Genomic DNA, 60,948 nt, shown 5'->3' with positions numbered 1-60,948 from the left:
ATTATTATTGTAATATGTGTACATATAGCCACAGTGTTCCACAGAGTCTTTTTTTTCACTGAAAAAACGCGTTACGCATTTCCCCTATGGAAATAGTGGGGGGGTATGTGGGGCTCGCCGGTGTCCGAGGCGCTGAGTGCGTCCCGAACATCGGAATACCAACTAGAAAACCATTAGGGAAATATTTGGATGAATAATTGCAGGGTAAAAAAAACTTCAAAGTGAGGGTAATTGTTTTATTTGAACATTTCTGCATTTTACGTTGTCAGGTACACTTAACAACAGAACAAATACGGTGAAGATATTACATCTATCGCTAGTAAACACTGGGTCGATTCTATTTCTCTTAAGTCGTACTGATTTTTACAGCTGAACATCGATATAATGAAATGGCACAATTTTAAAACCATAGTTGTTTTAGCATTACGTCAACATTCTATACAAAATATCGATTTGTATAAATATAATTATATGATTCGCTTAAAGTTCGAGTACTCGAAAAATATTACAAATATGTATCAAAAGTAAACTTCGCACAACAATTAACAATTATTCGAATTAAATTGCCATTTTGTTCAGCCAATTCTTATGTATAATTATTTCGATGTCGCAATAATTTACAATAAAATATTTTATAATTTTCACATATATTAATTATATTTATATCCAGAGAGTACTTCTATATATTCCATGTAATGTGTTTTATACACAAGTACGGAACCGATTTTACATATAAACTTAGCTTCGCTCGAATCCACACACACATCCGGCACTAATATTTGCAAACCTAACGCAACTGTAATTTTTTTTTTATAAACAGCCAATATTATGTGTCGGATAATCTAAATCATTAAAACTGAAACTATTATAAATATATTATTTTGGTTAAAATTAATAACAAAAAATTCGACTCGGTAGCTGCCATATTTACAACGAAAATAATGATATAGATAAAATGTTTTAATAAATAATTTTGGTCCTGTTTTCAGAACACAGTTGTGAATCATTCTTGAATATCCAGATAATGGAAAAAAAACATGTGTGCGCTTTAATTATTCAAACATAATTAATTTACAAACAAATTTAATTTACAAGATTATATATAAATAATTATGATTTTATGAAAAATAATACATGAATGATTTAAAACTGCATTGACTCTTAATTATAAACGATATAACAAAATGTTAATATAACAAGTATGGTAACAGATGAAAAATTGTTGTTTACATAAGATATATTAAAAATTAAAATACAAACTCGGTACTTATCTGTTTGTGGTATCAAATGTTTCTATATTAAGAATACTTTGTTTTTATACTATTTTTGCATTGAAATATATTAATGTTGCCATCCTAATATATATATTTTATGGTAGAATATTTTTTTTACAGATTATTATAGAAATCAATTCCTAAACTCAAATCTTATCTACACCTAGGTTTTACAACTATGTACATATATTTCATGGCTTACGCATGTACATCGAACAAAATATATTAGAATCTATTTAATACTTTTCGATACAATGGCTTTAGCTATTTAGTTTTTGTTCTATGTAATCTCTTGATCGCTACATCTCCAATATTTTTGATTACATATAACTAAATCTATCATTTTATATAAAAGTTATATTTTTCTTTAATACAAGTTGTTCATTAAAAAAAGTATATGTAGCATAGAATTAAATAATAAATTACGTCATTTTCCTCGTTACTTAATTTGAAAGTATTATTTTTACATTTTTTTCTAATTTAGCACACGGCGGCGACGTTAACGTATCCGATTTAACGGAGGCCCAGTCATTCTTATTTCACTAAACATCGTAAACAATCATTTCTAAAAACGTCGACAAAATTGTCACGACTTAAAAATCGAAATTAATCCGGTGCGTTGAGCAGAGACTGCGAATCGAGCAGCTGACTAGCGTCTATGAGGCTCACGTGCATGGAGTCCAGGTTCCTGCTCACCTCGTAGTTGCCCCTGAGGCTGAAGGGGAAGAAACGCGTCACGATCGGCGGCGGCGTCGGCGGCGCCTCCAGAGCGTCCGTCGTCTCCGAGCCGTTCGAGTGACGGCTAAGAATCGACAGCGAAGACAGCTTTTCGTTCAGCTTCTGGATCTGTATTCGTTTTGAAAATGTGTTTGAAAAGAATGTAAGTGGAACGTCGGTTACCCGGGACGGGGCGGACGCGCGGGCGGCTCACCTGCGCCCGCAGCGCGGCGTGCTGCAGCACGAACTGCACGTGGCCGGCGCGCGGCGCGTCCAGCGGCGGCAGCCAGCGCTCGTAGCACTGCGACCACAGCTCCACGCCGCACAGCGCCGTGCAGGGCCGCAGGCGCGCCGCGTCCGCGCGCGCCGCCTCCGCGCTCGCCGCTGGTAGATTAGGCGTCGCCGGTTAGATACTTGCGGGCGCTAGCCGAGTTGCAGCAGCGCTTGCTTTCACTCGCTGCATATATTTAATATATAGGCAGCTAGTTTTCACCCGTGTGGGTGGGGGTGGCCAGATTTTAGGTATCAAAAAATTGCCTATGTTCTTGTGTGTGTAAGGTATGTCGCCAAAAATATATATTCAAATTTCATAAAAAAAAAATATGATATTAAGATCAGACTCACATAGTCGAGACGAGGGTGTCGATTGTCCGAAAAGCGGGTTATAGAACAGCGCGATGTCCTGCTCCGAGAACTGCTCTTCCCAGTCCCATAGCGGACGCTGCACGAAGTTCTGTAAAGTTTATATAGAAGCACATGACTGTATCACATGAAACATTTTTATAATATAATAAATTGGAATTTATGTACATAAGAGCGTAGCTATCTGTACTGGGCTGTGCTAAAGTAAGTTACTTCTTATATAAAGATTAATGCAGTGTGACCAGTATTAAATTTAACTAATCATATTTTTATTAGGGATTTCAACATTAAAACGTAATGTAACTGTATATAAAATAAATATATAATATTCTATTGCAGAATTTTGGTAAACATTTGGTATATCTAATATAATATATCCCTGTATCTGATAAAGCCTGGTTTTGTTCGCTTGGAAAGGACACTGCTTTGATGACTGAGATGACTCAATGAGCTTAATCTAAAAAAATAATAAATAATAAACAATAGTTTCCGCCCGCGTGTGATGGTGGTTGCACACGGGGTTGCGTTAGGTATCATATTTCCTTATCTGTATCCCTAACAACGTGTATGCAAAATTTCATGATTTTATCAATTGATTAGTTGACACGTGAAAGCCAAACAAACAAACTCACTCACTTTCGCACTTATAATATTAATTATATTTGCGTATAATTAGTAAGGTAGTAAGTAATGATACCTCTTTTGTTTAAACAATTAAAGTTTAGGTTAAAAATGATGACGTCATTAGAAGGTCACTTCACGCCGTCGACATTAATAATCTTACCTTCGCTACAGCGAGTTCCCTGTCCCTCGGACAATTGAATAGGAATGTGTCGAAGAGATGATTATGCGTGCAGTCCCACAGCGTCGTGAGGTAGGTCTCGGTGAACTGGAAGGCAGCCGGGAACTGACGCTGTAACTGCCAAGTGCAGTCCAGGAACAGAAGGAACACCGGTGCCACTTGCGCCGTTGGCTCCTTTTCGGTTTCTTCTTTCGTTGTGCCGGGACGCGGAAGACCGAGTCTGCAAATGTATGAGAAATAATATAGCAAGCGGTATAGAAATATTTACAGTCCGAATTGTAAACATAGATTTATGGTTTGTTGTTTCGTAGTAAATATGTATTAAATAAAATGAAAAACCGATTTTGACCGTAAAATCATTTTACAATATGAAATCGTACCTGTCGCAAAACGGGTGCCCCAGTGCTATCCATTCCTTCTGTATGAGCGACTGGAAGCCCGAGATGGTGCGGTAGTGCACGTCCAGCAACAGTTGCGTGAGGCACGACACCACCGCGCTGTAGTCCACGCCGTCGCCTGGAACACGATGACAAAAAAATAATTAATATGTTAAAAAATAATCTAATCTTCTATATGGGCTAAAGTTGCACACGACTAAGTATTTTTTTTTTAATTTATAATGGAAAGTTTCAGCAAGTTACTGGGTGACTCACGTTCTGGAAACTGCCACTACAAGTTGACTTTGAGAGCGTTATAGAAGTTAACGGCATCAATAGTGACACCAGTTCACCCCACCAACCGAAAAACATCAATACAGATGTTTGGCCGTAACATAGCCGACAAGTGGAGCGACTCACCCTCCTGCAGCACGACGGACACGTTCTGTGCGAGCTGCGCGGCGGCCTCGTCCGCGAACGTCAGGCACGAGGCGACGTGGCGCAGCCAGCGACTCGACTCTAGGAACGAGTAGTACTGCGAATCCTGCGTCTGCACACACGAATACGTCACTGTTACGACGGCACCCCCGACCACGCGTCGCCGTGGAGCGCCTCGGCGTCGTCGAGTTCAGTAAAGTGTAATATTAACATGATTTGTAACTATATAAAACTCCGTCAACAGAACGAAGTAATAGTAATCACCCAGAAGCCGGCGAGCGTGGTGGGCGTGCAGAGCTCGGCCAGCTTCTTGTAGGCGGCGTCGAGCGCGGCCAGCGGCGGCAGCGCGCCCGCCGCGCCGCCCGCGCCCGCCGCGCCCGCCGCGCCGCACACGTACAGCACGCGCGGCGGCGTCAGCTTGGGGTGCGAGCGCCGCACCTGCGGGAAGGCTCGTAGGTAAGGCGCCCGGCCTGCCGACCCGCGATCCGGTCCTCTTTGGGATTCGACGACTTTTCACGAATATAAAATGTTACAATTCTTTCGTCAAGTCTTACATACCTGTTCTAGAAGAACGCTTTCGGCCGTAGCCGACTGTTCTGTCGGTAGCAACTCCCCGCTTCTCAGCAACGCTGCTCCCTCCGGTCGTCCCCAGACCCAAATTGGGACTCTACCTGATCTGAAGTGCCTCGCCGATTCTATTAAATTATAATCCAATACCGACCCAGGTACGATTAAAGTTTCGCCCGCTGTGAGCATGAACGCGTCCGACGTTCCGTTTATACAAGTGATTCTCCAATGTGGACATTCGCATCTTTCGAGCTCTCTCTTCCAGTCTCCGGGCCTTTGGAACATGTTCAGATCTGAGGGCAGAGTCGGGTAATAAGGTTCTCTGTACTCGAATGCGAATAGTAAATCGTGGCGTTTTGGGAACGCATGGTGTAATAGAGCCATGGCCACTTTTCTTCCATTGCCGATCGGTGAGTTCGCGAAGTTGAACGTTAGCACTTTCATATTCTGTAATAGATAAGCCCGTATTTTAAAATATAAAGCCACTATACATATATGAATACTATAAATACGATGTGTTTTTTATGTTTATCGCTAAATAATCTAATATATATCCCATTTAAAGGTCAAGGAAAGTAAGTTTCAGAACTCATCAAGTCTCGTTTAATTAAGCATATAATTTTAATCGTATATGTTAGCTACCTTACAAACAATTTGTAGTCCTTTTAATTTCGAGGGTACATCGGAGCGTGGAAGAAGTCTTCTGCGCCGTGTGGGCCCACCGTCAGTCTGCCATAAAGCACCGACGCCCGTTAACGGTACGTCGAAAGTACCCACAAGCTGATTTTTTTGACCATACTCCTAGAAAGTAAACACGACTCCAATTTTATAATATATAATTAACAAGACTAGAAAATGTCCATCGTTTTGTAGTATACAATATTAATATTATTATTATAAATTAGGCTAAGCAGTTCATGCTGATTGATACACCTATATAAACTTTTAAGCGTCAATAGCGTATTAGTTTACAGGCCGCCTAGCGGTGTAAAAGTCACAAGTTCGTTCCCTTCAAGTTCACTTGGGCCTTTGTCGTCCCCAGTCCTAACACAAGCTTTACGCTTAATTGGATGGGTAAATATGGGTGCAAGTAATTTCCAAAAAAGAAGTTTGTTCCTAAAAAATGTTCAAGTCTTGAAATTGTTCATAGATGCAGTTGCTCTCGCGACTGGTTCAATTCTTTCAAAATTGTATTTTTTACAAAATGTTTATAATATGTGGATTTGAAAGGAACTTTTTTGAGTGACGTTTAAGCCCGAGCGCTTTTATAGTTTGAGAAAATGACGTCCAAATTTACATTATTTTAGAGTTTTACATAGTAAGTAGTAAATCAAGTTTCAGTAAGTTTTAAAGTAGTGAAAGTCTTTAAAATTTTTAATCTAATAAGGGATATTATTTAGATAAACGATAAAAAAATCGATTGTGACTTAGTTTAAAAAGGCCATCAAATAGTTTGTACCCAATATATCTGCGATGATAAACGTCTATATAGTATAGTATATAATCATATTATTTATGTATTTATGTGATAAATACATTTAGAATAAATTAAATAATACTCACATCATTGCTCGAGCTATCGATCGGCATGAAGGACAGCTTGTAGTTAGTGACGAAAAGTGAACCGAATCTTCCCCGATCCCGTTCGCTTAGAGGCGCTAGCATAACAACGCTGTGCGCCGCTCCCACCACAAGTTCGCCTGAAAATCAAGTTTTTTCACTATAAAAAATTTATTGGTCTTTCCATTAAAAAGGTGGCTGAATACTCCCGAAGTACTCGGAGGGACCAAATGATGAACGAAATAATAACTATATTTCACAGTTCACAGTAATTTAATAAATTTAATCAATTTTGTAACATTGACATTTCATATACGTATTATTACAAAAAAACTTAGCGTGATTCAGGATATTCAAATAATGAATCAACGCCATCTATTGACAAACAGTAACAAACATGTTTACTCTTAACAGTGGCTGGTATCTAATTTGCGTATTTCAAGAAATTTATTATATAAGTTCATTAGTAAATGGCACTATGTTAATTTTAAGCAAAATATATAGTTGGCATTTTTTTTACTATATAATGTGAATAGTGCCATATGATATTGTTGTGTAATTGACAAGAAAAAAAGGTTTAAATTAAAGACTTAAAGTACAAGTTTTTAACTGTGAACAATATAACAAAGTATAGTAAAGTGTGAGTACAATATATTGAACTCAATGGAGTTACTTTTAGTCTGATCCATATCTGTAATATCGCACGGAAATTAAAACATAACTCTAGTTATTATTTCAGTATAATTTTCTAACAAAATCAGCAACAAAATCTATCTATACACATGAGAAGAAAATAAACGCGCATTTAAAAAAATAATAATATTTCAATAACGGCGACTCGACACGTAGAGTACATGACAAGCGAATAAACAGATTAAAAAAGATAAAATGTGATTTATTGTTATGAATACTACGTTTCACAACAACAATATATTTATTAAAGAATATTTATATTGATTAAAACCAGATTTAAGTTGCTTTAGCTAGTATAGCATATAAGCTTGAATATTATGATCATTGGCTGTAAACCCTTAATTAAAAACGTTGTTTACCGGATGTTTAATTACACACTGAATTCGCTGTTTTTATTATTATAATTGATTTGGCATAAGAAAGAATAGGCACGGCATTGTTTTATTAATAACGACTATGATATTTATAGGTGAAGCCTTTAAATGTTCAAAAAAAGAACAACCGAGTCTGGTGTTAGGTAGGTAGGGAAACAATGTACCTTTAAAATATCAAAAACCGTTGTATTTTTTTTATTTTAATTATTATTCAATTTCTAAAGACATGTGCACATCCATGCTTTGGGTTATATTTGGTTTCTTAATTTGTGTTAAATGTTTGCTCCGATTTTAATATTCCAGTTCGAATCCACGAGTACCGTTTCAGAACATTAAAATAATTTCTGCGTTGCGTAATACCAATCAGCGCATTCTCAACATAAGCCAAGAGACAGTCATGAAAAAATTACAAAATAAAAGCACATATTATTTTTATACATTTTTGTAAAGTCAAACTTCGTTCCACTTTTTTTTTAAATAGAAAATTATTTAACAATTGTTTAGTATAAAAGTCAAAGATATGAGCAAATCATATATCACTATTATATATTATATAGTACCTCTTTTATGATAAATTTGAGTCTCAATTGTTAGTGCACCGGTACATTAGTGGCAGACGAGGTACTTAATGTTTCTTAAAGTACAATAGTTTTATTATTAATGATCACTATAAATAATATCGTAAGCCATGAGCAAATCATATCGAAGTTCACCAACGTCTTAACTCAAATTCTTGTTGTGAACGTTCTATTTTGTTTTTGCATAACTAGAATTATTTTTTACATTTTTTTTTGTGTTGTTGAATTGTTATGGATGAATTGTTTAGACAGAAACATTTTATTGATTTCGATTTTTTTCTCCTCAAATTTTTTACGTGACAATATTGATCCAATTCAAGAAGTCATTGCACGAATTTTTAGAGGCGTTTTTCTGTTAGCCTTGAGAGTTAACATTGAACTAGTTACAATTTTTAACAATAACATAATTGGCGTCTGCTGCAATGACCGTGAAGTTAGAATTAGAGTCAGTATTCTAGATACGATATATTGCAAATAGGATAAGATGAATGATTCTTAAAAGTATAAAATTACCTCGGCCTTTTATCGTCATAAAAATACTATCTACATCTACATCCTAAATAAGAATTCCTAATTTACGAAGTTCTCACTAAGTAACAGTTTCGTTCAATGATTTGTTCAACAAAACCTTTTAAATATGATAATTAATTCAAATACAAATAATAAATTATTTTAACGATTCAATTTCGGAAATAATAGAACATGGCTAGAAAACTGTTATTTTAAATTTCACTGAGGCCGAAACCAGTGCTATTCGGTAAGAACTCACTTCATTATTCACCCCAACTATGGTGATATACTATTTTGATTGTTATGGTCAATATTGCATATCACTTTATGTCATTTCACGACCGTTTTCTGCGGTGAGTTTCGAGTTCTTATAGAATAGCCATACTGCATATTGTTTGTCATTTGCGTATCTTTTAAATTACTTTTTGCTTGACTAGCTTGCATAACATTAAAAAATGTCTACGCCTACTCCCAATATGCTTAACGGTGAACTCAATGCAGCATGTCTTCTATTCTACCTAAACCGATTGCATTTGATTAATTGTAACGGTAAAATTGTAGTAGAAACAAAATAGTAAGCAGTAAAAAAATATGTTACAACTAAGTAAGTCGTTTAATAGTTGAACTAAATTTATGTTGGAATGATGTTTAATTTAAATAATTTATATGCATTCGATATTATTAAAGAATACGTACGGTTTCATTTAAAATTATTTATCGTGGTACAGTCGACATCATTGATTCTCTGTTAAAAGTCGTGGACATATAAATAATTAGATACATCCCTAAATTACATAACAAATTACAAAAACTCTTAACCTATCTCAATTATATTCACTATTATTTCATCGAGTTCATATCTCCAGATGCATTTCACACGGATTCAACTCAAACGAAAGATATGGAAAAAAAATCTTCTGTTTATATCAAATCATGTTATTTTTATGTCTTAGTTCTGTGTGGAGCAACACCACGAGCTACCCATACGAACTTTTTTTATCTATCTTTATATCATCTATGACAAGGCAATTGTGTTTTGTACATTTACATTTTACTTAAAATTGTAAAAAAAACAATCTGCGAAAAAATTATTTGCGTCCAAACCACTAAGTTTTTTATCGAGACGCGTATTTCTATTATATTAAAAAATAATTTAAAACTATTGATTATGACGTCACGTTGAGTAGATATATAAGGAAATTGTGAATACGAACAAAATAACAACACGGTGAGTAATTTTATTCCCCTAAGATGGATCGTAAAGATGCGAATTCAACCTCCGTTATGATGTAAGGCACTTTCGGGGAATTTTTGATAGGATTATTTTTAGAACTACGCGTGTGACTTCACGTTGCGGATTAACGGTTACAATACAAATAAATGTACAAAAAATAGCCGTTATGTAGGTATTTATCTCCTTATATAGAGAAATCGTTTAAAAGAAGTTTATACTCGACGCTACTTTTTTAAACGAAGTCTTAGCAAATAAACGGCAGCTGCATTTTTGCAAATTCCTTGAATCTGACTTTTCGTGTACGAAGCCTTTGGGAGAAATGGTATTTAATTAAAAATAAAGTACAAAACACTATTAGTTATTACCTATCCTGAGTTATAGAAGATAAATAAATTTGACCAAATACTTTCCTATACTTGTTGTTATTATTATGTTATTACGATTAAAATATAATGCAAACGTAAAATACCTGGTCTAAGCACCCCCATGTCAACACAGTCACATAACACTAGAAACTGAACTATGGGACGTTGCTTCCTATATTTTTCTAGCACTACCATAACTTATACGGCTTACTCATTCCCAAGCCGATTCGAACTATAACACGAAGGCATAAGGTTCAAAATTGCGTTTAAAAAGTTGACTGTGGCATGATAGCCGTTTATGTACAGACTAATATATATAAATGGCGATACAGTTAGCCGCATGTAACGCATACGTAATTGAGTTATTGTTATCATTTACATCATCACAAATATGTTCTAACTTGTTGCCAACACGATATTTAATTATATTGCCTTTTTTTTTCGTAACTAGTAATGCTTGTTTGTTTGCTGTTTTTATAAATTAGCGCTTGTGTATTTATTTACTTGAGTATGGTAACATGTATAGATAACGTGTTGTTTTATAAATAAGTATGTTTTGTTATGACACATATGCAGAAGAATATAATGATATTTTTATATTTATTGATAATAAATCAATTAAATTTTTTTTTTGTTTGTAATTTTATTTAGCCGAGATGGCCCAGTGGTTAGAACGCGTGAATCTTAACCGATGATCGTGGGTTCAAAGCCGGGCAAGCGCTACTGAATTTTCATGTGCTTAATTTGTGTTTATAATTCATCTCGTGCTTGACGGTGAAGGAAAACATCGTGACGAAACATGTGTCTAATTTCATTGAAATTATGCCACATGTGTATTCTACCAATCCGCATTGGAGCAGCATGGTGGAATAAGCTCCAAACCTTCTCTTCAATAGGAAGAGGAAACCTTAACCCAGTCCAGTGGGACATTAACAGCCTGTACTGTTACTTTACTGTTTTTTATTTACGAAACAGTGTAGTTACATTAATTATTTAATTGTAATTATAAAGTTTCATTTCAATGAATAACATAATACAATATTAACCAAACTTAAATATTTGGTAACATTGGATTAAATTTGTGTCTCTATAATATAATATATAATATTATTTTAAAGATGCATTTTTTGTTTCTTTTTTCGGATTTACTTTTAATTTGTTTATGTATACAGATTAATCGTTATCAAAATAAATAACAAATTTATTTAAAATAACATCTAAATAAAATAAATGTTTACTTTCTGCAATTTTGAATTATATTTAAAAAATAATAATAAAAGAATGAATGCAAGAAAAAGTAAAGTAGTAGTAGTAATATCAAATGCATTTGGTAAGATGTTTGAGCATTATGAGTGTATAGGTTGTTCGGCTTGATACTGATTGTAAAAGAACATTTGTTTATACACTCATTATTAAACAAAAAAAATAAATAGACAAAACCCTAATTTCACAAATGAAATGTCGGGTTGAGTGACTAGTTATTTATAAAACAAACTAGTAACCGTTATATATCTTAATATATATGGCTTACCATGGTATCAAATTATCTGTATAATTGGATTAATTGTAATTAACCAGATGTTTAGAATACATACTGCTTCATTTTTTTTAAACTGGACTCACTTCTAAAATGTCATGTTTGTGTATTTTATAAATAATTACATTATAACACCTGCTATAATAATAATAAACAATAGGTTTGACACATTTAATTTATATATATAAGCAAAATTTTTATTTTCAATATTTTATTATTTTAAGGATTAGAAATAAATAAAATTATTGCTCTGTACATAAAGAAACAACAACAAGTATATTATTCCGTTTTTCCTCACACTTCCTTATTACCTTTTTTACTAAATAATATTTTTTTTAATCATTTCTTTTTTTTTTTAATTATCACATGTAAACTATTACACAAAACTTAAATGCCAGTATCAATGCAAACTTATCCAACATTAAAGAAATATTACAATTATTTCTTTACATACATAATATGTATTTATTTTTGACTAGCTTATAGCTAGTTAAAGCTTTCATTTGTTGGTAGGCCTTGGTGCAAGCCCATTTAGGTAACACCATTCACCAAATAGTCTACCATATAGTACACAATACTTGGTATTATTGTGTTTCGGTTTAAAGGGTGAGTGAACCTTTAAACCGAATTACAGGCACAAGAGACATTACGTCATAGTCTCCGATGTGGTAGAAGTTATTCCATATAGATTGATTTTTTTTAAGCCTAAATAGTTTTATAGCATTTAATGATCCATTACTCATCTCTTAAGTCTCTTTTAATTTAAAATCAAAACAAGATACCTTATACAATTAAAAATGTTAAAGGTGGATCAGTAACATTGGATTTATCAAGTTCTTGCATTTACAATGTATTTAATACTATGAAGAATAGCGTTGAGCATAATCCTACATGTATCAAATATTAAAACATATAAATGCAAAAAAAAATAGTACAGTTTAAGATAAACTTTTTTATATTCAATTGTTAAATATGCTTCAAGTTCGGTTTATTTTAATGGAATACAATATTTGTTTTGGTCTCCTAGTTACTTTTATATTTATTATAATATAAGCTACTACATTGAATATTACTTGGGTCATTACATCACCCCCCCTGGGTTGTGGTATGATGTTTTTTATACACCATAAACTTTATTCAATAAATGGACTGTCATTAACAAAAATAACTCTTCGGCTTTTATATAATAACATAGATAACTAAGTATTTACTTTTGTATCATTATCATTTTATTATAATTGTAATGCAAAATTAGATATGTAATAAATTTTCCCATATACAATATATAAAATAATGATCTATATCAATTTATATAATTAAATTATTCTATATGAAATAAACTCAATGATTAAGTCTTGTTATATTTTTTTAGGAACTGATGTATTTTATAGATAAAAATATTATTTATCAATAATATTCATGTTGCTTTCTTTAAAATTGGATCATAACTAGATAATTATTTAGGTTCCTAAATTTGAGTAATGATTATATCTATTCCTTACATATAAGTTGTTTAGGGAATGGATACAGCTCGAGGAGGAGAAAATACGATTATTTAGATAAATTATAAAACTATTTTTAGTTTATTACCAATTAAAAATAATTAAGTGACTCACCATTAAGAAGTTTTGGTTTCAGCTCTTGAATAGATCCATTTTTATCTCCATTATTCTATAAAAATATTAAATACAAATAAGTATTTATTTATTAAAAATAAAAATACATGAAAAAAAGGAAACTGTTGGTATAATTTTTAATAAAAACAAATTCTAAGCTGACTAACTGTGAATTCTAAATTAGTAATAAATAATATGTAGTTACCATAGGCGATACATTGATGTAACTCTTAAAATTCTGCACCAACTTTTTCTCATTCATTGTAATCAATATGGTTTAATAACTATATCAACTGGTGACCCACTTTACCGTTAAGCAACTAATATTTAAACATATATTGAATAAAATGTATCAAATCAGGAGCCGTGGACGTCGAAATATAGTTACATTACATATTATCCTCATGATTAGCGTTCATTTCACTTGGACTTGATAACAATCATCCTTACAAACATTACACGCACAGATTACGAACAAGTTAAATAATTTGTCATACTCATTTATCACCACTATTCTAACAGCTGATTTGTTATTTACAAATTATTGTGTAAAAAAATACCATTACAAACAATTATTCATCAAAACGATAGAATTACTAAAAACTAAATAATATCCCTAAGATTTTACATCTCCCGACGCAACGACAGATATTTCAATGTTGCTATAATTAACTTTTTCTGAGTCTAAAAATTGTGTTTTACAAATTTGATTGATGATAGATTAAAATAATAATTAAAGAAAATATTATTTTTGGTTTTACTATTTCCAGCTGATCATCAGAGGTGTCTTTGAATGTTTAAAAAAACAAGGACTTTATTTTAAAAATGCTAGAATCGATTTTTATAAATTAAACAATAAGTTAAAATCAAGTTAAATTAGTCGTCCTAGAAAACTTACATGTTTTTTTTTTAAATTGAAATCTGTACATCCTTTTATGAACACGAAAAAAATTAGACCTATCAGTTTGGTTGTTTTACAACAAACAACTATAAAGATATTTTCATATTAACCTGTAATTCAGTTCGTTCAGGAGTCAGTGCAAATGTAATTAAAAGTTGCTTATAATATCTAAAATAATCGAGTTTGAATCGATTGTAGATAGACATCCTAAATTCGTTAACACATTTATTATCTGTAAAAAAATCATACTGTGTGCATGTCTTAAAAAATGGCGAATGATAAATTTTTGTTCATTGATTGAAAGCAAAGTCCTCTAGTATAATTTATTTTGTTTAGTATTTATTGGTGTAACAGTGAATATTTAATAAGAATGGCTGACGCTATAGTAGAGCGTAGACCGAATATTCGTTTCTTCTGTCACAGGTGTCTAGTAGAATTTGAAGATGTTCTGCAGGTAAAATCAATAAGTATTATAATATTATTTTTTGCCACATGCTACCTTACACTACTCTCTCATACCCATGACCTGATGATAAAATTCAAGGTCACGTAATAGAAATTAGCTTAATTTCCTGTATAACCCGCCGTATGACTAATAATTATCTGCGTTTCTATTGGTGCTGCCGGTGTGATTTTACAATACGCACTTGGTATGTGACATTTAAGAAAAATAAGAGTTTATTATGATCCTACCATTAAATGAAATTCCACTAAGTTACATTGTCTAAAAGATTATAAAATTATATATGCAGCAAACAATATTGTATACTTATTTAACAAAATAAGATAATACGCTTACATTTTTTTAATTAATTGACATAATTATTTCGAATATTAAAGTTCCGTATAAAATTTATAATGGACATTTAAAAAAAAAAGAAATGATAAGATAAAAAAATTGGTACAAACAAAAACAACTTTCATAGTTCTAGAACTTCTATAAACATGTAATGTAACAAATATCTCATAAATTCCAATAAGATAAAATTAAAAATGAATATATTCTATAAATTCTATAAAAATATGTTTTAGGATGTTGCTGTTTGAATGTAAAAAATGTGTTAAATTTCAAAAAACATTCACTTAAATTTATTTTATAATGTGTTATTATTACAATCTATTTAATGAGGTATGAATGGTCATAAATAAAATATTTTGATGGAATAAATTTTAGGACATCAAAATATTGTTCTTAAAATAACTTATAATGGACTATACTTAGTGTATAAGCTTTATTATTTGTTTTTCATATTAAATATGTTTTGCTTTGATGCAAGTAGAAAACTTCTTTCTTCAAATGTTATTTGACTAAGACTAAAATAGTTTTTACTTCCAGTATTGTCAATTGTTATTGATATAATATATATTAATAGATAATAAATAATATATAACGTGTTTAGACTCTACTATCACTTACCATCAGGTGGAGTAGAGTCACATGCCCTCCCGGCGCATATAAAAAAATAAAAAAATAAATATGTACATTATTGCAGGAATTCATTTGCCCCTACTGTGAAGGTGGGTTCATAGAACAGTTAGAAGAAGCAGAAGGGATACCGTTGTCAGGAGGTGATGACTATAGCGATGCCGACATGAGTAATATAGAGGATATGAGCAATGTTGATGAGATGAGCAACTTGGATGATTCTGATGAAGTTCATAGAGTAAGAAAGTTTTGTAAAATGTATGATTCTTGATAGCCAGAAATATGTATAGTCCTCTGATGAGGAAACTAGTGGAATAACCAACTTATAGTTAGTAAGCATTGTTATAATAGTTAGGTACTTATTTTTAAATATTGATCGGGCAGATTTCATGATAATCAATGATGTCGATTTTTTAAAAAGAATACAATTGAATTTCTGACAAAATATCTATATAAAAACTGTTTAAATGTGTCTGATTAATAAATAAATAAAAATTAGAATAAAATGACATTTTCATGATGTAATTTCATTTAAATAATTATTTCTTCACACAAATTAAGGTGCAATTATAATTTTCTGAAAATCAAAATTTGCTAAAAATATATTGTTTATAGTATTATATAAAACAAAATTAAATTTGTCTTTAACTTTCCAAATTCATTTAATATGAGGAGTTGGATATCAGTGATATTCTGTTTGACCAACTACTTGATTTCATAAATAAATAATATAATAGTGTCATTGTTATTAAGGTTTATGTTTCTTGAAATAATTAAAATGAATATTTACAATAATTTATAATAATAATTACAATAAATATAATATATAATAATAATTATAATTTACAATAATAAATTTAATACATAATTTTTTTTTTATATGACACAGATTTTTCAATGAAATTATTTATATTGATTGCTTCTATAACCGAGTTGTTGGAAAAATGAATACCACTATAATAGTATACTTATCTGTTTATGTGATCACTTAGAGTCAGATCATATAGTTTTAAAATTGTGTTAAATGTTTGATACTTAGGTTGTTACTAATATATAAAGTGTTTATTCATAGATACACTTATAATTATTTTTAATTATGTTCATTTATTGATTGTGTCGTAAGATGATATAATAATACTAGAAAAAAAAGGATTCTTGAATTTTTTATACTAGTTTTTGATGAAACAAATAGTTTGCGTTTTTAAGTTTAATTTTAATAAAATAAAATACAGTATTGGATATCTCATTTTCAGAGCACACCACCAATGCTGAATGATTTAGCATTTTTGATGTCCGGAGGTCGATTACGGTAGTTTACGAATACAATTATTAATAATAATATCATGAACTTCTATTACACCTTTTGTCAGGTGTCTAAGTTTTGGTCTAATGTTTTTTTTTTTTAAATCAGTGACTTATTTTCTAAATATTAAGTGTGAGATATCTTTAGGAATTTAAATATTGAATTAAATGTTTTAGTGGTATAGGTACTGGAACGGCTTCCACTAATAGTTCAGCAACAGGCACTGGTAACAATGCTGGTAATGGTACAAACACAACAAGAAGGCCAACTGTGATGGATGAGTTAATTTGGATGGTTAGTGGTGGTCGACCACCAGCTGGGGCTATGACAGCAGGAGCTCCATTCGTTCTGGTGGGAACACCAGGAGACTATGTTTTTGGTGGTGAAGGTAAGCAATATATCATTTTAGTTCTATTAGACATACTAAATAATAGAAACCATAAAACTATAATTTAAGAGAGTACATTATATAATATTTTTTTATTATATAAGATTTTCGTTAATTTAATCAAATCATGTTTTTATCATCCTATCTTGTATACAGCCTATTCCAATCCATAAAGGAGTTAAAATAAAAAAACCATATACATACTTACATTGTTCATGCAACTTGCTAATAGCTCTGCTGCATTATGCTGTTTATCTGAACGCACAACATTCAGTACTACAAACAGTACTTCATTAATATATCTTCATCAATAAGATAACACTATTCCACTTAACTAACTATATCCACTTTAATTTTACCTTTAAAGTTCTGATAACTACTTTGAATCCATAATGAATATAATAGATTATTCAAGATCTCGACCACTGTTATCATGTCAATGCAATGTCAATAATGTTTATTTATTTATTCATTTGGAATAGGCTGTATAATTTATGATTTTAATAATAATAATAAGTTAAGCCTGTCTCAAGAATGTGAGATGAAAATAGCCCAAAGGAAACTGTCACTTTCACATTGACTGACAATACAATATAGCATAACCAAACACAAAAAGTAGAATCACATTAAATGTCTAAAATAAATTACTTAATAATGTTCTTTAATGTTTTAAGGTTTGGATGCAGTGGTCACACAATTACTTGGTCAGCTCGAGCACTCTGGTCCACCCCCTTTGCCGCGTGAACGTCTCGCAGCACTACCGACCGAGCAAGTTACAGAGGAACAGGCGGCCGCCAACACTGCATGTTCTGTGTGCTGGGAAAACTTTCAGCTAGGTTAATAATGCTTATTTTACTAATAGAAATTTATAAATTCAATCCTAGTAGTAGTAATTGTGCAAGACCTTATAATGAAATTTTTATATTAGCTATATAAAAATACACAAATATGCTATTTGACAGCAGTGCAAAAAAGGGTATAGGTAGTACAAGCTTTATAACATAGTTAGTCATATCGTCTGATGTATAATGAACATTAATACAGCATAATAGAAAATTTGCGATAATGCGATTATAACACATAGCCGTAAGCTATGATTACGTTGATAACGAGTTTAAATTAGTTTGAAGGACCATAGTAAAACTATAACATAATAATAAAAAACCCAAAAACCTATGAAAAAAATTAAAAATATGTTTTAAAATTTATGTATATTAAAATATGTTTTAGTCCCTTATAGGTATTAATTAATGTGAAGCTACCACTGGTTAGGAATGTAGACTCTGCCGAGAAGAATCGTCAAGAAATTCTGTACCTAACTCTTTCTTAAATGAAAATACACATATATAGTCTTTTCCAATGGCAATGAAACAGATAAATAAATAACTTTGTCCTTGAATTGACATAACATTTAAGTTTAAATAGTGAGGAGGAAATTTTTGAATGAGTGGTATAATGAATAAAATGAATGATAAAGTAAGGAATTAATATAAATATTTGTTTTATAATGATATATTAATAGATACGTGTTTTATGGATTGTGCGCAAAATAAAAAAAAAATCTAAATAAATAACATCTACTATTCTAGGTGAGACGACCGCGCGGCTGGAGTGTGAGCACGTGTTCCACCAGTCGTGCATTACGCCGTGGCTACAGCTGCACGCCACGTGCCCCATCTGCCGGCGCTCGCTGCTGCCGCCGGGCGAGCCGCCCGCCCCCGCGCGTACCGACCCCGACGCGCCCGCCGTGCCCGCGCGCACGCCCGCCACCCTCGCCGCCCGCAACACGACGCACCCGCAGACTCAGATTCGATTAGGTAAGACTATATTTCATATATCTCGCTAGAGACACTGACAGAACCTACCGTCGATGTTCGTTATTGTTTTTAATTATGCTATTAATAACAACATAAATAATTTATTTATGTGTTTTTAAAAGTTAGTACTTTATTCTATATCGAGAAATTTTTGGAAAGCGTTTCGAACTAATCGGTAATTTTGGAAATACAATCAAGATCAACATATATTTTTAATACTGCTCTAATTAAATAGGTTAAGGTAAAGATGATTTAAAGTTAAGTCAATAGACGCCCATTTGCTATCAGTTAATTCGATCTTCTTGTTACTGTATAAAAACAATTTCATCTTTAAATCACTTTCTCTTCTTATTCTCTAGTAGAAATTCCTTAACTATTATTTATCATCAATTTTATTTATCGATCATACACTGGTTACTGCTCGGCTTCTACAAGTGAGATCATTATTAAGCATGTAACTTTCTCAAATCACTTAATGGATTGTTATCTATTGCAGAAGAAATAATTAATATTTGACATTAAATTGCCAAGATTAACACCTTCAACTCGAGATTTACGTGTAAAGTAAAGTAATTGATATAATTGTATATATTTTCAGCCCCAAGAGTAGTCATTCGTCGCGCGACTGGCCCGCTCTCGGCCGTAATCCGACGGTTTCCATCCCAAACGCACACCTGGGACTCGCTAAACAACACGAGCACGTCCGGATCGTCGCCCGCTTCTTCAGTCACAGCGGGAGGCATTTGGGCGCCACAGACGCGGACCACCAACTCGAGCGGTTCCAACAACTCGTCTACATCACTCAACTCCAATGACAGAGACCTACAGTACAACACAGACATTGATTATGACTAATCAATAAATATATATATTGCAATGGATAGCACTAATAGTTGTTCAGTGCTGGTTAAGTGTTCAGACTTGTGAAAGTGACTCGTTGAAGTGTACACCATTGGGTGGATATAGACAGCCATTGTGTAAGCAACTCGATATGTATTGATTCTTTTAGATATACACTGTATGGAAGTTGTGTGCCTTTTATTTGTATCGCAGCATTGTAAATTATTAAATAATATAGTCATCAATATTTGTAATGTATAGTCATAAATTAAGTTACTTCCACTGCAAATAGTTAGGATGTTGTTTATTTAATGTTCTATTTCATTGATGGTGAAATAGATTAATGAATTACACACACGGGACACTGTCCAACTTTTTTGTCCAGTGAAATGACATGATTAATATAATATATTGGTGTGTATATATAGCTTAAAAACAGTGTATAACTTGGTGTAGTTGTAAATTATTTACAAGTAAACTAATAAGACTAACGATCAGGATTCTAAATTTAAAATATTTTACACATAATACAGTTAACCTCTGAACAGTTGATTTTATGATATCCGTTTATATAAAAAAATATATTACTAATGTGCTCTGTGTAAATTTTGTAAATATCTTATGTGTAAGACATTGTCTTGTTACTTTTTGGATTTTAGGAAGAACTGTTGTATCCTAGCACTAACTAATGTAATATAACTATTGCATTAGTTGATATGTTATTGAAACTATTTGATACACCTTAATATATATTTTTTAATATAAAACAAGACTCAACTTGAAACTGTTGTTGATGAATACATATAATTTGTAAATAATAAACATCGATTGGTATGTCTTTACGTAATTTCTACCATGTACATTATGTACGCAAAAATATTTAATAAAAAGATATTGTTAATAATGTTTTTGTTAATGAGTCATTACTCATTGATAAAAACATTATTTACAATATCTTAAGTGAGAGAGTGATAATCATCACATAATCATTATGAAAAATAATATACATATAATAAAGTTTGTTGTAAAAAAAAAACTTCACTTTAATTCTACTTAAAAATGAAAACCATTCTAGTTTACCCGGCCTATAAGGCTGAACATTTTGGAAAATTTAAAATATAATAAAATAAGGAACACAAAAGTTATGCAATTGTTTGTTAGAATCATTTAGTGCAACAAAAACTTGCCTCTGCATATATGCCCCTATAGGCTATAAGCCTATGTAGGATATTTAGAAATCCGCCACTAATTCACATTATCAATAGACTTATTTATTTAATTACAATGTATTATGTTGCTTGTGGTTTCTCATTGAATTAAATTCTAAAGCTAATTGAAAGAAAGTTTGTTTTTAACTTTACCTAATGATAAACCACATGTAATCATTATTTTTATTATGAAGTTTTTAACATTGAAAAATTTATTTTATTTTCAAACAAATTAAAATATATTTTTATATTGTATAAAATTTTAGCAGTACCACTACTACTGCTTGTTTGATCTAAACAGATGTAAAATATTGACTTTCCTTAGAAACATTTGCTTTTGTATTTTTTTTTTCTAAAATTCCATTTGATTATATATAAATTTAATAGCTTTATGTTCTATTCTAGCCATAATACTAAGGCTATAAATAAATAATGTAAGGCGAGATAAATACTGTGCAAATTATTACTAGTTCCAATTTAGTAAATTTAGAATAATAATTTTAAACAAAAATATTATAAGGATGTAATCAAAATCACAGTTTATATTAGAAATTTTCTTAGAATTTGCTTACGCAGATGTCATTTAACATTTCATGAAATGCCTTAAGTGGTTTTGAGTTGCTATTCACAAATATTGCGGAATAATAGTTATAAAGATAGTTCCTATACCTACTGTTAATGTTATGTATTCCGTTCTACGAAAGTCCTACCAGAGGAATGAAAATATTTTTTTTTTGTGTATTGTGACGTGAATTCATTAACTAAGTTTATTTATTCGAAAATTGTATAAAGTATATTAAAATTAATGACACAATCTTTATGTTAATGTTTTTATTTCTTCTATCTTTATTTTTAGTTTTCATTATGGCCAGGTAATTTTTTTAATAATTATTGATTTTTGCCTGCATTAAATAGTATCGGTTAGATTCAACTTAGCTTCTATTTTATACTCCTCAAATATAAAGTTAATATATTTTTTTTATGCCGATACAATATGATTTAATAAATTAAAGTAATGCACGTTACCATAAAGTTGTTACTTATTATAATGCATTGATTTTACACCTATTTTCATGATTAAATCATTTTCTACTATCGTATATAATATAACATCGTATATAATATAATAAAGTATATAAATAATATCGTATCGTATCACGTTTGATCTGGTAGGACATTAAATATGTGCATTTCAAATTTTAAATCTTACGACTACACGACACCAAAGATTGAACGATTGTCTCAACGATTTAGTATAGAAATAAAATTTGAAAATGTATTTTATTAAACATAACGCGATCGTACCTGTTCGGGAATCTTATTTAATAATTAGTGACATTCCCGTAGATGTGATAGATTGAAATTTAATAAGCCGCTTTCGATATTGCTTATAAGTAATTGTAAATAATGTGAGATCATAGCGTAGTACAACCGATCACATAATCATATATGGTAATTACAATAGTCTAAAGTAAATTGTTAACTTGGACTGACGGCACACGATTATTTTACGACGTTTATTAGAACACGATAATATACCATAGACTGTTGACAAAATTCATACACCACGTCCTATAATGTCATTACGCTGTTATTTTATGAACAGATAATGTAAAAATTTTCGTGTGTCATGTCCTTGTTAATACGAGATGTTACGCATTATATGTGACTGATAATCGTATTCGTTGTATTTTTTAAAGCATAGTGTAGTGCTGCGATAGGATTTGACGCGTCATCACGACGTGCTTAGAATCGGAAATATTGTATAAAAGTCAAATTTATATATGAAAATGTAAAATACATTAAATTTAAAGTTTTCGAAATAAAGAAAAGAAAGCGTTTTAAATTTGTGTTCCATTATTTTTCCTTATATTATAATGGCGAATAGAACCACGAATGTAATAGTGGAATTTGTTTTTTAATAAGAATGAAATTTGGTATGAACCAGGCTTGGACCCTAAGATAGGCTACTTTTTTATACCTTACAACTGCCCCCTCCCAAGCTTTATATTTTAATAGGACACAGATGACTTTAACTCGTCTATAAAAAAAAAGATACATACATTCACATATTTTAATTTACGACTTGACGCAGCCGATAACAGCTAATATTATTAAAATTGACTGACATAATAATAGTACATTATTTCTCATTATTTTATATATTTATATATTGTAACTCTATGTGTGTACAGGATCAAACAATTGTTAGCTTGATAAAATAATCATACTGTAATTTCAAATAACTATTGAGCATTTTGTAAAGAATAGCCGTGCCCATTAAAATAAGTCTGCATTATGAAAAGAATTTAATAAGTTATAATTTATATTATTGTCATATTTACTACAAAACGTGATTTTTGCTTGTTTATTTTTTATATTATATATTTAAATATTTCGTACTTTTATTATTTAGTAGCTCTATTTTGACTACCGGTTCCGAAAAATATTATATTATGATTAGTCAGTTGAGTACTAGCAAGAGGCTAGCATTGTTTGGTTTTTGTAAAAAAGAGGAACGGTAATTTTTGAGTTGTAAAACAAATTGTATTACCACTGTGGATAATATTGAGTTATATTAAAATAATAAAACTGTTAAGACGGAGAAGAATGTTTGAATTTTAATACCTTCGAAATTAAGAAAGTTTACACAATATATTTATAATTTTATTCCAGTGTCGTCTAATCTTTCAAATATCCACATGAAGGCACCCACACCTGGCCTAAAACCTTTTTTTTTGAAGTAATTGTATAACCGTCATTTTTAAAACGGAAAATACCGTAACGTGTTAAATTCCTATTAAAATAGGAACGAAGTGAATGCATAGCTACTTAACCTTTACTAAAATTCCAAGATTCTCTAGCTATGGCCAACGGGCAGATGGTACGATTTATACTCGTATTCTGAACCTTTTTGCCATATAATTGTGGGGTTCTCGAACCGAAAGCTTGTACAGCCCACGATTCACAGGTAAAGTAATTACGACGGCAGATGCACGGGCACGTGCGCCAGCGCATCCAAACAGTCGCGTCGCGTGGGTAAAGCCCAAGCTAGCCGACCGATAGTGTTAAACAAAGTAGTATATTGCAATCGTTTATTACCACATTTTATATTGATCCAAAGCACAGAAAGAAATTGAATTTTTTTTTGTCATTATTTTTGCGTGCGACTTTATTTTATATGTTGTGTTATTGAATAAAATGCTATTTTATTGAATTGACAAATTACAATAACGTTTATTGTATATTAGTATTATTATTACATTGTTTGTTTTTAATTCATTAGTTTTTTCGACGATAATCTTATAAAGCATATTGGTCTTGATACATCATAAAATATTGTCAATGATAACACATTTAAATAAAAGAGTTAAATTAATGTAGCAATGATAATTATTTAAGTTATTCGAGTAGAGTTATGGTATCTGTTGATGTCTTTGACTTATACGGAAAAATAACATAAAACATGGCTCGGCCGAAGCGCAATTAATACAAAGGTGCGTGCGCAGCTGTCTGAGCACCTGCCGCCATCTTTAGCATTTCTTTAACTTTTTTTTGCCATCGGAGTTATTGGCCTATTTTTTATGGCGCAAGATGGTATCGCAGCTGACGCCTGGGCCGTTTGTTATAAACCTTTGTTATCCGTTTACTGGTTGATGCTTAAGGCAATGTCTAGGATAATAAGGACGAAACAGCTGTCCGAGATTGAAAGGTTTTAGGCCAGGTGTGGGTGCCTTCATGTGGATATTTGAAAGATTAGACGACACTGGGATAAAATTATAAATATATTGTTTGATTCTGCACATACATAGAGTTACAATATATAAATATATAAAATAATGGTAAATAATGTACTATTATAATGTCAGTCAATTTTAATAATATTAGCTGTTATCGGCTGTGTCGAGTCGTAAATTAAAATATGTGAATGTATGTATCTTTTTTTTATATACGAGTTAAAGTCGTCTGTGTCCTATTAAAATATAAAGCTTGGGAGGGGGCAGTTGTTAGGTATAAAAAAGTAGCCTATCTTAGGGTCCAAGTCTGCTTCATACCAAATTACATCAAAATAAAAAAAGTTGTTTGGCCGTTAAACATAACAGATAGACAGAGATACTTTCGAATTTATAATATTAGTATAGATTCGTCTAGTCGTTTAAGTTTGGGCGTAATTGAGTAACATTCAAACATTCAAACTAATATCACATTTATATATTATTCATAATACAAATAATATTAATAAGTAATAGGTACTATTACTAAACATACTAGACAAGTCATATGTAAGAATAATTCCCGCCAACTTTAATTGTTACAAGGCTGTATGTGTAGTTTTGCAACATTGTGGAGGGCTTTTGACTTCGAACCACCTGCGTTTTGTAATTGGTACCTACTTTGATACTACATAATAATACACTCATAAGCACTCGCCTAAGTGCCAACGACAAAATTGGATCAACGTTTCCATAGTCGGTATGTAGAGAAATTTGAACTTTTTTGTAAATTATTTGAGTTCAATTTTGGTTTATAAAAACTGTAATATACATTTACGGTAAAATAAAGTATTAACAAAGGTGAATTATAGCGTTCGATAAAGTAGTTCCATGTTAGCTGTGAAGAAAGTTTTTAAGATATGAACTCAAATGACACTTTAAGATGTATACATATATTTATAAAATAACAATAAATTCAAAAGCGTTATAATGATATAAATTTTTATAATAAAACGAATCTCGTCTTTTGCAGTTTTCCTCCTAACTGTTCATAATAGGTTATGTTATGTTATGTTATGTTAATAAATCATCACCATAAATCTTTTATTAGGTTCCTTTACATAGATTTCCCCTCAAACAAAATAGCTTCTGTACATATGTGAACGCGATTGCGTGCCAACCCCATGGATCGATGGGGAAACCTCGAGGAGTCCCATGAAACTAGGTCACTTGCCCCCATAGCGCTCCCTCGCTACCAGGGCTTTAGAACCCTAAGGTTTGGATGTTGTATTTGATTCGCTTTAAATTTTATAATAAGTTAATTTTACGTATTTTTTAAAGCTAATATATATTTGGCACCGATAATATTTCATGATAGACAGATTCTGAAATATAGATAAACTCCGAAGGCGCAGCCTAAAGGTGCTTTTTAATCTCTGGTAACCGTTCGTAAAGGGCGTCTTTAAAGTTATAAAAATTTAGTCACCCGTCCCAACTCAAGAATGCATTTAGTCTGTGCTATTTAATGAATAAGATAAAAATATTTACCAACCGATTTATTCGCCCGTAATCGCTAAGGCATTGTACAAAATGTCTTGCGTATTTTGTCCATGGGTTTATTTAAATATCTCGTAAAATCTTTCTGTTTACAAAATGTTAGTTAGGCAATATTCAACTACAATAAGCGTTGAAAATTAATATGTCATTTATTTTGATAAGGATTTAACCATGTGACAATTATACTAAGCTACAGTTGTAATTTTTTTATTAACTAACCACGCATGTCTCGAAAGCTTTAGTCTTGAATATTTATAAATATGTATTATATAAAACCAATGTGAAAGTTTTTTTCAAGTAGGTGCCGTTTTTGTTTATTTCCGCATATTCTATACAAACTTACAAAATTTTCGCTCTCTCTTTATAATATTAGTAGAGATTACATAATTATATATTAACCTTTTTTCTATTGACTTCAACTACCTTGTTCGACGAGCTGTATCATTTATTATGGTGTTTAATTGCATTATAACCGTTTCATGGTGTCTTGTTAATTGCATGGGGTCAGTAGGGTGGTATTGAGGTCGAGGTTTCCCTTACATATGTTAGGCCTAGTATAGTGTCACAGATTATAACCTAGTTCTTTTTTTTTTTAATAAAACAAAAATTGAATACGCACGGTCATATTTTTTCATGCCTTATTTCCTTTTTGGAATAAGTTATGGACTACTTTGTTTTCAAATTAGATTAATTTTAAACAAATGAATAAATAGAGATTTTACAGTCCTATCGGTACTAAACTACGTTCTCGAAAAATATACATATTCACCAGCTATATGACCTTTTATTTGTCCATAATAGGGACCGGGAGAAATTTTATTGAATTAACAAAATTTTCTTATATAAGTCTATGTGAGGATCAATTCGGTATTTACATATCAAACTTATCGGCCTGGGATTAATACAATAAGGTTCTATAATCTTTATGAATAAAATAGATTATAAGCGAAATATGCGAAAGAATTACGGTTGACATTAACGGTTGGATTGTCGATCTACCGTATAGTCGTTCCCCCTACCTTTTAACTAATACTTAATATAAGAGGTGTACTTTATTAAAAAAAAAAAAAAAAAACGGTTTTTCTCTTTAAAATCTACATTAGAGTCGGTAGCCTTATATCGTAGTTTTAAGACGATAAGATCTCAGTACTTGCAAGTTATCTACTTGAATAAAGTACCATTATTAAGATTTTTAAGATGGCCTTGCTTAAATACCTACGCAACATACTATTTGCCGTATGTTCCTTACAGTAAGACTTGCTGTAAACACGTTTATTTTTATATCATCCTTGCAATGTTTGTTTTAATTTGTTTTATTTGATGAATCTTTGTTGAAATTTGATGAATCTCATTCGTTCTATTTAATAGAGGAGTACTTGAAACAATAAAATAAGAATTTTTAAATTTCTAATAAAGTATTTAAGTAATGTAACTGTTTCTTTATTATGTTAATAGATTTTTAAACATTTATAATATGAAGTGATTGTATACGTAAATATTATCTTTCTTTTCAAGTCTCAGTATGTTCTGAATTATAAATTAAATGTTTAAATTATAATGACGTATTTTCTTTATTATTGAAGATTACTTATTTTTGTATTATATATATTTCATTATTAATAATCTGCTATTGCCTCTTTTATGTTTCTTTTTTGGTTTATATATACCGTACAATATTTATATTGTAGGTATATAAAATTATGTTTTTGTTCAAGAAAAATTGAAACCTAGTCTATATTGAAATCTATTTAGATTACATGTCTGAATAGATTTCGCCCCTTGCTTTGGCTGACACCGAGTCTAAAAATAGCTAATAAATATATTTTTTATCATAAATTTGTGATAAAAAAAAGTCTTAACTAATAATTTTATTTTCATAAACTACTTATTAATTTAATTTACGCAGAACAAGTTTAATATTAAGTTTTATTTAAGTTTTAATGATCACGACAGTAACTTTTTTATGTTTTTGTGTTTCGTTATTTTTTCTGGATAAAATATTTATGTTAAGTTTAATTGCCATAGTTTTTTTGGTTTTACAAAATTAGCGTTTTTTTTAAATTAATTTTAAACCACATTGGTAAAATAAATTCATTAAAAAATAATCATCACAATCGGTGGAGATATTGAGTATTCACAAACAAAAAACCAAACCAAAAAGAGAATCTTCTCATTTCTTTAAAGTCGGTTAATAAATAACTTAATAGCATCCTTAAACAATGATTAATAAGCACATGATATTCATATATATATAAACTTGGAAAATATACTAATTGGTATATAATGTAAACATATACATAAATTTCTTAACTAAATAAATGCCATCAACCTTCGTCCTTAATCATTTTATTTAAAGCTTACATGATTCGATAGTTCATTGACCTCTATAATATTGCTTCTTTAGTATATATAGCCTTGTTGTTTGGTTTGAACAATATTTAATATAAATGTTTTTGAAATAAAAATGGAATTTTCGTTTTAAATTTAATAAGATAATGTTTAAGTTGTTAGTGTTAAGATAATGAAAAAATAATTTTCTCATTTTCGTATTTTAAAATTGTTTTGTGTATTATATAAAAATAGAAATCTGTGAGCTTAATGTATAAAAAAATCTTTTAAGCAAGCTTTTATTTGACGGCAATTTGAAATAAATGATGAAAGTATGATATTTAGTATACTAGACTGTTTGTATACAAGCACCTAAAGGTGTGCAAAATGTTAGCTCAATCCATTGAGTATAATTGCTAATTACATTCTGCATTATGTATGATAATATACTAAGGATTTGGATGGACTAATGGGCTACAAGTCACGAGAAATACAACGAAGTGATTTTTTATGAAGTATTTTTCGTCAGAAATTTTAATTTTAATTTTTGATAGAGAATTTGATTTTCGACATTCATTATGTTGTATGTCAAAGATACATTCTTAGTTATATCTTATATTCCTGTATATGTAACTATATAATTATAGTTTATAGCAACCGTTAAAATTAGTAAATATAAAGTCCCAAAGTTATATTCCCAATAGTTTTTATTTTATTCAATTTTTTTATTTTATTTAAAAACTTTATTGACCACCACAATATGTAGTTGGAACAAAACGCAGACTTAATGCCTGCAGGCATTCTCTGCCGGTCAACCTTTTGGCTAAACAGAAATCCGTGAAGGCGGTAATTAGTAATTTATATTATCTGTAAAATTAATACAATCAATCAGCTAAACAAATCAAAAAAGAAGATAACTAATAATAAAAATTAGATCAATGATAAAACTTTCATACGGTATATTGTATCTTAGTCATTAAAATGTTTCAGGCTCAGATTTTTAATTCCAACCCTCTACAAAAATAAACAATGCTGGTCTATCTAGGTCAACGAACCCCAGCCAAAACTCGCAGGTCGTTGCGTGTGTGCGTAACATGAAACCATTGTTATTCGTTACTCTGTGGGCGTTCATTATGTTGATGACTATTGATCAATCTTAGGTTAGATACGTCATGCAATGTACTTTGATTTACTGTCTTGGATATAATCCAAATTGTCATTTAATGTCGCATCAATATTGTCTAATTATTACTTATATATTCATAATATTATTGTGTGACTTAAAAACATGTTTTTTTTTTAGATCAAATAAGTGATTAAAAATCAAACGTTTTTATAATAATATTTTTAAATGAATATTTTAATATATATTTAGATATATTAAGCATCTTTTACTTTTATCGAAATGTAATATAGTTGTCAATTTAATTTTTTTTTGGGTGTTTAATTTTTGGTTTTCGATTAGGCGAATGTTAATTTGGTGGGAAAAAAATAAATATCGAAAACAAAGAACATATTTCATCCACTTTAGTGGATTACTTTTGTTTTATACATATTTTATTACTTTACAGTAAATTAAGTTATGTTTATTCATTATAAATCCTTTTTACATTTATTTTGTAATCCTATAAATATGCTAAAGTTTGCATTACAATTTGCCATCTGCGTGCACAGTGCAGATACCAGGGGAGCAGGTGTTGCAAAGAGTATTGATCTTCTCCAGGGAACCGCTCAAACGCCGTTCGTAGCGCATCTGTGAAAGTTTACACAGCAAACCGTTCGGCCCTTTGAACTTCGATAGGATGTAAATTATCCGTCGAGGCTACCTTTCATCGCTACGCGTTTTGCAACTAAATTGGTGGAAAATGTGTAGAAATATTCATGCGTGATTTAATTTTTTTCTTTATCTCTTTGAACTCTAAATAATTGTAAATCGTCTTGAACGGTATAAAATATAATGTTATTTGTAACAAAATAGTATTATATATATTATTATTATTATTTAATTATATATTAAACAAGACAATAGTTCAATAACATCGCGCGCAGTGTAGTCGGCTGGGATCTCTGTACAAACCAAATATTGACACATCGTCTGGCGCTGCACTTCGAACTGACTCACCACTGCGGTCGCAGGGGACTATTTGTTGGTGATAATGAGATATATTGGCAATTCTTTAGCATTTTTATTTTATACACATAATAAATCAACGTCGCTACTGTCTCTGTTTTCAAAAGAAATCTTACCAATATGACAAATCTAATTGTTTTCAGGTCCTCTTAGTTCGATTTTATGTATTTAGCATTATACTTGTGACTAAGTTTTTAAATACAATTTATCTATTTGATTTCTACCGGTAAAAAAACTCAATACACCATTCAGGTTCACGATGAAGTGATATTTTTTGAAAAACATCTTTAAGATATCCAGCATTCAACTGCATATCCAATAATGTATGTCAAATTTATTCTATTATTATTATAATGTATGTCAATATTATTTATTATAACAACGTATTATATAAAATTTTTATTATTTCTTAAAATAATATTATATACAGTACAGTAACAGCCTGTTAATGTCCCACTGCTGGGCTAAGGCCTCCTCTCCCTTTTGAGGAGAAGGTTTGGAGCTTATTCCACGCTGCTCCAATGCGGGTTGGTAGAATACACATGTGACAGAATTTCAATGAAATTAGACACATGCAGGTTTCCTCATGTTGTTTTCCTTCACCGTCAAGCACGAGATGAATTATAAACACAAATTATAAATTATAGAAAATAATATTATATACATAAAATTAAATATAAAAAATTAAGTTTAATACAGAACTTAAGTGTATTTGCATTTTAGCATTCTTTATTATTGTATTATTAAGTGCTTTAATTAAGTTATGTATATTTTTGAAACCCTTGCTGTTTTCTGATCAGCTAGACACTATACAGCGAAAATTTAACGTTATATTTATTAATATTTCTATTATAGATCGTGTTGGCTCATATGGGTATATACTAGACATTTTATAGATACTACATAGAAAAAATGATATTATAAAAAAGTTATCAAAAGAAAAGACGAATTTAATACGATTTATTACAGCATTTTGAAGAAAATAGAACAATAATGTAAAAATTTCATCCATATTTGGTTAATCGTTGATTACACGTTAAAAATCCATTTATGCAATCTGCATTCCCCGCAATGCACCGCCACAGGGCACTACATAGCCTCAACAGGCATTGTATATCGCAGGCACTATAGTTTTGCAGCTTTGAGGACAGTCGAGGCAGACTGAAAAGCGAGAAATTAAATATTTAATACCACTCAGAGGGCTAGACCAGACTTTTTAATACACTCTACTGAACCCACTCAGTCGCTTTATTTGGATTTTGGAATTGATTCCGTCTGTCTGCTCTCCGAAGTGGCTATTGTTAAATCTTTTTGGACGGAAGCACTTCGAGTTATTTTAATTTTTAATGCGTAAAAGTAAATTTTTCATCGTTAATAAAAAATATTCTGTTTTAGTTTTCTAGAATGCAATTCGAATAGCTGATAATTACTGATTTTAATAATAGAATTTATTATTATCCTTCTGCAAACCACTGTCTTGACGTATTTCTTAATGTGTGTAGTTGAGCACCATATTCTTACTGTGTAATAGATGCTAGTATATATAATATTTAATTCGAATCTAATTAAATCAAGAACGCCAAATGAAATAATCATCATTCATTTCGCTTATGTCAAAAAATTAATTTACTTATGACTGCGATCGTTTTATTTTTCAATTCAGCCTTCGGTAATTTTTACGTGACTGTAACTAGACATTCGATGGATTGACTTAATATTATGATGAATGGTTGCCAGACAAAGGTAAAGTGATCATTTAATCAGCTTCCGCTTTAGGACCACTGGCACGAAACGTATAAATGCTTTGTAAATTGGTGTTTTGGTAGGATAAAAGTGAAATAAAACAATGTATTTAATTCTATGATGCTTGTTTTTTAATCGAAATAAGAGTATATTGAGCCGTATAAAACATACCTACGGGTGCACCTTCTAATGTAATAGTGTCATTGCAATAATACAGTTAAATAAGTTGAAACTTTAGTAGAAATCAGTTCAAACGTCACAATAACACGCAAACCTTCAAACGGGCGAACATAAATCAAGCCTGAGGCCGTTGTACTCGGCGGAAGCGGAAACGGAGTCGATGCACCCTGTGCGCACACCGTCAACCAACCCTACCCACACATTCAGGGACCTGCGCGTACTAGTGCGCGTGACACGAATACAGAACGCGGAAGTACCACATTAACATATATTTTCAACTCACACCTTGGTACTTACTTCCAGTCTGTACACGTCTGAAACGCACACAAACATCAAAATTTTCTAGGATTTTAAGGTTGTGTGAGTGCCGCCTTGTTGGCACGGTGACGGGGGTGTGGCGTAGTGTTCACGCGCTTTGAACAGAACTGGGTGAGTGTGAATGTGTGCTCGTCTGTGTGTGGTTGTGTGCGTGATTGAGCTGAGTAATGAATATACGGTGTGAATTATTTTTGGTTCGTTAGATTGAATATTAGTTTAATAATTTTAACTTTTTGATTTCATTTAAATAATCATATTAAATCATAAAAATTGGCCAATACACAAATATTAGGGATTATTCCTTTGAAATATAAAATGCTTAGATCGCATAATCTACAAAATAGAATTTAAAATAGTATTCAAAGGTTACATAATATTACATATTTTATAAAAACCTTATATTTTATAAATTACATAATGGTTGTTGTATTGGGGACAATATTATATTATTACCTTTTCAATTTATTTATTAACGAGTAAAAGGAAAAAGGTCAGTGATTTTACGCAAAGGTATATTTTTAGTTTGTAAATAATCTTATCTATTATGTACAAACATAAAAACATGACCACAAAACAATACTCGTATGTTTAGTTGAACAGCATGTATAAAGCCAGCTAGGGGCACGTTGCAGATATGTGTGTATCGGTATCCACTTGCTTGTGTGTGCGTCGCGGGCTCGCCCGGCGCACCCCCGTTCACGGCCAGGGGTCGCCGACCGCGCCCGGGCTACGGCGTAACCTCGCTACGGAGCTACGGGCTACAGCTCGTAGCTTCCCCTTTTGTTTTAATTTCATAGTCTCATATATGCATCATTGTTTGTAATTATTGGGTCAGGTGTTTAATAATTACAGTTAATCTACATTATTACTTACTATACTTTATATTTATTTGATGATATGACTAAATTAGATTACAGTGTAATAATAATAATTGTAATTGGCATAGAATTTATAATGGATAAAATATTTAATAACCAATAGGTCACGTTTTAACTATGTTAATAAATAATAAATAAATATGTATATATTATAATTCATTAAATTCAGAGTAATTTTATATAAAGTTAAAAAATAAATAAATATAATATATAATTTATTTAAAAAAAATTGAGTTAGCTCGTTTTTTAAATGAAATCTGAGTGTTTTTATGTACAGTTTTAATTATTTTGAGTGTTCTCTAGTGTTCAGTGCGGCGCAGTAGATAGAATGACGTACGTACTTTTTCTGCATTGCATCGGGTTTAAACCAACATTTTTTTTATAATTCGTCGGGTGTTAGTACCCGAGTCTCGAATAATTATAAATTATGCTGGAATGTTACATTTTATATTAGTATTAATGTCAGTTTTTAGTATTTAGATTACATTAAGTATATGTCAAATAAAATTTCTCCTTATAATTTTTTTATGCAGCGTCGATGTACGTCTTGTATATCAGAAATCTGCAATAAAATAATACATTAATTAAATAAATATGCACTTTTGAGAACAAAAGATAATTACAATATCTTTTATTATGTAATGGTGAACATATTTTAATACTTTTATCTTTCTAAAGTAGACTAAATTTAAAAAATAAGCTTATAATATAATTATTATATCTTTTTAGTAGAAATCTTTTTTTTTCAATTCTATCTAAAAAGACATTCAAAGTAATTTAACCTATCTAACACTAAACAATAAAGTACTTAGAATATCAGTGCAACGGCTTGTGAGGCTGGAATTTATAAATATTCCCACAGTCATTGTCACGCGACCCTTGTTAATTATTCCTGAGTCTCGGAAAACTACGATCACACTCGACTGGAAGCAAAAGTCTAACAAAACAAGACAAGCAATTATAGTATCTATCTAAATACAACTGAAGCTATTATTGTATGAAACGTATCGCAGTCTTACGAATACAGATTCAGGCAAAAGTAGTTTTTATTAAATGAAAATAAGAGCTAAATTTAATTAAAGAGGCAGAAGATATAGAGCCTGAAGTGGTTTTTCTAGTTCACTATCATCAGAGTCAGTAATTGTGTTTCTATCATTATTCTATTCTAGTGTTTCAAGAAATAATGATAGACTTTATAGATATCTATAAACTCTGGATTCTTTGCTTTTTAAAAGGAATTTTCTTTTGCTTTTTTCTTCAAATTCATTTAAATGGAAATCCATTGTTTAAATTGAATGAAAATAACATTTATACTAAAACAATTGCTTATAATTTATTATTAAGACAGTTCCGGTTAGAAATATTAATAATTTTCGACATTAGGCTTACAAAAGAGTTATAAAACACACGTAAAAACTGTCTGAAATCTAAAAAAAAGTATTTCAGCAGTGCGTTCTTTATTATATTTAATATATGGAGTCCTGTGTGGTATAATTTTAACGGCACCTAATGAATGCGGATGCAGTCGTATTGTTGGTTTAGGGCAAAACCATTTGCATGGGGTTTGTGTAAGTGAAGAATATACCAATATATATATGTTATGATATGAAAGTATACAGCCTTATGTATCGATTATTTCAATATACACTTTTAATTTAATTCCATACTTATATAGTAACAAACTTATAATTAATGAATTTTAATAAAACTGGTTTGCGTAAGCTTTGTGAGGATTTAATATTTGTATTTAGTGTTTTATGACTAAGAAAATCATAAAAGAATACATAATAAATAAGAAAAAAATGTATGGAACTTTGCCTCACGAGTCAAGGAGATTTGATTTGTGAATGTCTGCATGTTTAAATAAATGTATGAAAAATGTATATATTTTTTTAGATAATAATATGTATAATAAGACTAAGTGTACTAGGTGACTAGGATATGAATAATATAGAACGGATGTTAGTTCAAATGTATGTAAGCTTATGTATGTATGTAGCCTTTTTGATGTTAAGCAATGCGTCACTACGACCGTTTAAGATTTCATTTAAAATATGATACGGTAATAGGGTTTCTAGTGTTATTAAGAAAATGTAGGTGTCCTGAAAGAACCGTCAATCACCAAAAGTAATTAAATCTAGTATTGAAATGGAACCATTGTTCAGACGAAACCGCGCTTTGCGTACTCCACTGCAACGTGAAATTTTCCCCGGAAGAGATGACGCCACGTCACCGGTTACATAAGAGGGGGGGTTACGCAAGCTGCAGGGGTGGGGGCGATCGATGCGCGGCCGTTCACCCGCCTGCAATGCGCCGCATGCCGCGCCGCAGCCCCACCGCCGCCGGCCTATGTCGCCCTGGTACCCACGCTGAGCTCGCAGCTAGCTCGCCCCGGGAAATTGCTTTTTTTCCTTTTTCCTGCTTTCTTCCTTCTTATGTTATCTGTTTTGTTTTTAATCTGATCACAAATAATAAATATTTTATTATATATGAAATAGAGACGTTTATAATATGAATGACGCCAAGGTATGCTTTATTGCAGTGTGCGTTAAATTATTGTACTTTGAAGAATTGTTTGATATTTATAAACATAGACAACAAACAATTCTATATTTATAATGAAAACTAAGAAAAGAATGAATGAGTACAGAGGACACAGAATATTTGTAAATAAATGAAGGAAGTTTATATTTCTCATTATGAAGGATAAAACCGTACATTAATTGGACAAAATTATGCGACAGCATCAAATTCAATTTTTTTTAAATAAAATAAAAAATAAAAAAAATAAAAAAATTCTTGAGTGTTATCTTAATTTTGAGGAAAATATGACTGGATATTGTGTAAATAGGTACTCCTGTAAATTAAACACACTTTGCAGGTAGAGTTGTCTACGTGACGATGGCTACGGGCGTAGACGCGCTACGCGTCTACTGATAGATATACGTGTTTTATGGACGGAATTGATTTTGTCGGGATTCGCATTCACTGCAGGTTTTTGCTCTTTACCGGAATTATATGTTTCAACTCCCAAATATTTTGTTCTATTCGAAAATAATATTAAGTTTTCACTGTAAGGTATATTATACAAAGAGTTTCTGACTCGTTATTTGTTATTTAAAAAATAATAATTAACAAATGTAATTGAAGTGGCAATTAAAAGCAATGACATATATATATACACTTATGTAAGATCCAATGCGATAAGTAGATAAAATAAGTAAAATTTAGGATCAGTCATAATTCTTTGTGTTATAAAATTATGTTGTAAAATAGCTATAGTAATAACGTTAAGGATTAACATCGATTAATTTATTTAACCAAATTACACCCAAAAATACCCTGATTTCCTTACAACTTATTTTGTGGTTAACAAGACCAATAAAAGGATAAGAATAAAAAAAATATTAGCAAATGTTGTTTCTTGTAAAGAGAGTATTCCTATATCTAAAAAAAATATTATTTAATTATTTTTTAAATTTTGTAATGTGTTTCTAATATTGTATCTTAAAACAAAATATATCTATCGCTGGCTGTCACGTAGGTGTTAAGCGAAAGCCTTATAGCTATGTGACAAAACCAAGAATGAAATAAATCCATACCCACTTTATTTTTGTCTAGACTTGTGTACAGTCTGAGGCGACGCTCGTTATTTAATTCTATTTCCAACAACCGACAATAAGAAGTTTTAAAATAATACGTATAGTTTAGTTGTACGTATATTGGTTAGAAATATATGTTAAACATGTTAGAAACTAAGTGTACGAGAACGACAGTTACAAAGGAGTATATAATGTCCCAGAGCTCACGCTATTAAGATTAAGAAAAAACTTAAATTGACACTTTTGCATCGTCGTTCGCTGTCACAATTTTATTACTCCATATAACTTTCTATATTGTTCGCTATTCACGATTCAAATGTAATATTATTTAAATACACATAAGTTTATTACCTCAAAAGAGTTTTACTTCTACGTACAAATCCACACATCCATCATCAAAATACATCAAGCCACATCCATACATTGACACCATAGTTATGTTAGCAATAAAAGTAAGTCATCTCTGCATATTTTTGGATTTAAAGTATATAATATAAGATTTAATTAATTATATTTCTTCGTCAATATTTCTGTAACAAACTAACTCCAGATATTTACTTTGGTTTATATGTATTTACATTAGCAGAACATCTAAAAATATTTTTTATTTAGTTCTCAGTAACTTTAGTAAGTTCATAATTAATTAAGTTATAAATAACATATAAAGTAATCCTAGTCAGTATATATTATAATAATTTTATATTGAGCTTAAGCAACTTTTATAATATCAAGAACGAATTTTATTTCAAGTTCAAAATGTTGTCACTATTTAATAATGTAATTATAACAAGCATTATGTCAATTAAACTTTAAGAAGCAGTTTAAAATTATTATTATCAATTTAATATAGTCAATAATATTATTAATATCAATCTCAAAATAAATTTAGTGAGAGCAATTTGTATTGAATGGTATCTATATACATAATGGTTTGATAATCATTTTTATTTCACGAGTTCGCTATTAAATATACTCCAAAAATTATACGTATACACCCAACGTATTCATCTTTTCATTTTCATAAATTATTTAAGCCTTTAAAAGCGCCATGAAACAAAAACGTAATCACTTGTCCACCAGACCTGACCTACCCCTCGCGGCCGTGGCACGCCCCATACCGCAATAGGTATAACTTCCTAGACTAGCTCTAAAATATACACTAGCTATTGTACTACCGGGACTGCGGACTTACGTCGAAAAACACATTTTCTCCTTTTGAAGCGTTTTTAAAAGCGCTTTGTACGGAGGAGTCGAAAGGACTCGCAATCAACCGCATATTATATTATTTGTCAACGAATTCATTCAAATGATTTTTTATTAAGCCATGTGGTTTGAAAGCTGTAATTATGCTAAACGTCAGGGGATGTACTGTAGAAAATTGTTAGTTCTTATAGTACGTAGGAGGCAATTATATTTACGAACGAATTAATTTTTTTTTTTAGTTAAAAGAGTTAAATATTAGTATATTTTGGAACATAGTCATTTAATGTAAATGAATCCTTCATTTCAGTTTTTTTCTTTTGTAATTGTGAACTGTTATATGTGCCTTGTCAATGTTTAAAGAGTTATAAGCAGATATTTCTCCCGTACACCTTAATCTTATAGCGTTAGATGACCTTGATGTTGTCCTAACTCCCCGGTTAGCGGGCTCCCCTGCAGACTGTCTGCAGTCTAGACAGGGGTTCCAAGTGCATTTTTCTGTCTGGACCCCTCCTCTGCAACCCTATCCTTTACGCGTGTGCGTTATTTAATTTTTAAGAGTCTCGCAAATGTAATAGATGAGCTATGACAAGCTTATTTCCTTAAAATAAGAGCGGTAATTGAATGGCAAACGGCCTAACTGGATTTATTTCGATCTCGGCACCCTTTGATCTCGTTTTATTGGGAAATAATCACTCCGGGGGTAATGCCGCTAAGTAAAAATTTGTTTGGACTATTTGGGAATAGTGCCTAATTGTTTTGTCCAGTTCACACAGTGTTTTTATACTGTTAGTACTAGTTTATGCAATTATGTTGCCTAACTATTTTGCACGTATTTGCCTAGCCGCTGTGTTAAGAATATTCCATGTGATAATAAAATCATTATTGTTTGAATTATTATTTGTATAATTATTATTTTTTTGATATTTCTCTTTATTTTGTATGTATTGTTTAATATTTTGTAATGATTATATATTATTTTTATAATGGATTTTTTTATTTTAAACATTTTTTGATAATAACTTATTATTGTGTAATAAAGTGCTTTACATTAGATATTACGTAAGCACATCTAAGTAATAATATTAGTATGATATTTAGTCGATTTTAATTTAGTTCTCTTAATATCGTCATATTGTCTTGAAACTTCTTGCAAATATACGTTATTTGGAAAACAATACAATAATTTGGTGCATGGCTCCATGTTGGACATCTTAAATGGCTATAATTTATATTAAATGAAGTGATTTTTGTTTTTTAGTAATAAAAATACACTTGGTATTCCACCGTGACTTCAATTTTAAAGTATTTAGAGTATAAACAATTCTCATAAAGTTGAATTTCATTTATTAATTAAAAATACGTAAATAAATAGTGGTATTAAAAAGAAAATGTGAAATTAATTTCCTAAAAGCTATCTGTTTAAAGTATTAAGTTTAATTTTATGACATTACCTATTAATTCTAGCTAACATAATTGGGTCTTAGATTCATGAACAGGGTGTAGTACTACGTTGGGTTAGAATACCTTTCTTCATGATTATCAGGTGTGGCCGTGTCTTTCAGTGCATCTCGAGGTGATTTTAAGTTTAACTCTGCTCACAATAAATTACAAACGCTAAAAGAATAATTTTCGAGGGCGCAAATCGATATCGAATAATATAAAATAGTCTAACAGCTGTAGTATATTGTTATTTTTACGATTATTTAATACTTCTCTCACATTAAATAATCATGATTGCTATAACGTAATAAATGTTAAATCTTTTAAAAAAAAATTATGAAAAATGGGTGGATAATATTTTTTTGGCTGTCGGTAAAAAAAAATTCTAGTATAAAATAAAAATTTAAAACCAGGATTGCAATTGGAGCTTAATAAATCGGAACATGTATAGGGATAACATAGAGTAGCAGGAGCCGGTTGATAGATCTCAATATTGTGTAGCGTCGCGGAAGCGCCAGGTTGCTGCAGACGGACGAAACAGAGGTGAGGGGAGAGGTCCTGCCGCCCGGCGGTCTCCGCCCGGCCAATCGCCCCGTGGTTCATTATCAAAGTTCACTAGTACGGCGCACACATAAAAAACTAGTAGTACAGATACATACAGATGTAAAACTTTATATTTGATAAATGAGTTATCCACTACATTGGTATATCGATACCAACCGGCTTTAGGTCGGTTGCAGATCCAAGGCGATTGGATTTATGGGACTAAGGTTTCGAAGTGAACCGTTCATTGACGATAATTCACGAGGCCCGGGCAGCTTCCGGCGAAACCTACAAAACGGAAAAGCGCCGCCAAAGGCTTCCCATACTAATTTCAATTCAAATAAAGTGAAATTGTTATGACAAAGGTACATATAACTATTATTCCTGTAACTAGTACGTATAATATTTTATAATTTTCTGATGTAATGACCATCCTCATACAATGCATGGCTCGTTACGCTCATGAAGAGATCTTTGCTTTGAAGGACTCTCAGTACCCTGTTCTCAATGTATTTCGAGAGTTTTAATTGGTGGCTTAATTTTATTGCATAATAATAATAAGTTTTGAATGTGAAATTTGAAAAAAAAAATTATGATGAGAAAGAGACACGATAAATCCCTAAGTTGATAAACAATTAAGTTTGATTTTATTGTATTTTAAATATTTCTATTATAGCTAATTTTATAATTGTTAAGACTCAACTTGCTTCAATGATTTTGTAATAAATATTAAATTATTAAGTATATGGTAAGTCTTGCGTTCAAAACTATATAAAATATCTTCTCAATTACAGAAATATCACACACTCGCAACTTAAACACAGACACACACTAGAAAAAACATATACATGCACAAGTTAGTTTGGCTAAGGTACCAGGAGAAAATGATTTACGAAGAGGTGACGTTGTATAGAACGTCGAATGTGGTGAGTTAGGTACATTCATATACCTATACTCATACGCTACGAACATAGCAACTCGATTTAGTTGCAAATAAAATAGTAACATCAATCTATGAATTGCAGTAAAATATGAAATTATAATACTGTTATGTATGTTATTTGAACAAACGATGCAAAGGTTGCCATAATACTAAAAGCATTTCCTTAATAGTCACCACTATGTTCAACAAAAAATATAACGTTCAAAGATAATTTGTCTTCCTTCTAGAAGTCGATTTTTTGAATTACCTTGATGTATTTTTAGATTATATTAACAACACTACTTTATTATAAATGGTGTGTATCTACCAAAATAGGTCTAATATATTTTATTTTTATTTTCTAATATATTTTTTTTCACAAATTATATGCATTTATTTATAGTTGTCGGTATAAAAAATATTATTTGCGATAGATTTTTTCTAACAACGAGTCATTAAATATTTCAAATAGATTTAAAATCATAGTTTTCTTCGCTATAAAAGTAAACAAATGCTTTTTTTATTGTAATTTAATTGGTTTATTTTGTAACAATTGTATTTAAAAAAAGCGTTGAGTTAGCACTCGCTGGTCTTCAGGATAAATACGGAGTGCAGCATAAATAATAATTCAATTGTATTTAATTAATATAATTATGTAATTTAACGGTCGGAAATGTATCAATTAAGATTCTTGTCGATTCTTTTCGGTGGAATCTATTTTCCGAACCGGTGGTAACCTTAAGTTTAATTTAATCTCCTTAAATGAATTTTCAAAACCGTATTGTAAGAGTTTACTCCAATAAAGTATATTTTGATTATATAATGATAATGACGATGTCAAATTTATGATCAGATATGAAAGGATAATTGCTTAGTTAACTTCTGGATAATTGCTTAGCTAAAGTCTGGCGTTTTTTTTTTTCTTTTTATATCATTGCTTGTCAATGTGAAAATGTAATCCACCCTATTCAAATGCAATGTAAAAAGTGAAAAATAGCGCAGCATCAAGTTCGCATCGTATATTTTAGTAAGCAATTTGCTAATTACAATTGGCAGTCGACAGCAGGGGAGATTGCAGACGGTTTTTGATACAGGCCACTGGCTCTCAACGTTTGTTAAGGATAATTTAAATCTTGTGAGTTAACAAGACCGTAAGCAGATCAACGTAATATGGGAAATATGTTAAAAAATAGGTTTATACTTTCTTTGTTAAGCTACTTTAATTACTTGGTGGTAGGTCTTTGTGCAAACCCGTCTGCGTAGATACTACCCACTCATTGCATATTGTATCGTCAAACGGCAATACTTAGTATTATTGTGGTCCGGGGTAAATGAGCCAGCGTAAATACAGGCCGTAACCGTAACCGTAACAGCCTGTGAATGTCCCACTGCTGGGCTAAAGGCCTCCTCTCCTCTTTTTGATGAGAAGGTTTGGAGCTTATTCCACCACGCTGCTCCAATGCGGGTTGGTAGAATTCACATGTGGCAGAATTTCAGTGAAATTAGACACATGCAGGTTTCCTCACGATGTTTTCCTTCACCGTAAAGCACGAGATGAATTTTGATGGGTTTGAACCCACGATCATCGGTTAAGATTCACGCGTTCTTACCACTGGGCCATCTCGGCTTTTTTTTTTTTTAAATACAGGCACAAGGGTCATAACATGTTGGTTCCAAATGTTGGTGGCGCATTATCGATCTAAGGAATGGTTAATATTTCTTACAGTGCCAATGTCTTTGGCCTGGTAACCACTATTGGTGGCACATTTGCCCGTCCGCTTAGTTGTTTTACAAAAAAAAAAAAACAAACTAAATCGTTAAGTTTCCTTGTGCTGCGTTTTACAGTTTTTGCGCGTTTAACGAGCGTTGAACATCAAGCAATCGTATACTATATACAAATTGCAGTAGTAAAAATAAACAAACTTTATATCTAAATAATCCATGCGATTTGCTAATAGTTCTTCAACATTATGCACTATAACGAATTCTTGATGAATATATCTTTATTTATAATGTAACACGTACGCAACTAATTACTTATATCCACCTTAATTTTACTTCCAAAGTTTCTATAACAACTGTTCCAGCATTCAAAATGGGATTTCTTTACGAATCCATAAACAATATCATAGAATATTTAAGATCTTGACTAAAGATGATGCCGTCATCCGTCAATCCAAGGTAAAAGTTGTTTATGTATATTTACTCCTTGTGCAATGGAAATCGTTATATAGTAGTCTAAGTGTGCTGTTATAGAAAATATATCGCAAATATGAAGAGTTTGAGTAAGGTAAACTTTGTTCATAAACTTTTGTACGGGTGACAAGCGCGCAGCTGCATAACGCATACTATTAAGTTATGTTTGTGTCACCATGTGACACGAAACTCACTTATTCATAATATTCAACATACTATATGGCGTATTTATTTATGTCAACGGATGGATGGATTAGATGGACCGTCTATCCACATATCTTTGCATGTAGACTATCAATTGATATATGTACACGTGTTTCGTGACGTGTAGTCAGTCAAATAGAATTGATAATCAGGTTGCAATCAATGAACCGAAAAGAACCAGTAGCACACGGAGACTTTAACCAAATAATGCACGTTTGAATTTAGAAAGTCACAAGTTTAGGCGTTTATTATAGGTTCAAAGGTCATTTTTTTCATATAGATAGGTAGACTGGTAGTGATAGTAAGTGGTCACCACCACCCATAGACTGTAAAAAATATTAACCATCCCTTATATCGTAAATGCTGTATTTGCACTGCCTCACTCACCTTTCAAACTGCACAAAACAATACTAAGTATTGCTTAAGCTTGGTGGTAGAATATATGATGAGTTGGTGGGTGAGCCAGACTGGCTTGCAAAAAACCCTACCACCAAGTAAACAATTTGATGTTGATGATGGAGAGAGTCAGAGAAAAATGGAGTTTTTAAGTAGAACTTAATTACTATTAAGGGTTGAATGTTAGTGTTTTAGAGTTATATAAAGTTTTAACTGATCTAAATAAAATACTAATTTTTCACATACCATCTAAAATCACAAAAGTGTTCTAAATATAAAATCATTAAATACTTTATAATGTGTGTAATTAAGCTGGTACCGGTGGTAGAGCTTTGTGCAAGCTCGTCTGTGTAGGTACCACCCACTCATCAGATATTCTACCGCAAAAAGGCAGTACTTGGTATTGTTGTGTTCTAGTTTGAAGGGTGAGTAAGCCAGTATAATTACAGGCACAAGGGACATAACATCTTAGTTCCCAAGGTTGATGGCGCATTGGTGATGTAAGCAATGGCTAACATTTCTTACAATACCAATGTATATGGGCGTTGGTGACCACTTACCATCAGGTGGCCATATGCTCGTCGCCTTCCTATTCTATAAAAAAAGGATCTTGCAAAATACAGGCAGATATACAAGGCCAAGGTAATGAAAAAACTAATCTCTATGAAACTCTTTAAATCTTCGGGGTGGTATTGTCATGATAGTGGTCCCATAGTGGACATCTAAGTAACAATTTATATGTATGTATTTATTAGACAAGCAATATATGAACATAAGCGGTACATATTTTTTAAAATATCAAGTCTCTTGAATCTTGCTGTATTAGTTCAGTTTGCATCACAAGTAATAGAAAAAATAAAACGATGTTTTCAGTTTTAAAAATAATTACGTAGTAATTTTATTTGAATTTTACTATACATTTTTATTTTAAATAATTTTTACAGTAATTATTAAGTCTGACCTTTGTTAACTAATGTCTATTTGAAGTTTACTATTTAAAATACATCAAGGCAGTCAAAAGAGATGAATTAGACAAGGCTTTTGAAGCGTGATATATACTTTACTTTATACTTTATTGTACACCACAAAGATTAATAAAAATACAAAAATGGATACAATCTAATTATGAGTAGCATACAACTTTAGCGATCGAGTGTTAGGTACATATATAATAAGGTACATAGCGATCTTTTCCAGGCAACCAACAATTAATTGTCATTTTCAATTGCATTAAATGTATACTGAAACTATGTGTTTTCTTATTTAGTACATTCTACTACAAACAAACTCGAGCTCTATCTAGTTGTATATAAATAATTTATATTGAGGGTTATCCCATATTCCGTACATTTGTTTTCCATTGTCTTCTGTGTTTATAATTCATCTCGCAATTGTCGAATGAAAACTTGAGTATGAAACACAATCGGACGCGTATGTATCCAAGAACCCGAAATGGATTAGCATAGTGGAATAACTTCCAAACCTTAATTCATCTGTAGGATATTTACAGGCTGTTATTTATAATGTGACCTTGAAAGACAAAAATTAAAGGTCATAAAGATAAAAATTAAAACAGAAATAAACAATTAAATTTATGGTGTTCAATGCTATGTACTATAAATTCTAATGCAAAGCCTTGTTAAGGTTTGAGAGCCTGTGGCACAGACATGCAATATATTTTTTGATATGTTCGAATGTATGGCATCCCCGAGACAGTCTGGACTCCCCTTATGTACAAAGGGCATAATGAATACTAGCCCATGATCGGGTAAAAATCAAACAATTTTAGTGTTCGTTTTTGGAAGGGTCTCTACTAATTTGGAAAACTGAAGAATGGTGTCTACTGAATTTTGCATGGAATCTATTTAAATTTTTTGTTGCTCATTCGTTTCTCTTCGCTAATTTCGACATTGTTAGTGTAGTCTTGTAAATCAATTATTATAGAAGATGCATATCTCTTGATATTTACACGAGTACATAGGGCAGTACTATTGGTAGAAAATATTTTAATTAATATAAACAGCCATTCGACCTTCTGTAAGATAGTAATCAAGGAATAACAAAGTACCATAATCAAAACCATAAATTAAGCTTTTATGTCCGTTGCTTCTGTAATATTTGTGAACCAAACCGGAACACAGCAGTAGGCATTGCTGTTGGGCGGTAGCATAAACGACGAAAGGATCCAGACGGAGTTGCACAACAATCTATAATAAATGTAAGATATTCGTCAAGTTTACCTCACTGAAGGATGATACTTATTTTTAAGTTTGTAAATAAAATCATTTCAGATCTATTGAAATTTAATTTATTTATCATAAAACTTATTAGAGCAACATATTGCATATTGTTATCGATTTTACAAATATAACTATCTAATATATAACTGCTGTTTTATAAAGTATAATAATAATAATAATATCCCGGGACATTTTTCACACACGGCCATCTGATCCCAAATTAAGCTTGTACAGAGCTTGTGCTATGGAAACCAGACAACTGATAAACTACATATACTACTTTTCTTTTGTAAATACATATTTATATAGATAATTACACCCAGACTCAGGACAAACAGACAGGTTTACAACCTTCGGCGTGAAAGGCAAGTATCTACCAACCACGCCAACCGGCTCGTCAAATAAAGTATAATTCATGTATTGCTTAATTCCCATTTAAATCGTAAAATTTGATAATTATTATCATTATAATATATACTTCTACAGATGCATGACTTCGTGAAATAATTTAATTATAAAATCGTAGTGGTATACAAATATATAATAAAGAACTACTAAAACAACGTAAAATTAATAAATTGTGTACTGAAAATATTACACTCCGTATACATATATTATGTAAGTAATGAGAAAGAGCACTGTAAGCTCGCACTTACTCGCAAGGTATTTGCAGTTTTTAGTACCTCTTTTATGTATCAGATGGTGTAAATAAGATAACAGTAATGTTTACTACGGGTGGTTAGGTTGTGTGTTGGGTTACTCGTCAACTTTGTATATTATTATTATTTTATATTATTATTATTATTTATTGTTTTGGAGGGTGAGTGAGTCATTTTATCACAGACACAAGAGACAGAACATTTAAGATGCTTAGAAGATTAAATTAAATATAATGCCACTACTGGTTTTTAATATAGATTCTACCTAGAACATCAGTAGTTACTATTTCATTCATCATCATCATTCATCATTTATTCAAATATTCGGTATGAAAACTCATTACTTACTTTTTATCATTTATGTAATCTTAGATTGTCTTTAATGTTTTTAACAAACGATGATATTCAAATAATTGTTTTTAAGTGATTATAAAGTATATAAAGTACACATAAAAAAATAATTCAATCGTTCTTTGATTATTCCTTAGTCTTTTAATAATATATATGTCGCCTTTTAAGTGTTTTTTTGTACAATAAATAGATCTGGGATGTATATATCGATAAGTTGTAGTAAATAGGAAGCACTGCATGCAGGATATGCACCTACACGAACTAATAATATTGAATTCTATGCATCCGCTGGGTAACCATAAATTTTAAATTGTTACAGAAAAAAATATTGTAGTTTTTAAGTGTAGTGAGAACAACATTTCTTACTATAAAAATACTGTGTATATAATATCATATGTTCGTATCCGTGTTACAGTTTTTGACTTGTTTTGTTTTTTATAAGTATGAGTGAAATCAAATGGAAAATTTTCATCAAGGAAATCAAATGTAGTATCGCATTACAAAAAAAAAAACCGTTATCAGAGTCTATCGCAATAATAAGTAGATGTTTGTTTGTTTTATTAGGCGTGTTTAATAGCCACGCTTTTTTATTCTTTTTTTTATTCTAGCAAAATATGCGGAAGTTATAGTATTGCTTTAAGCACTTGTTATATCTTAAATATCTCACAAGTTGGTCTTCCTATTCCCAGGGATGCAAGCTAGCGAGATGGCGGCGCGTCAGTCGGTCGCCATGGGTACCGTCGCGCACCTCCAGCACAACCATACCTACCTGGTACTTATTTTCTATTAAATCTACTATATTTTTTGCAGATAACTTTAATCTCTAACTTTCTAATCTAGCAGATAGTCCATCTTTTGTTTTTCATCATCAACCAAAAGCTGAATAAAATTACACAAATTAATAAAAGGGGCCCTATATAAATATTTTTATCGCTTAATCTTTAACCTTATGTAAAATATTTCATTAAAGCCTGACATAATAAATAATAATTGATTATTTTCCTGTACATGTATCGTGCTGCGTTACACGTAACTACCGGAGATTGTCCGGAGTGATAATGAAAGGTTACACATTTACAAGGAAACTTTTGATATCTTTGAAAAAATAAAAAGTCTTACAACTCTCTTTTACATATGATTCAAAAATGCATCTTAATGTAGACTAAATATTACTATTTATGTTATAAGAAATTATATTCTTACTGTATTATAATTACAAAAGTGAGTTGAGATGTTTGTTTGGTACACTGCAACGTCTTAACTACTCGACCGATCATGAAGTTTTGCTGCTTTGATTTTTAAAGTTATAAAGTTAATATTAAGAGCTTTTCTCTTAAAAAAAATGTATCATCGTTTACGTTTTAGACGTATAGTTTAAAATTATCTTAAATGAATTAATCGATTGCTAATATTTTTATTTTTTTTTCTTCTTTCTTACTTGTCTCTATATATAGAAATGAATGATTCTTTGTATCTTATGTGTTCCTTAAAAGTTCTTCTGATAAGGTTGAAACTTTTTCCAGTCGTCGTTGGCACTTGTGTCACGGTACCATCAAATAGCAATAAGTGACATGAGTGACACGACGCATGTCGTAATATCGCCGTCGTCAATAAAGAAAAACTTACTACCCTATCTCGTAGTAAGGACACACTTTAGTGTGTACTACTAATTTTACTACTACTAATTTTTTACTACTTTACTTTACTTTTTTCTACCCCTTACATTAAAAGACAGTAATGTACATACAATTATTGGTATTTGACGGTAAAATACGTAACTATGACATATATATTTTGTTATTTAAGTATAATTTTGTATGTGTTTTTGTATTAGAAAATACAAGTATTGTTTATTGTCATGTATGGGTGTTATTACTTTTTTACGAAATGAAAGTATTTTTTTTGTGCTAAAATGAACCAGTACGTTTAAATACTTTGATAAATACTTTACGAATTGAGATTATAATTAAAACGATTTCATAGTGAAAATAAGGCTCCAGACATTTCCCCTTCTATTTGCAGTACGACAAAACAAAAAAAACAGTGATTGAATAATCCATTAGCTTACGGTTGCATGCACCTTTGACATTTTGTATTGCAATGCAGGGTGCAGGGGGGGGGCACAGCGCTGTGCGTTGGGGTAGGTCGAGCACGCCTATAGCGACGAGACGACTGCTACCAAGCGCTACTTAAAACACTATCGAAACGATTTATCCGAATACATTGCCGTTGTAAATTGTCTCGTTATGTATGAAGTTGGATTCAGGCAAGCAATGGATGTGGTGCCTTCTGTTTATTACAATATGTCTGGTATTGCGTCAGCTGTGGTGCAGTCGAATTACTCCCCAAAGAAAACAAATCAGCAAGAGTAGATATACACACACATGAAACTGAAATTGATTGTACGTATTATGCAAAATTTGGTTAATTTTGGACACTAAGTATGAGTATTCAAAGAATTTAGTGCAATTAGGTAACCAAGCTTCTAAGAAACACAAAGACTTCAAGAAAATATTCACGTGGAATTAAAAAGATATCTAAAACATTCAAAGTATGCTAAATGAAAAGGGTTTTGTACGCATCCTTTTATTAAAAACAACGATGATTAGACAGCCAGACACTATATTTTATGATAATACATAAGAGAATAAAGCTTACAAAGGCTAGAATGTAGCTGGTTAATATTAAAATCCCATATTTTCATCTCGCTGGCTGTTCCACCACAACTCTTCAGACACGGAAATAACCTCAAATCATTTGAAAGTAGATCTTAAGTTTTTAACAGCAAGGCTTATAGTCAAAAACCTTTAGTGAATTCGAGGTTAGTTTTGTAATCCAAGTGCATGGTTTCAGTGTATTTTAAAAGAAACCTAAAGGTAATAATATTACAGTTGATTTTAGAATAAACTTATTTCTGTAAAAGCTGCTTTTGTGGTAGGAGTGCAATATGATTCTGGAAACCAAATTAAACTTTAAATCTGGAACATAAGGTTAATATTTGCTCGATTAGGATAGCGTTTATACTTTTCGGTTAGTATATGCACAATGCACAAAGAGTCTGGCCCGGGAGCTGGTTCGATCGCGTCTCCTCCATGCCCGCCATATACGAATTAAATACTACTTATGTTGCAATCAATGGATAGGAACCTCGATCCCTCTATCCTTGCTTTTGCCATGTACGATTAATATTCAGCAATTTCGCTAGAATTGGTATTAGGATATAGAGCTTATTTTTATGTATAATTTATTGGAAATATTGTTCCTGAAAATCCTTTAATAAGTGTAAACAAGAATTAGGTAGATAGGTATCTTCTATGTATATATAAGTAGTTTTGTAATGATGACTTACATCTGAGCGTAATATTTGAGATATTCAATAACTAATATATAAATTAAAAAGGAAGTCATTTTAGGCTGTATGATCATGTTCTTTGTACTTTAGAAAGTGCAGACGAACAATAAAATACCTTATTTTTTAATATTTATTATAGAATTGTATTACAATTGAAATGGTAATTTATATGTTAAACTATGTACAGTCATTTTTATTTTTATTATAGATATACAGTAAGGAGATTTTTTTATCATGAATATAACTAATATATAAGTACTTTCAAATGAGACTGTTGTCATATGTCATAAATAAAACTAGAGTTTATACAAGTATACAGTTGATAGTTTTTGTGTTAATATTTCGAACAAATAACTCTTAGTTTTAAATATATTGCATGTTGATCGGAACGTGATAGAAAATCCTTTGAATGAACTGTGCACTATTTATTAATTGACATTAAAAGGCTCTAGATACAATCACGCATCCAAGCGATTGTATCTAGAGCCGGAAAATGGAAATACTATCAAAGGTTCGTCTATCTCAATTTACTTTATTCCTATCAAAATCTCCTATTGGACTTTACTAATACTGTCATTGTACTATAATACTAGTTGTTACGTTCAAAAAAGGTCTTTATTAAAATCATGTGAAATTACGTGCTTATGATAGATAATATTTAGTGCATAAAATTTTAAGTGGAGTACAGTAGCTGCTTTTAATTTTTATTTGTATATGTTTAAGGCTTTAATAAACATAATTCTCATGTTAAATAAACATCTACTGGTGGTAGAGCTTTGTGAAAGCTCGTCTGGGTAGGTACCACCCACTCATCAGATATTCTACCGCAAAACAGCAGTACTTGGTATTGTTGTGTTCTAGTTTGAAGGGTGAGTGAGCCAGTGTAATTACAAGCACAAGGGACATAACATCTTTGTTCCTAAGGTTGGTGGCGCATTGATGACGCAAGCGATGGTTAACATTTCTTACAATGCCAATGCCTAGGGCGTTGGTGACCACTTACCATCAGGTGGCCCATATGCTCGTCCGCCTTCCTATTCTATAAAAAAAAAACAAATAATTCATAATTTCCGTCCAATAAGTGCAGGTCGTTAAAATATGTAAACGTAAAGATCAAGCAAGGGTTTTGGGCTTAAAGTGCTATTCTCAATGACGTATAACAAATATTTATCTTATAACTTTAATATAAAAATAGTTAAAACAATATGGTTTAAGCTTATTTTTATTATTTTGTAAATTCATGTTATTTTGAATTGCACGGAAGTCAGTGAAATTGGCAAACAGTAAGATTCAATAAACATAATCGGCTTTCTGTGTCTGAGCGCAGGGATTACAGTGAAACAATCTTATTATATAATTAAAAATCGCACTTTTTCAGTAGTTGTAATAATTACGACTTTCGTTTTGAATTCATTTTTATATTTTGTACTGAAATTCAATAAGTTTCTAAAGGATTTTTATATATGTTACGCATGTTATACATGATACATACGTTTTTTAAATGACTACAATAATATTATAATAACGAAAATAAATGATAATTCTAATATTCATTTAACTTGGAAGTCCTACTTTCTGATTGTTGAAATCGATCGCTCTTATTCTGAAAAATCCAACTAAGATGTACATACATGTATATACGTACGTAATAGAAAAATAACATTGATAAAACTTAGTGAGAATTTTCTTTATTATAATATTTCGTAGTTAATAAAGATGTAAATAAAAAACTTATGATGTCTTTCATTTTATTAATCATGTGTATGAATTGAACGTCATAACTGAAATATACGACGTGGTATGATGTACGAGTATCTTGGACGAAAGCCAACCAGTCTCAAATAATGGACAAGGTAGCAATGTTCTCACGAGAGTTCAATGTATTATCTCAAAGAATTGGTTCTCTTCCAGTTTCCAGCGATATCTGTGGTTATATTTCTGCAACATTTTTTAATTTATCTTTATGAGTAAATTATAACGTAAGTACAACACCTATGTATAAATAACCACCTATAAATAAATATAATATACATGTATGTATTATATATATCTTATTTTTTACATTAATATTAGTAAAATGATCTAGGTTTTTTAAGCATATACGGCTTTACTTATGTATATTGGTAGGTAGAACATTATAGACCTTTAGTCATTTATAAATTATTTTAAATATTTAAATTAATTATCTCTTAGAAGACTTGTAGGGTATTTTATTTCAGCGTCTAGTAGGTTAAGTCTTTATAATGTGAAGCACTTTCATAGTGGAAGATCAATAGACGACGAAGTTCAAATGGGGTTCAGGTTTCAATAACAGATTTTACGTTGAAGACATTTTTTTTTAAGAGTCGAGTTACACCAGCTTACTTATCAATGGACGATAAATGCGTTCTTAAATACCATTCAGATAAAATATAATACGTTTTATATTAAAAATATCATCACATAAGACATAAGAATATTTTACATATTCTTATTATATTGCAGTAAATTGTCTGTACCAACTGCATTAATGTTACGATAACTTGATCTCGAATTATTTTAATACGTTATAACCAGTGTTCAGCAAAATAAGTTAAGCTGTGAACATTTCACGTAAACCGATAGTTTTTTTCAGTAATCTTGTTAAAGTAACACGATCGAGTCGACGTTAAATAAATTGGCGTGAAGTGAGTATGTCGTGTAATATACAAAAGTGCAATGTATAATAACAGCAATTTTATATACAAATACTTTAAAAATGCCACCTCTCCTATGAATTAGACGTTTTTGGGGTTACTCCATCATGCTGCTGCACTGCGGGCTAGTGGAAATAATGGCGGTAGATTTAATCAGATTCTGCGGGTTTCCTCACAATTTTCCGCCGATCTCAACATGGCTTTTATTAGTAGTTTAACAATTACTTAAAAAAAATATATTAATTATAAGCATTTATTATAATTATTATAATTATAAGCGAAGTGAAAATGATTTTATAAAAACCTCGAATTGGTCTTTTTTTGAAATAGTACACCAAATGACACAAATTGATGTAAATAACTCACTCAATTACTCAATCCATATAATACATTCAAACACATTCAACAAATTCACAAGTCGCGTCAATAAATGATTAATAACTTTACCTTTCTGTTTAAATTTTTTTTTTCATGGATCAAGGAACTTACTAAGTATATATTATGAGTTTTGTTTGTATAAAGTAATTCAAAACGTAGCACATAGTGTCTAAGCTCTCTTAAATATTTTAAACATATACATTTCGAATTTTATGATGTTATTTAAAGTTGAGCTCCCATCGTTACGATAAGTATTAGAATTTCTAGTGATTAAGGAGATAAAGTTGTGAAAACTCTTGTTGGTAAATAAATAAATTAACTATAACTTTATATATTGTTATGTGAAAGTAACTGAAAGTTGACGCTAAATAGCTCTCATTACAAAAGATAAATAGACCGCAATGTTAATAGCTATAATAAATAATAGCGGCGTGTTCTTTGTGTCGGATGCCGCACTCAATGTATGTTCCGAATTACTTCACTATATTTTGCATACTGCATGTAAAGAGGGGAGAAAATATTCGTTGATTTTTTTTTTAAATCTGGTTCGATAAAGAAGAAACGAGGTTATATATATGACATAAATATATATATATATATATATATATATATATATATATATATATATATATATATATATATATTATCTTATACGACTAACTTTTCTTTTAATTTTTCATAGTCGATCTTCAATGATATTGACATATATTAATAATTAATTTATCAACATTTCGTATATTAAAAAAATATATTGTTATTTGCAATTTTATTTAAGTAAAAATAATTCCTAAACCATAAATCCGCATAAATAAAAACGTCTTATGTAAATACTTTAAGCTAAAAAAAGGTTAGATTGTCCAACAATTAGCTATGAGCTCAGTGAGGGGAACCCGCTGGGAGGGATTAACAGGCTGAGGGGCTGGAGATTCGCTGATCACGACATGGTTTCCCCACAACGAGAAGTGGGATTTTTCCTAATTATTTAACAGTTACTTAATAAAACTTTATTTTTTAAATAGTCATTAACTGTAATTGGATAGGGCTAATTCAAGTATTAACAAATAAATAACTAATATATATATAAATTATCATACAATAATATATGTATCTTTTATTGTCATTGCTAACTATGTGACTAAGTTACTTTTCTTTATTTTGGATAGAAGAAAATGAAAATTTTCTTTTAATTGTAATAATAATAATGTAGGTTTGTTTTTCAAGTTTTTAAACTTGTATACTAACTTATCTTGTTTACTTTATGTTTATGTAATATGTTTATCTTTTCTACCATCTACATATTAAATATATACTTAAATATATATACATTTCATTCATTCCAAACAAAATAATTTGGAAAAATGCCTTTTAATATATTATAATTACTAGGATAAAAGAAAATCTAAGAATCGACATCGAAAATAGGAATTTTCCAATAAAGTCGACTAAATAGAAGGCGGCGGGTGCAGATAGAGGTGGGCGGTCGCCACGGCAACCAGCGTTGCAGGAAACTGCACAATCAATGCCGCCAGACGCTGTGGATCAATGTGTCTCTAGTACTACGCCCGGGCCCGGGAAACCTATCTGTGCGTCTGTGTGCGTGCCGTGGTATCGCCCTCTCGCTCTAGAACCACTCAACTTGAACTATCAAATGACGTAGCGCGACACTGACCGCGTACAAGCCTGCCGCACACATGCGAGTGTCGCAGCTCAGTTGATACTGGCGTTTGAGTCGGTGTGTGTAAGTCCCCGGCTGGTACGCTTGTGTGGGTGCGAGCGACGTTCGCTCTATTTCCAAACGAGAACGTCGGGAAACTTGTGAATTGGTTTATCTGTGTGTGGTTTGTTATTGTGCGCGTTCGGGAACGCCGGTAACTATTGTGTTTGTTTTGTTATTATCGTTTAAAACTGCCCGCTCGATGCGGCTATGCGTGGTAATCATGCAGACCAATGATTACCATTGTGTCTCGTCATCAATTAAATGAATGAGAATTTACTTAATAAAATTGCAATTAAAAATTTTGAACGATAAATCTATGAATCGGGTAAGGTGCTTACTCATTTTAAGAATAAATAAGCACATTTATTTTTATTATAAGCTATATGAAATGTCAATTTGAATACAATAATTTTGGGTACTACGTGACTTAACAGGAACTCTCAGAGGATTACGGTGTTCTGTAAACAGGGGGATAAAATTTCTTATAAATAAAACATAGTAATAAGCTAAAGATATCCTTATGTCGTTGAATATTAGGTTTATATTTGAAAAATTAATGAGTCCAGAGGGAAAAGTTATTGACAATATTTTGATGACTGGCGAAATATTGAAATATTTGGTGAAATTAACGTTGTTTTAATGATCGCATAAAATGATATCTGAACTTATACTTCGCAATTTGTCAAATGTATTATGTTGATTTCTTTGGAATGATTTGTTAGTAAATCTCGTTGGTTGTTAATATGCGTCCTTTCAATAATTACGGTTTCCATTTTTATCAGGGTTTAATTAGTATTGGTATTAAGTGAGTATTCTACATTTAAAACATCCCAAACGAAGTTTCGACCTCGGAGATAGTAAAAAGACAAATCAACTTTTTTTTTAATAAATATAATTTCTATGTCTCAAGCAATGTACCCCAAAATGTAACATATCTGTTAAGAACCGTAAGATATTATACCATAAAAATATTAAATATCAACATCAAAAAGAAGAGATCAAAGAGTTGCAATGATATATAAAAAATAATAAATAAACGTTTGACATAGAATGAAAAAACAGAAAAGTGTAGTTAAATATCTTTGCTTTATATTTATTTATAAAAATTGACCGATAAAATTATGCAGATAAAAAAATATAATGCCCTAAGGAAATTCATACTAATTTAACCTTTAGAATATATATTATGAAGAACTTTTTTATTTTTGTAAATAGTTTACAGTGGGTGTGATTACGTCGTCGTCAAAAATAAATTTGTAATGAGAAAATTGAAAATTTGTTCATGCATTGTGATTGGTGTTTGAAATAAAAAAAATAATCATTTTTTTAATTTAAAAATAGACTAGAAACTTCTTCTGTATCTTTAATGTACGTTGTAACGAAAGTCTAAGAACGTACTTCACTTATTTTAATTATAATATAATAATATAATATCCTGGAACATTTTTCATACACGGCCATCTGATCCCAAATTAAGCATATACAAAGCTTGTACTATGGAAACCAGACAACTGATATACTACATATACTACTTTTTTTTGTAAATACATACTTATATAGATAATTACACCCAGACTCAGGACAAACATGTTCATGCACACAAATGTCGGTCCTGGGTGGGAATCGAACCCACAACCTTCGGCGTGAAAGGCAAGTGTTCTACCAACCACGCCAACCGGCTCGTCAAATTATATTACTAAACCTTGAAATTATCAGCATTAGGAATGCCTAATATTACAATCATGTATAAACAATATACAAAACATATATAAAAACAGTGTACAAAACATTTCTATACCAATAATATAAAATCTTATACGAAGAACTTCAAGCTTTATATAATTAAAAGTTAAGTATATAAGTTGCCTACGCGTTATTACAATGAAATATAAAATGTTTTGTATGACGCCGGGAATTGTTTTTCCAAGAAATAGCAGATAAATTATAGAAATAATAAAAATAAACTTTTTTTAAATATCAGTTGAAATTATTTATCATATGATATTCTACTTATTTATTTAAAGTAGATAATAAATATATATCTTGTACCATTGCTTTCAAAATGCATACATCAAAAATATGATATAGGCACTTTTTTAAAAACCGCATTAAATCGGGAATTGTATTATATATAGGTATTGGAACCATTGTATCTTGAAATGTTGAAGGCGTGTAAGTATTTTTGAACTTAAATTAGACAACATATTTATACACATTCAACGTAATGACAACATAAGCATGATTTGAAAGCCAAGCATTGCCATATATTATTACATAGTAAATTATTTATAAGAGCTAAGACCCAGTGGTAATACGCGAACGAAGAATAAGATCGTGAAGAAAACTGCATGTTTCCTATGAAAAACTGCCACACGTGTACAACTTAAAACCCGCAATGAAGCAGCGTGATGGAATAACCTCCAAGCCTTCTCAAAAGGCTCCCCGCCTTAAACCTAGCAGCGGGACACCTTTTTTTTTTATAGAATAGGAAGGCGGACGAGCATATGGGCCACCTGATAAGTAAGGTAAGTGGTCACCAAACGCCCTTAGACATTGGCATTGTAAGAAATGTCAACCATCGCTTACATAGCCAATGCACCACCAACCTTGGGAACTAAGATTTTATGTCCCTTGTGCCTGTAACTACACTGGCTCACTCACCCTTCAAACCGGAACACAACAATAACAAGTACTGCTGTTTTGCGGTAGAATATCTGATGAGTGGGTGGTACCTACCCAGGCGAGCTTGCACAAAGCTCTACCACCAGTAGAGTATGTAAGTGCAACTGTACTTTTTGCGGTGAATCAACTGGTACTTTTTTATACGAACCATTTGCGATCAAAAAATTCTTTTACAAGAATGAATTCATCGAACATTTCGATTTCCTTTGAAAAGGTTCTTGGTGCTTATATTAATGCATATCAATTGTTTCTTTAGTATTCTGAAGGTAACGTGTACTTTCGTGTATACTATAAGAAAACATGTCATTGTAAGGGAACGTGTAATATTTATAATTGTGTTGGAAATTAGTAGTGTATGAGACCTTAATTTGAAATTCCCACAGGAGGATATGACCATTGATGTATAGATTTTTCCTGGAAGAAAAAAGATTACAATAATATATTTATTAAAGATAAGTTTTCAAAAAACTTACACGTAATTTAAATAAAATATTTAAATGTCGGTAAACTTAAAAATTGTTTTTTTTAATAGAGTTTTTTAATTTCATATATTATATTACTGTTAAGAGCGACAAAGCGTAAGTGACAGCTACAATAAGTCAGTCTGCGTCTCTGCGACTCGAATACTATGATTTATAATATTAATATTAACATTGATTATTATTTAAATACTTCAGATAAGTGTCTTAAAAATATATTTATTTTATTCTTTTTTATTTAAATAAGTGGGCGGACTGGTGGGCCACTTGATAGTAAGTATTCATCACTACCACCAGACTTTGACGCTGTAAGAAACCCTTAACCATCCCTTACATTGTTAATACGTTACCAACCTTGGGAACTGAGTTATTATGTCCCTTGTGCCTGTCGTTAAAGGCTCACATGACATCAAGTACCGAATATGATTGAGCCAGATCATTCGGGACCATCTCATCATATAAGTATTGGTGTTTGGCTGTAGAATATGTGACAAGTGGGTGGTATTTACCCAGGCGGCTGGCTGAAAACCCCCCCATTAAGTAGATAGTGTCGTAAGTATAACTGCAGCAAAATATATTCTCATGACATATCTTGTGTCTGTATATCATTGGTAAGGCTCGGCGAGCGCATTTGGGGCGCGACGATGCGTCATACTACTCATAAAGCTCCGCCTACACTGATGTTTTAAGTATCGATATTTATATATTAAATATCTTGAAGTGTTCTTTTACAAAGTAGCACAAGGGCTTACAATTATTTGAAAATCAGAGCAGTCATCCACCCTCACATTACTCAAGGCACAAAGACTTGGTTTCGAGAGGGTCATCCGCATCAAATGTGCTATGAAAAAGTTACAATTGCACGACAGATTATCCCATGCAATGGTTGTGAAGAGGCGTTGGGGAAGCTGATGAATAGGGCATCAACTGCGACTATAAGGAAGATTTTAGAATATATCTAAAAATGGCAATCTATTCAATAGATATATCACCATTCTTCCCGATATCCCTCGGCCTTTAAATATGCAACGCTGGACACAGGCGTCCCCCCTGATTGGCGTCACTCCGACTGGGCCTCGGTCCTCTGAATTCAGCGGCTTTGCGCCGTCTCCTTCATTTAATTGCCTTTGATCTAGTTTCAGTATAAATGAACTTTAACTATAACATAGCGATGTTGTAATAACTTATTGAATACTTAATATGTATTAAAATAGTATATATACTTAATATATATTAAAGTAGTCATTAACTTGCGCGTTTGATGAATATTTACAAAAATATTTATTTGAATAACTAGTGTTTATAATACTTACTCGTAATAAATTATTCGTATAAACCTCATAGTATGGACTCTTAAATGTGTGTTTAGTATTTCATACTTTATTAATTTTTTGCAAAAAATAAAATGCTTAGACTCAAACTGTACCTGCGTTTCGTTAATTAAATAAAAATACAAAAACTATTTTTTTATTTATAAGATATCATAAGTTTCTTTTTTTTTAGATTTATTAAGGTCATTTTAAAGGATCAATCCAGGGAGTGATTTATTTGTATAAACCGTGTAGCTGCCGGTTAAGAACGAACCGGAACGAAACTCTTTTATAAAGACAGCGTATAAAAGTCAATTGGTAGAAGTGTTGTTATTTTTTTATAGATAATCAAAAAATACCATCATGATTATCAACATCAGTATATACCAAATATATAACAATTCCAATCTCTATAATTATAAGTAATATATATTATTTTATATTTATACTATATACATAAACTATAAACCAACGAATCCTAATTGAACGATTTTAAATTTATTTTAGAAGGGAAAAGAGTAAGTAACAATTATAAGTAATGGCAAGTGGTACCTTCGCTTATAGAAACCACGGAATCTATGTAA

At 31.1% G+C, this 60,948-nt stretch overlaps 2 protein-coding genes across 4 annotated transcripts; one reads left to right on the top strand and one right to left on the bottom strand.

Moving 5' to 3' along the window:
* Nucleotides 1-222: 222 nt before the first annotated feature.
* LOC126773343 (myotubularin-related protein 10-B) lies at nucleotides 223-17,557 on the bottom strand. Of its 3 annotated transcripts, none has more exons than XM_050494226.1 (12): nucleotides 17,511-17,557; nucleotides 13,285-13,339; nucleotides 6,381-6,517; nucleotides 5,460-5,618; nucleotides 4,809-5,264; nucleotides 4,515-4,688; nucleotides 4,233-4,362; nucleotides 3,816-3,951; nucleotides 3,418-3,655; nucleotides 2,616-2,724; nucleotides 2,206-2,375; nucleotides 223-2,120 (listed from the first exon to the last, which is right to left on the bottom strand). In XM_050494226.1, the coding sequence occupies exons 1-12, from the start codon at nucleotides 17,517-17,519 to the stop codon at nucleotides 1,881-1,883; spliced, it is 2,013 nt and encodes a 670-aa protein (XP_050350183.1). In that variant the 5' UTR covers nucleotides 17,520-17,557; the 3' UTR covers nucleotides 223-1,880. The 3 variants fall into 3 exon arrangements, with proteins under 3 accessions (XP_050350183.1, XP_050350181.1, XP_050350182.1); XM_050494224.1 differs by lacking the exon at nucleotides 17,511-17,557 and adding an exon at nucleotides 13,490-13,927; XM_050494225.1 differs by lacking the exons at nucleotides 13,285-13,339; nucleotides 17,511-17,557 and adding an exon at nucleotides 10,236-10,340.
* Nucleotides 14,434-21,987, top strand: LOC126773386 (E3 ubiquitin-protein ligase RNF115-like). Its single transcript, XM_050494322.1, has 7 exons — nucleotides 14,434-14,639; nucleotides 15,679-15,849; nucleotides 16,865-16,920; nucleotides 17,091-17,302; nucleotides 17,977-18,138; nucleotides 18,892-19,119; nucleotides 19,718-21,987. Exons 1-7 carry the CDS (start codon nucleotides 14,556-14,558, stop codon nucleotides 19,972-19,974), a joined length of 1,170 nt encoding a protein of 389 aa, XP_050350279.1. The 5' UTR covers nucleotides 14,434-14,555; the 3' UTR covers nucleotides 19,975-21,987.
* Nucleotides 21,988-60,948: the final 38,961 nt, after the last annotated feature.

This window comes from Nymphalis io, chromosome 14 (genome assembly GCF_905147045.1).
Source record: "Nymphalis io chromosome 14, ilAglIoxx1.1, whole genome shotgun sequence".
NCBI lineage: Eukaryota > Metazoa > Arthropoda > Insecta > Lepidoptera > Nymphalidae > Nymphalis > Nymphalis io.
The sequence above is the reverse complement of the archived record's forward strand: the minus strand, read 5'-3'. Positions and strand labels throughout refer to the sequence as shown.

Excerpts from the sequence above, each read along its gene's own strand:
- LOC126773343 (XM_050494224.1), bottom strand. The coding sequence starts at position 13,546 with ATGAATGAGAAAAAGTTGGTGCAGAATTTTAAGAGTTACATCAATGTA. Across the intron at positions 2,725-3,417 it reads GGGAACTCGCTGTAGCGAAG|AACTTCGTGCAGCGTCCGCT; the intron begins GTAAGATTATTA and ends TAAACTTTACAG. Across the intron at positions 2,121-2,205 it reads ACGCCGCGCTGCGGGCGCAG|ATCCAGAAGCTGAACGAAAA; the intron begins GTGAGCCGCCCG and ends AAACGAATACAG.
- LOC126773386 (XM_050494322.1), top strand. The coding sequence starts at position 14,556 with ATGGCTGACGCTATAGTAGAGCGTAGACCGAATATTCGTTTCTTCTGT. Across the intron at positions 14,640-15,678 it reads AATTTGAAGATGTTCTGCAG|GAATTCATTTGCCCCTACTG; the intron begins GTAAAATCAATA and ends ACATTATTGCAG. Across the intron at positions 17,303-17,976 it reads CTATGTTTTTGGTGGTGAAG|GTTTGGATGCAGTGGTCACA; the intron begins GTAAGCAATATA and ends TAATGTTTTAAG.